Below are 60,948 nucleotides of genomic sequence, written 5' to 3' on the forward strand. Positions count from 1 at the left end.
AGGCACCTTAGACATGACCGCACTTGTAACATTGCTAACCATGTCTTTGGCGATGTTTTTAGCTGCCGATGCCATGTGCGGCTTAACTATTTCAAACCCTCGTTTTTTCGAAAAGGCACGGCTTTTCTAAATAGTACTCTGAAAATACCCACTATACCTGCGCCATACTGAAATGGTAGCCCAGAAAATCCTGGTAATCAGTAACCAGCCTGTTGTTTGTAGTAGTGTGTATACAAAGAAGGATCCCCGTAGCTCTTGATGACCGTCATCCTTTTACTGTAGATGTTTGTCGCTTTCACAGGTCTGAAATGCAGCTTGACGATGACCTTACCAAATGCAAATGACACGTGCTCATTTTGATCTGTCTTTATTTCAATAGTTGAAATATTATTTCAATAGTGATGTTGTTAAAATGATCGATGCTCACCGGCACAATACTGTGACGAATTCACCATCCACACCTCTACACAACCCAAAAGCAGTGTGTAGACGTCGCCTATTAACTGGTGTTCTATGATATCTGTATATATACATGGTGTTAAATCCGCAAGTCATATCGACGGGGTGCGGTAATTTTACACTTCCGACACCCAATTTGAAACCCAACATCCTCGCCAGACGGTTATGCACGTGTATAACAAACCGGTTTTCACCAACCGGGGTTGTATTTAAGACTTATAGTCGTTAACTTGGATTTTTCCGCAGCCCGTTTCATGCAAGAGCTGCTCTATGTTGCTGTACTACCCTCTAGGTAAGGTACATGTCCATATAGTTTTGAGCTCTTCGCTGACAAACAGAAAAACGTTGTCTTCATCAAACGTGTTTAGCGTATGCGGATAGTGTAGCTCGACCAAGCCCACTTCCCAGCTCCCGTCCAGGTCAATCGCCTTTGCTAGATGCTCTGTGAAGCACGTGCTGGTGTTCTTTGGAAACATCTTTGAGGATGAATTAGTGGCCAGCGTAACATAGAAGCCATTGGGGTTCATTTTTCACCACCTCTATATGTCTCGGACCTCGGAAGCCTTTACCCAACTATTGAATTTATCGCTCCAGCCGTGCCACTTTACCAAAAGCTGTTTGTTTTTGCCACGCCCCCTGGCTGCTAAAATCTTTTGGCTGCGGTATATTTTCTCAACATTGGGGTTTATCTTCTGTAGCTCTTCTGCATAGAAGGAGCCCTTAATGTCATCACCAGCGTAGTCCTGCAGTTTGTAATAGAGTCTCAGAGCCGAGGCCCGTATTTGACAATGAAAATTTCATCTGTGAAGGTCTGTTCATATCCCTTCTCAAACACTCCCTTTATTTTGGACACCCGCACGCGATCACCCACATTAAATGAAAACTTTGACGGTTTTCTCTTAAAGTGTTCGTCATAGACCGTTCTCCACACATCAAGGGAGTTGTTGGCCATAACAGAAGCCGGGGTTCGTTTAATAGACGTGTGGTAACTATGGTTATAAGAGTAAATAAGATCTGATAATAAGACGTTGATATATCGAAAGGTGTTTTTTATGTCAGGTACCTCCACATTTTTGTTTTAATAGTTCTGTTAAACCTCTCGACCACGCTAGCCTTCACATCGCTGGCCCTAACGAAATGTTCAAAATTCTCACGTTTTAGAAAATTTTGGAAGGTCCTGTTAAGAAATTCTTTACCCTCATCCGTTTGTAGCTTTTTAGGAGCAAGCCCCTCTTGCAGTATTTCGGAAGGCGCCTGTCACGGCCCCTCCAGACTTGGTTTTCAACGGCACGGCCCAAGCATATTTAGACAACATGTCTATACATGTTAAGATGTAACAGAAACCATCATTGAACTCGCAGTGCTCTCTCATGTCCACCAAGTCGGCCTGCCATTGCCAGTCCATTTCAGACACCAACGTCCTGTTTCTCTTAAAGTGTACGTGCACCGGCTTGTGCAGCGTATAAGCCGCCTGGCTGGACAACCACTCGGCCACCCGGCCACGGCAGGTGCCGCTCAGACCCCGGGATCTCGCGGCCCTCACCAGACTCCCCATGCCGCCGTAACTCCCCGATTCCCTAGGGTTATAATAGAGAGTGCTCAACCCCGCGGAAGACATGGTCCCCTTCCAACCCTAACACACGCTTTCATACACTTATTTATAAATCGAGGGCTGCGGCAGCCGGGGCTTTTGGACCCTGAGGCTCAGGCCCGACCGGCAGGGGGAAGGCGGGACATCCGACTCTTAACGACACACCATTGGCTGGCAACGGGGTGGGACATACGCCAACCGTGGACTCCCAGTGGCTGAAAAGGGGGGCATGGCACCTGTCAAAAAAGTTTGACGAAAGGTGATGCTTTATACTACTGACAGTGACAGAGATTAGGCACAAGGCAAGTTTGCAACTACCCAAAGGCAGAGGGTTTATTGGCCTTGTAGTTACAGAGGTGTGCCATGTGGTGCAATGAGGGCAAATGTTATGGGGATCCCCATTTTATAGGTTGCTGTAGGGGAGGAGAAGCTGATACAATTTAGGTCTGGAGGCAATGGCATAGTCCATAACTCCAGGGGGGCAACAAATATTGCATAGCCCACCTCCTTCCATTCCTCATCCTGAGAAACACTTGGAAAGAGGCAGAGTCACAGGAGGCGATTGAGAGAGAGAATTAAATCTTTTTTAGCAACTTCCGGGTGTCATACAGTGCTAAAAGTGTACATCGAGCCACCTAGCAGACAAATAGATTCCCCTCTGGAGTCTACCTAGGCCTCTGGAACCCCTGAAGAAAGCTTAACAACTTTCGCCCCATCTCCAACTTACCCTTTCTCTCTAAAATTCTAGAACGTGCTGTCACACTTCAGTTACATAACCACCTCATGACAAACAACCTTTTCGAACCCCTCCAATCTGGCTTCCGTCAACTTCACAGCACAGAAACCGCCCTAGTCAAAGTCACCAACGATCTCCTAATAGCTTCTGATTCTGGTTCTCTTTCCATACTCATCCTTCTTGATCTCAGTGCTGCCTTTGACACTGTTGACCATAACATCTTGCTTTCTCGTCTCGAGACTGTGTTTGGAGTCTCTGACACTGCCCTCAAATGGTTTAAGTCTTACCTCACTGATCGCTGTCACTTTGTCTCTCTCAATGGGTACAGGTCTGAAATTGGTCTTGTCAAGTCTGGTGTCCCTCAGGGCTCAATACTGGGCCCCTTGCTCTTCAGCATTTACATGTTCCCACTTGGTCAGCTTTTAAGATCACATGGCCTCAGCTTTCATTTTTACGCCGACGATACTCAAATATACATCCATACCAAACCCGACACTGATGTGGCTGTCTCTATTCTATCTAATTGCATCTCTGACATAAAAATTTGGATGACTCAAAACTTCCTTCATCTTAACTGTGACAAGACTGAAGTCATGCTTATTGGTACCCCCCATCAACTTCGCAAAGCCAGTCCTGTAACCCTGTCTGTAGATGGCTCTGTACTTGAGCTCCAATCAAAATTGAAAAACCTTGGGGTTATATTCGATTCTGGCTTAACATTCGACCCACATGTACAGCATACTGTCAAAACATCTTTTTTTCACCTTAGAAATATCGCAAGACTACGCCCTATGCTATCATTAACTGTGGCTGAAAAGCTGATCAACATATTTGTATTCTCTCGAATTGACTACTGCAATGCTCTGCTCCCTGGGGTATCTAAATCTACTCTGAACAAGCTGCAGTATGTCCAAAATTCAGCAGCCAGAATCCTGACCAGATCTAGTGCAAGTGTTCACATTACTCCTATCCTGGAGTCCTTGCACTGGCTTCCGGTCAAATTCCGCGTAGACTTTAAAATCCTCATGCTCACCTACAAGGCTTTACATGGCTTGGCACCTCAATACCTGTCTGAACTTTTATCGCCCTACTCCCCACCTCGCAACCTCCGCTCTTCAAATTCTGCCCTCCTTACTGTCCCCCAAGCCCGTCTACATTGTATGGGCGACAGGGCCTTCTCCTGCTATGCCCCCAAGCTCTGGAACTCCTTGCCCAAGGATATTAGAGAGTCACCTTCTCTAAACTCCTTCAAATCCAGACTCAAAACCCTCCTTTTCAGAAAAGGCTTTACTTAACTGGTTCCATTCTTCACCCCTCTGCTCTTCTTAATACCATCTTCCACGGTCTCCTCTATTGTTATTGTTGTATTGCTGTAATTATAATTGTGTCCTGTCTTGTGAAATTTTTCTTATTTATTGTTGTAGTCTTCTTATTTATTGTTATTGTCATCCTGTAAAGCGCTTTGAGAAGCCACCTTTAAAGGCGCTATATAAAATAAAGTTTATTATTATTATTATAACCCCAGTGTGCATGTCTCCTGAATGGGGACAACCCAGATTCCCATGGCAGATTCGTGCTTCCACCATCACGGTGTTCAACCCGAACAGGGGGTCTTCTCCTGTGTCTGTACTCAACTTCAGATCAGTACTAACTGGAATGTAGTAGTACATTCAGAGTCTACTGCAGACATGGACTACAGGTTGTGGACGAAAGGACTAGTGCTAATCGCCCAGATGACTGACTGAGGGCCCACTGAATTCCCTCCAACACTGGTCCCCATTTGCTTCCCTGCTGTGTGTGCTTGGTGTTCCTCTGGTGTCACTCTGGTGTTGCTCAACTCAGCACACTCCTCACATTTTTTGGCTTCTGCATGGGGTTTGGAACACATGATGCGGGTTAGGATAGTTTGTTTTACTTACTTATCTGCTTGGTCATTTCTTGATGCTGCTACATACAGGTCAGTGAGCAATCACACAGTCCCTACCTATGGCAGGGAGAGCAGAAGTCTACAATATCTTCCCCTGTTGTAAGGATGATAAGGGGCCGACAATGTGAAAAATCCTCACGTAAACCAGATATGCAAAACAAGAAAACAAAACAAGAAAGGTGTGTGAGATAAAAGTCAGGGAAACACAGTCCAGATATTTTGTTCATGAAGGCAAGGTCCAGGGCCGGGTGACGTTAAAGCACAAGAGGAAAAAACACTAACAAATTAGGAGGAAGCACAAGGTTAATCAGAAAATCAAATAAAAAGACTTGAGGTCAAAACACAAGTTTGAGAATCCAAACAGAGAGCGAGACAGGGAAGTAGGAATCCAGAGACTGTGGACTTGAAAGACTCAGAGTTAAACTTTATAACAGAGCCCCAAGCACTGCTCTGTGAGACGTTTAATTGTCTGCTTCCCCAGGAGACAGGGAGGGAGGTGATTATCTACAGGTGAGACAAGCCTCCTGTCTGATTGTGTTTCCATGGCAATCTGCCTGATTGACAGGTGGAAGAGATGTGTGCAGGTGCTGACGTAGAACTAAGCTTACTCTGCAGCTCTCCCACAAGGACAGGCAGTAACCCCTTCTCAAAAGATGCACTCTGGATACCAAACAAAACAACAGGGGGAAACCAAGTTTGGGAGTTGTATACCAGAAGGAGGGCACAGAGCACTTTGAAGCAGATCACCAGAGAAGCAGAAAGTCTGATAAGCCAAAAACCCAAGCCCAGATTCTGCACCTTCCCTTCCCCCTCTTCGGAGTGTATGGGGAGATCTTTCACCAGGAGGGTGGATAAATGATCTTTTAAAAATTCTGTGGAGCAGTCAGTGAGCTACAGATTTGCCATTGCGTCACTTATCAGGGGCGAACTCAGCAGCAGGTCAAAAGTCCTTGGAGCATGGAAATACTGAATTAAGACCTTGAGAGGCTTACAGTTGAAGTAAGAGACAAGATGTAAAAAGGGTTAACTTAAGTCAGTTCTGCCTGAAAATTAGACTTCTAAGCAACAGGGGTTTATGGCAGGAAAGGGGGTTAACTGATAAGGATTCCAGATGCGAGCTAGGAACCCCCTGGGGGCGTAATCTTAAACTGACCATTTGGCCAGGGTCTTTTAACTGGCCAAATACCATGACCCCCTCCCCTTACCATAACACCGGATGACGTCTGAAGCAGCAAGCAAGGACTATATAACCTAAAAGTTTGTACCGGCACATCGAACAATACTTCAGTTTTGTTGTTTCTTGCGGAAACAAGACTTCGGCTTTATTGTTCCTTGCATGCAATAAACTCATCTGTTTTACTTCATCTTGGGATCCAGAACCTTATTCTTTCTGTTACAACAAATTTGGCGTAGTCGGCGGATGCTCCAGAAGGCGCAGAACTTCCCATCGGCAGGAGAGACGGTCAGCGCGCACATTACTAAGAGGTAAGGACTCCTCTTTTTAAAAAAAAAGTCCCGACTCTCTCTGACTGATTGGGAAGTCTCTGCTCCCTGTGAGAATCGCCCAAGATGACAGAGTAAACGTGAGTTCCTGAATTCTTCTGGCCCGGGGAAGACACCGGTGTATGTAATGGGTGGTTTGCTGTAAGCCCAGAATTTGGTCTGGCAGGCGGTCCGCGGTATTGTGTACAGGCGTTCGAAGCTGGTGTATGCCTTAATTGCGCATGGAGTTTTCGAACGGGTTTTGGACCTTTACCGCGAAGTTCAGGACTGGTGTGGGCCTTAATTGCGCCCGGAGTTCTGAGGCTCAGGATCGGTGTGGGCCTTAATTGCGCCCGGGGTTCTGGAGCTAAGTGGTGCATTAAATGCACGTAATTCAGGACTGGTGTGGGCCTTAATTGCACCCGGAGTTCTGAGGCTCAGGATCGGTGTGGGCCTTAATTGCGCCCGGGGTTCTGGAGCTGAGTGGTGCATTAAATGCACGTATAATCCAGGATTGGTGTGGGCCTTAATTGCGCCCGGGGTCCTGAGATTAGCTACGCCTTGATCGTGCACGGATTGGCGTGGCGTGGTTTTTTGTTTTAAAGGAAACAGAAGTAGAAGATATATATATATATGTATGTATGTTTTTGGTGTTTTCCTTGTATTGTGAATACATATACACACGCACGACACTAACATAAACACACCTCATAGTAAAAGAGCAAAGCATTAAGTAGCAGGATTTAAAGGACGTTGAGACCCAAGAATCGCCCTGATTGAGCTCAGTGTGTAAGTCCACCCTGGGGCAAAAGCAGCGATGCTGGCGTTCTGGGGATGGTGAATTACTGATCAAGAAAGGGGGTTTTCCAGGTCTCGTTCCTTACCTGTGAACAGTGCGGTGTAAGTCCTCTCTAAAGTCTCTGAGAGGCATTTAGATCTGGAGGTAACAGACGCCCTTGGCTGAATGAGTGCAGGAATGCACAGGTTTTTCAAGTGAAAGCATCCCCTTACTGTATGAGCTGTTACCTCACACACGACACAAGTAAAAGAGACCGAACATGTGTACTAGCTGATGGTTTGAGAAAGTGGTGGAAGGGTCCGTTTATATATCGGAAAAGTGTAAGTTGACGGAAAAGAAGGAGAAAAATATGGGAAAAGCTGAGTTTGTCAGAGGGAGTCTGGGGCGAAGACGCCTGTAAAGAAAGCATATGCGTATTGATTGGCAAAAGCACAAGCATGTAGCTCCCACCCTGGTGCACGGCCGGCACCAGTGGTGGCAGATACATGAGAAAAAAAAAAGAAATTGGGATGTGACTTCTTAAAAGTGTGTTTATGGGGAAAACAAAAACCTGGAAGAAAAGATACTTTACTCGCTACGAAAGAGTATGAACAAAAGCGAAAAGAGGCAGTGCAGGAGAATCGGAAACTAAAAGAAGAATTAGTTCCTGGTCGCACTGCACTAGTTAATGTGTTATATCCTGCTCTCCCATAGGGGAACAGACAGGCAGGAAATGAAAATAATTGGGATCAATTCCCACAGTGACCATATGGAGACGGGAGGTCTGAGTGGGATGACACCTGGTACGAGTGTGATAGAGACGGAACAGGAACTCCCTTCTTAAACAGAGGGCGTCCGCAGACCTGTACTCTCACCCTAAGTGGGAGAGGGCCTGATGTAGCGGGAGCTGGCGCTGTTGATGACAGCGTCACTCTAACTGTCTCGCACCCCGTCGAGGGGGTCTTCACTGATTCCCCCATACAATCAAATCCAAAACCGGAAGATATTGACCGGTGGGCCGCACCCGAAATTAGGAACGCAGCGAACCTGGAGTGCGCTTCAGGAATTAAAAGGTAATTCAATAATTCATAATTAAAAAGTAAAACAAGAATACAGCACATTGTAGTACGAAGAGAAAAATATATTCTCGATGTGTATGTGTGTTTTATGAATTTGTGTGCTGGCATGTATGTGTGTAACTGTGAGTTTTGGTATACTAAATGACGGTGCGAGCGTGTTTAGCCAGCGGGACTGGCTAGAGACGTAACTAAAGAGACCTGACGAAAATCAACTTAAGGAGAATGGAAAATATAAGAGCGTCTGAAACGTATAAGTACAGTACAGGTGGACGTAAAAGTAGTTAGATAAACAGTTTATGTATTTTTATACAATTAGTTGCAATAGTGGAAACAATTTGATTTATTCGAATGTCTCGAAACCAGACATGCTGAAACGCTGTAGGTTTAGAATCGAGACTGGGGAGAATAACGTCTTGTGAGAAGATCTGTTTACCTAACGATTAGATCCTGTAAATCCCTTGTAGCCTCCCTAAGTCTGTCCCAGTCCAGTGGATAAAAATGTACTGTTAATGGAGTGTTGGTTTCTTTGTTAGGGGATACTGGAGCACTACTGTCATGCTTGTTTCACTCCTCTGTTCAACAGTGTGCTATAGAGTAATGTATATGGGAAGACGGCAGGAGGCCACAGGAGTATTGGGGCAGCAAGTTTTACTTGCTGAGTACCAGATTTTAACATTCACGTGCACTTATCACACGAATGTGGGTGGTTTTATCCCAGATCTATTGGGTTGGAATATTATGCATTACAAAGAATGACTATCCAGAACAGGGTATCACGTGGCTTCAACTGACTGTGATCACTCAGTATGTTGATGGTATTCTGAGTGCTTCCCCTGACGAGGAAACCCACAAGTCTGAGTTGTTTCAGCTTTAGAGTGTCTAATAGAATCAGTTATGATAAGGCCCTTTTGTGTCTAGCATTGTGAAATTTTAACAGGGCCTGGGTGCAATGTTTTTACGGGGTAAGCACAACTCTTAACAGATCTGCTTAAGGGGGGAGTGCAGTACAAGGACAAGATTGCCTTGGTTCCAGCAGCAAAAGCCGCCTGTAATAATTTGAAACAAGCTCTCTTACAGGTGCTGAGACTGGGGTTTCCTCAGATGGATCAACCATTCTTTGTATGTAAGTGTGGAAAAAGGGTTCTGGGCAGCTGTGCTGACGCAGGAGCATGGAGGTAGGCACTATTATACCATTAGATACTGTAGCCAAAGTGTGGGGGACCGTGAAAATTTAAGAAAATGTAATACTGTTTACTGATGGGTCCTCTCTGATGCATGAGGGAGAATAGAGAACAGGCTGAGCTGTTACAACAGAATTCAAGGTGCTAACAATCGGAAAAATGCCCCTCCACTGCCTCAGCGCAGCAAGCCAGTTAAGAGCACTGATGGAAGATTGTAAAAAGAAAGATGTTAAAGGGTTACTGTATATGTATATAATGTATGTATTTGTTGCATGTAGGCCACAATTCTGGATGGCTATGGAGAAATAGGATTCTCTCACAACGGCAGGGACTCCAGTTAAGAATACTGGGCTTGTCTCTGAACTGATTTGTAGTTTTACAGCTGCTGACAGAAGCAGTTTGAGTAAGGTGTAAATAACACAATAAATAAAGAATTCCAGTAACTCAAGGTAACAACCATGCAGATGCAGATGCCAGACGAGCGGCACTGGGAGAGCAGGAGTCTGAGACCCCTGTGAAACCTCTATTGGGGAAAAGGGAGAATTCAGGTTGAGGCCTTTAATAGATGTTTAATAGTGGTTAGAACAAATGTGTAAAGAATGTGGGGTTGTATGATGATGGGATGTGGGCTGGCACATACCCAAGTGTATGACAAAGATGATCCCGTGGTACGGACTGCCCTGCCCCTTGGATACTGATCTAGGGGCATACTACACTGGGAAGGTGTGCCAGGCTGTAATTGCCTCACTAGGGGTAAGTTGGAAGTCACATTGCCCCCATCACCCACAGTCTGAAAGACCAACTAAGGAAATATCAACTGAAGGAACACCGTGGGTAGATGCTCTACCTGCAGTCCTGTGCGGTTTGCGGGCTGGAGCAAACGGAACTGTGAGACTGAGCCCATTTGAGATCATCACGGGCAGCCAAAGAAACTCCCTGGAGGCCAAGTTTGGATAACGCACTGATGAATTAACTAACTCTCTATTAAAGTATGGTAGGTTTGTTAACTGAAGCGGTGCACAGGGCTCGTGAACAGGTGCCGGACGCTTGGGGACCTCCAGCAGAGGGGAGACACGACCGGATACCTGGCGAGTGGGTGTAGGTGAAGAAGAGATACGCGCATCGCACTTTCACCGACCCACGGCACCAGAGACTGAGTGAACAGAAAGAGGGATGTTGTTACCGTTTCTGTGTCTGATGCTTCCTAAGACCAACAGTGTGCTTGTTAGGCCTGAGGAGCATTACTGGGGATATGGTATCAATACATTCCGGGTGTTGGCATATCTATCAGCCAAAAAATTATAATCGGAGTTGGGTCAATATTGCTATTCCAAGATCCTGACGATAGATCTCCACATGGCTGAGGTCTGCATTTGGGTCCTGGGGTAGGACTTTATGTATTTGTAGGATTAGGATTGTTTTATGTGTATAATTTTAACTATCACTTGTACAAAAACATCAATAACATCTTGTTGTAACCGTGGAACGCACAATGTCATGGTAATGCATGCCTGTACATCTAAAAAGGAAAGATCTGCCCTGACATTGTATGTGTAAAAATAGGCAGTCCTGACGTATGCCATATTTTATAAGGGGGGAATGAAGTAAGAGACAAGATGTAAAAAGGGTTAACTTAAGTCAGTTCTGCCTGAAAATTAGACTTCTAAGCAACAGGGGTTTATGGCAGGAAAGGGGGTTAACTGATAAGGATTCCAGATGCGAGCTAGGAACCCCCTGGGGGCGTAATCTTAAACTGACAATTTGGCCAGGGTCTTTTAACTGGCCAAATACCATGACCTCCTCCCCTTACCATAACACCGAATGACGTCTGAAGCAGCAAGCAAGGACTATATAACCTAAAAGTTTGTACCGGCACATCGAACAATACTTCGGTTTTGTTGTTTCTTGCGGGAAACAAGACTTCGGCTTTATTGTTCCTTGCATGCAATAAACTCATCTGTTTTACTTCATCTCGGGATCCAGAACCTTATTCTTTCTGTTACAACACAGTTAACTTTTATAACAGACTGCAGTGCTTAGTCAGACCTTAAATGGCTGCCCTCTATGAATTGGCTTCATCACTCTGCTCTCCTCCCCACTGATGGCTGATGTGTGGTGAGCGTTCTGGCGCACTATGGCTGCCGTCGCATCATCCAGGTGGATGCTGCACATTGGTGGTGGTGGAGGGGAGTCCCCATTACCTGTAAAGCGCTTTGAGTGGAGTGTCCAGAAAAGTGCTATATAAGTGTAAGCAATTATTATTATTATAATTAAATAACTTGCTTTACCAGGAGACAGAGAAGGAGGTGATTACCAACAGGTCAAGCAAGTTTCCTGTTTGTGTTTTTGCAGTTAACCGGCCTTACTCACAGGTGGAAAAAGCATGCTCTCTATCTTTCATCGAGAACCAAAATGGTTCTTGCTACGTGAAGAGATTTACATTTCAATTGCCAAATCGAGATCCATCACATGAGAGTACACCTTTGTAAGACATCTTGTCCTTCTCTGGAGGAGATGTGCTGTGTGGTTAAGGATCCCTTACAGATGGACAGCCATCAAAGGACACAAGGCAAGTTTGTTCCTACAGAAGGAGATGCACTACTTGCGAATTGAGGATCTGAAACTTAAGCAATCCCCTTTTTGACTGACATATAGGAGGGCCACTGTCATATTCTCTGTCCATGCAAGAAAATCCCATTTGGAGCACTTAAAGGAAGTGTTTATGGTCCAAAACACTGCCCCAAGCTACATAGCATTGATGTACTTTTCTTGCCCAAAACTCTTGGTCCTCTTTATACAGTATGAAGCCCTTGACTCCATGGTGCTTGTGGGGCATCAGTGGAGGCATGAAGACCTGCTTCTGATTCTGTCAAAAGTCCTGTTGCAGGGGTATCCTGCAACACTGTTTTAGAGGTTCGGTACAAAAAACTTTGAGGTGAGTATGGCAGTGGCAAAAGGGTGCTGCAAATGTGTTTTTTTTTTGTATTGTATGTGGCAACAAATAATTAAATATTAATTAAATAACAATTGATTACAAAAAATAAAATTTACATTATGTCAGAGATTTTTTTTTCTATCCAAATATACTTAATTTCCAAATGCGACATCTCACAATAGAAATATTCTCACAAATTTAGTAAAAATTCTAACCAGGTATGAACTTCACATGCAATAAAACTTTCTGAAACGGGGGTCATCCTTCTTCTTAGGTCCGCAAGGATCCTCTACTCCAGCTCCCCTGCTCCCCACTCTGCGTTGTGCTGGATGTGAGTGGTCCTCTCGTTCCACAATCCTTGTTTTGTAAGGGACAGCAGCACCCACAGCAGGAACTGAGTCCCCTTGTCCAGTCTGGTTGGTGCCAGCCCCAGCAGGATGTACTGGTAACTGAGGACCGTTCCCACTCCCAGGAGTTGCATAATTTTGTCCAGCTTGCCCCACACCGCTTTGACAAAGGGGCAGCTCCAGAACAGGTGCTCCTCAGTCTCCTCGGCAAAACACGTGGCGCAGGGGCAATGCAAATTCCTGGTGATCGAGTGTGTGTAGAGGACCTCTCTGGTTGCCAGCCTCTTGTGTACGGCCATCAAGTTGAGGTGCTTCAGCTTGTTGTCAAATTTCTCTGACTGCGTCCTTTCCCAGACTTGTCTGGCAACCAATTGTCCCCTCACCTCCTTGTGTAGGGCTCTGTGATTGGTGCAGAGCTCTGGCTGTCTCGTGGCCTCATACTTCCTGCTCCACTTGACAGCGTGGGTGTAGAACTCCAGTCACCTCTCTGCTTTGGGCCCAGTGTTTGTCCACTGGACCAGGTGCCTCACTGGGATGGAGAACCACAGCCTAACAAAGTAGAGGTTGCAGAAGAGGATGCAGTCGAGTTCAGGGGGAAATGTGGTACATCTCTACCCCCTTCCTCGACTGGCTGGCAGATCTGCTTCCTTGTGATGTACTCGTACCTGCCACCCAAAACGAATTTGAAGACCATCCCTTGCAGCGCTCGTCTGGGTCTGGCCGGCAGCATGTACACCACTGCCAGGTAAACCAAAACTGGCAGAATGTCTGCTTTCAACACCATCAGTTTTCCCGTGAGGGACAACGACCGTGTTTTCCACAGACCCAACTTCACGTTCACCCTGGCGATCCTCTTGGTCCAGTTGATGGTCTCGTTGTCCTGGCTCTGGAATGAAAGCCCTAGTATTTTGAGGGGCTCTGTGGCAAGCTCGAGACCCTCTGGCACCTTCGTCATGTCCTTCTAGGGTCTGAAGAACTTCAGTTTGCTCTTCTGGCGGTTGAGCTTCTACTAGAGGCTCTGGAGTATTGCTTCATGACCTGCAGGGCCATCCTCAACCCCCTGTCCAAACTCCGGAACAGCGTTGTGTCTTCTGCATACTGGGAGATCTTCAGGGTTTTCCCCGCGCCTCCTGGAATCACCAGGCCATCGATGACAGAGTCCTATCTAACCGCCTCTGTTAATGGCTCTGTGAAGAAAACATAGAGAAGACGTAAAAGAGGACACCCTTGTTGTACTCCAGACTCCTGGGGAATGAAATCCCCCAAGTCTTCTTACGTGGACCCTGCTGCCCACGTCGGAGTACAGTATCTTTATCCAGTGGCTGAAACACTCTCCAAAGATGAAGTGTTCCAGCACTCTGAACAGATACTGTAGCTGTGGTTTACTCTGTCGAAGGTGTACTCTTTCTCCTGATCCAGGCTCACCACCATCATGGGCATGTTCCGGTCCTCGGCCCAAGCCATGGTGTCTCTGGTGAGCTGGAGATTCCAGCTGATGGATTGCCCTTCCACCCCACACGTCTGGTCGCTGTTGATGATGTGGGGCAGGGTGGTCCTCAGTCTGCCAGTCAGTAGCTTGGAAAAGATCTTGACGTCCACGCAGAGCATCACGATCGGCCTCCAGTTCTTGAGGTTTGCACCGTCCCCTTCCTTTGTAGGGCAGGGTGATGCCGAATTCCCTCATGGTGTCTCAGAGTTTCCCCTGACAGAAGATCTCCTGCGCCACTTCCACCAGATGTCCTGCCAGCGACAGAAACAGATGTAGAATTCCTTGGGCAGTCCGTCCGGCCCCGGCACCTTGCCATTCTACATGGACCAAAGCTCCACCTTCAGCTCCTCCACCGTGATCGGACCCTTTAAATTTTCCCTCACCTCCTCCGATACTTTTGCCTTCAGCACCTTCAGAAAAGCGTTGCCTGCCTCCATCTCTGCTTTTCTGAAAATAGTTTTTTGTAGAAAGCGGTCGCTGCTTCTACTTTGTCGCTCTCGTCCAGCACTTTCCCTCCATCTCCCCCTCTCAGGCTGTGGATGACCCTCTTTTTCTGGGCTCCCCGTACCTGATTAAAGAAATAATCATTTTCATAATGCTCCTTTTGTGCCTTGGCTTTCTCGGTGTACAGGTTGCAGAGCCCCTCCTTCAAGTCCCATGCCCGGGCTTGAATTTATGGCTCCTCCCCCATTTGCTAAGCTGTATTCCTCGCAGCTTCCTTCCTTTCCCTGGGTGCCTGGGTCCTCTCCTTCACTGCTTCCAACCATTCCACCAGAGCTGTAGCTGCACTTCATATCAGCCCAGCTCTCATAGTGTTCCTGGAACAGTGCCCTGAAGCCGTCTTCCTCCAATATCTCCCGGTTCAGCTTCCAGTGTTCTCGGCTGAATGCTGTGTGTTAGTGTTAGCAACCACTGTCATGCAGTCGTGGTCAGAATACCACACCGGGGACACTGCTGCTGACCAGGTGTGCATGAAGATGTAGTCCAGGAGGCTGTACACTCCCCAGGAGTTTCACCACATCGTTCCCGCGTCGCTTGGGCAACATTATCTGAAGCCAGTTAAAAGTTTTCTAAGATCTCATCCAATTGGCCATATTCCCTTCTGAGATGTCAGCATCCGCGGGTTGTAGACAAGGTCCCCCAGTCTAAAAGGGGTCCCCCATCAGCGCAGATAATAGTACCACTTCTGACATACCCCCGCCTGAATCAGGCGGCTTCGGGGGAAGTTTGCTGCCTCGCAGGGCCTCCGTGAGTGAGCGTCTGCGTTTTGGTGGCGAGACCCCGCATGGTGCACAACTGTGAAGTCGTACTCCTGCAGGATCTCAATCCACCTCACCATTTGACCCCCTGAAGTTTAAACCAGGTCCTGAACAGATTGGGCTTGAAGTGGTGGACCGCCGAAACCACAGCCAGCAACTCCCTCTGGGTGATGCAATAATTTATCTCGGCCCTAATTGAGCACCCGGCTAAAGTACGCGACGACCCTCTCCCCGTCTGGTCCCTCCTGTGCTAGCATTGCGCACACCCCCGTATCACTGGCGTCTGTATCTAGCACACAAGGCAGCATCGGATCCAGGAAGGCCAGGACGGCAGCCCCCACCAGTGCGTCCCGCAGCCCCCGGAAGGCCACCTCACAGTCCGCAAAACACCGCCCCTTCTCCGTGCAGCGAGGCTGGTGAAGTTCCGGACAAACCTCCAGTAATAAGATGCCAACCCCAGGAAACTGTGGAGCTCCGCCACGGTGCGGGGCACCGGCCAGTTGTGCACTGCGGCAACCTTTCCCGGGTCCGTGGCCACCCTTCGCGGCCCGACCACATGCCCCAGGAAATTGACTTCCCGCTGCAGGAGTTTGCATTTTCCAGGGTTGAGCCTCAACCCGGCCTACCAGATGCAAGCCAACACTAACCGGAGGTTCTCCAGGGCCTGCTCGGGTATGCACAAGTAAGTCGTCCAAGTACACCACGCACTCGCTCCATCAACAGCTCAAACTTTGCTGGGGCATTACATAGTTCGAAAGGCATGACTGTGAACTGCCAGAGTCCTTGACCGATGGAGAAGGCCGTCTTCGTGTAAGCCTCGGGGGCGAGTGGAACCTGCCAGTAACCGCAGCGGTGATTGAGTGAGCGAAACCAGGTTGAAATGTAGTCCAGTGCATCATCCATCCGGGACAGCGGATAGGAGTCCTTCCGGATGACCTCGTTCAGCTTCTTGTAGTCCACACAAAACTTCCACGAGCCGTCCTTCTTCCGGACTAAAATGACCGAGGAAGACCACAAACTCGCGGAAGGCTTGATCACTCCCACTGCGGCCATCTCCCGAACCTTTTGCTCTGGCGGGGCAGAATGCGAATCGGTTGCGCATCCCCGGTCTTGATCCTGTGCCGTGTGAGAGCCGTGCGGGTGCAGTCCTCATCACTTGCCGAGAACAGATCTTTTGTTCTCGGCAAGGAGAGACCGCAGCCGCCATTGCTGGTCTGGAGTGAGGCCCTTGCTGCTACGCCGCAGCAGCTCACCCAGAGCATGCCTTATCTCCCTGTCGCGCTTGGCCCCCGCATTCCCCACAGCAGCCACCCCGTCAACCACCAGGCCAGGCGGCCTAGGAGTCAGCTCTGACATGCTCTCCCCGATGCCCGCCGCAGCCACCTCTGCTTCCTGCTTCAGTTAGCCCGTGCTCCCCGGAACCTACCACCCCACCTGCCGCAAGACAGATTCATTCCCCCTGCCCCACCAACTATCCCTGGCCAAGTCAAGGCAACCACCCACCTGCTGCAACCAGTCCAACACCAGGATGTAGTCCTCGCAGATTGGGGTGAGGTAGAAGGGTGCTTTACCAGGGAATAAATAAACCCTGGCTGTGGCCAACCCTTCCTACGGCAGCAGACGGGGTGAAATGCTCCTTCTGGCTCTCCGGAGCAGGGGTAGCATCGTTCAAGGGCAGCCTCCCCCCCCTTTAGGCCGCCCTGCTCCCATTCCCCAGGGCTCTGGCACCCGGCAATCCCAGGTGAAGTGCCCCCTCTCCCCACAGCGGTGGCAGATGACCCCCCATCGTTGCTCCCCCAGTATCGCCGCGCTGGCTATCTCCTCCTCCCTGTCTGATTCCCTGGGTGCCGCCACCACTGCCGGAGCCTCCCCTCTCCTGCCAAAACGCCTTCAGAGGGCTGACGCCAACACCGCGAGTTGTATCGCTAGTCCCTGGGTACATCCAGCAGCGCCTGGCAGGCCTTCTCCTCCAGGACCACGGCAAGGTGGCCTGCCCGCCATCTCCATCTGAGAGCAGCCGTTTGCAAAGGCCGCCATCTAGAACTGGGCCTCAAAAAGTTGCCATGGAACCTCCCCATTATATCGGCTCGATCGCACCGGCGGGGTGGCGGGCTAGACCCAGCTGGGCTGGCGTCTCCTTCCCGCCTGGTGCGTTGGCCGAGTCTGGCATCTCCTTCCCGCCACATGGACTGAGGCAACATGGGAAAAGATTCCTCCTCTGCCAAGTAGGCCGCTGTTGGGTAGCCCTGATAAGGGCTGTGGCCACCGGTGGTGCTGAGGGGCCGTTCCAGCCACTGGCGGCTGCTGCTCGTCCCCAAAAGGCACTTTTGCTGGGGGAACCCTGCTTTTCCGAGTCAGACATCAATGGTATCCTCCCGCTTCTGACACCAATGTAATATTGTCGAGTTTGGCGTGGACGGACACAGACCCAGCACTCCCGGGTGGCAGTTGGATACAAGTATATCAGGGGTGCGAAACAAGGGAACTATTTACAAGAATCCGGACAATCTCACCAAACTGTACACCCGTTTTTCAGTGGGTCAGCTGCACTGGTCAGCGGCTTTCCTAGTCCCCGCCCTGACCACTACTACTCTCGTCCTTCCCCTCGCCGCGTACCCCAGCCGGGTGCTCTTTGGCCGCAGCTCCAGGCGAATGCTCTACAATACTATATATTAATTTAAAGCTTTCTTTTTTGTGATTATCTGTATTTATTTGTGAAAAGAAAATAAAGTTCTTAAAAATCGAAATAGGAGATTTAATGATAGGTGTTTGTGTCCCCACGTGTTGCCTTATTTTTTCTCCGTAAACCGTATTCGCTCCAATATTATTAACCCCTTACCTTGTGCATATAGCGCAATAGACATGTTCCTCTTCACAAATACTTAGTTACAGCTGTTATATTATAGGATATCCATAACTGGGTGATTGCTAGATTGTTAGTCAGAAGAATCGACTCAATGGAGTAGATTTTAGTCTTTCTTTGTTAGTACATATCCATACTACGTTGGGCGCCCCCTTCGTCCCTATCGGCTCTTGTGCTTTGACATACTGTATGTTGTGAATAAAGTTTACTAGATTGAATTTACTCACTGCTGAAAAAAAAAAAGATGGGAGTTGGGAGGAAGCTAGTGTGTTTCCGAAATAGAATTGTTTTCAAATTATTTTATTAACATTCTTTTTATTTCTTTATCTGTTTTTATATTTTTAAAATGGAGTCTTCCGTGTTTTCCGAAGATATGAACGAACCGAAGAAGATCTCCATAGTGGGGTCTGAGCTGGTGGAGAACTACACGGTATGTAACATAAAACATTAACTACATTCCACTGCTTACAAGCTGATAATCTTAATGTCTCCAACACTTCTCTGGTTTGTTTCTCCTGTTGTGGTGTACTGTATGTTGTTCTTGTTGTGGACTTGTGGTAGTGCTACGTTGCGAAATGTATTTTGCAAGTGGGTGGACTCTGCATTAGGTTTCACGGACATTTCTACGTTATATTGGTTGGTGTCACGGGCTAAATTGGTTTTATAAGGGTTAAACCAGTAAGGTTCTAACAAAAAGTATAAAAAGAGGACAGGTATACATTAGATTATGTTTTAACTGTGACGCCTGTTACTCTTTATGACCGACTTCCTCAACCGAATCTGAAGGATTGTTTCATCTTCTTTAAAAGCCAGTTAGGTCCCCTTTTCGGGCCATAAAGGCCCATGGGGGAATGGGGGGGCAAGGGCCACCATTTTTCTTAACCATCCGACACTGGAAGTGGAGGTGATGTGGTCAGCATCACGTTCCGGCCGGCCTATTACCTCCAGAAGGCTTAACCCCTGTTACTCTTTTGTAAAGCAGGCTGAGTGGACTTGGGAGGTGTCTGGAAGGAATTAGAGCAAGCAACGTCGCCTGCCCCTACCCGGGATTTTCTAGCCCATGCCGTCTGAGCTACCACGGCTGTATATTCACTATTGCAGAACATTATTCGCCATTTGAGTCTACAAGCCGTGCTATGTTGGCAAAATGCTATACTGAAGCTGTAAGGAAGTGGGAGCCAGCGTACGTCACTGCTGGAGAGCTGGAAACCACAGCGCTGTGAAATGGTTGCTGCGTTTTCAGTGTGTGCATGAGATCGGCTATGAATTTGCGTAGTTCGCAATTCTAATTTCATTGTTCAAAAATGAGTAATTATTAGCGCACATTGTGGCGCTTCTGACAATTTTTGTAATCATGCAGTAGAGAAGCATGATTGCTTGCTTCTGTTGGAACTTTGCCTCCACTCAAAGCTGAATAATAGACACAGTAAAACAGTTTTTCCATTTTATTTTTACTTCTGAGAAGTTTTCTTTTTACTGAGCCTGTTACTGATAGACAGGTGGGATTTCACCACAAGAATTAAGATAAGATCACTTTATAAGCCATATACAATTTCTTGCATTAGGAATTTGTCTTTTTCACATACCCCAGCTTGCTCTCCATGAGAGACACACACACAGAGACAGGCAGAGAAGCTTGGGGTCAGAGCACAGCCATTGTACAGTGCCCCTGGAGCAGTTGGGGTTAAGGGCCTTGCTCAGGGGCCCTACAGAGTAGGATTCCTCTGCGAGCTGCGGGATTTGAACCGGCAACCTTTCCAACTACAGGCGCAGATCCTTAGCCACAGCACCACTGCTCCGCCTTTAGCTTCTGATATTAAAAAATGAAGCTTGGATAATCTCCTGTGTGGGAGTTCAGAGTAGCTCTTTGTGGAATCTCATATTTACAAGGATGACCATGAATAACTATGCTAAGAACCAGATCTCTTATCTCAATTCATGTACTGTGTGAATGAGTGTGGAAAATGCAGTGTCACTATGTGTCAGTAATGTACAGACCTCTTATGTACCAATACTCTGTAGCACCCCCATTTTGGATGGATGGGTGTAAATGTGTGAGTTTTGCAGGTTCTGAAATTATTTCTGTTTTGTTATTTTAACCTAATCTGAGACTGAACAGTCAAAACATCTTTCATTTCTGCTTTTCCATGTAGTTTTCTACTTTTCAACCTTTAATTGTGACTTTGGTCATGATGCCGTTCTGATACTGTTTTACTGAATGAAATCAATGAAAACCACCAGTCTTATAGTTCTGTACACTATGATTAATGAGTATATGTCACTTTTTAATTGTGCTTTTAAAGCAATGAGCAAAACCGAAATTCAAACCACAGGCACAATTCATTGCTTTATGATGTTCACACAGAACTCCTGGAGCATTATCATAAACAGGCTAATAGGTAGCCAGTCTTATTAAATCCTATTAAATTCTGATATTATATTCTGATCCAAAAGCTGTTTTAAAGGTATAAGTCTTATTTAAAAATAATTGTTTTAAAGGAAATTAGTTTATTTTTAATTTAAAAGTGTGCTGTAAATGCAAAAAAGTAAACTGAAATTACTACTCTTTTAAAAACAATGTTTTGTGGTGGCTAGCTAGCTGTGGCTGGATTTCATTGCTGTGCTCATATGTTTTGCAAACGATGAATTACATCACTGGTGGTATCACAAGATACTGTAATTTGTTAATGAGGTAAGAGTCAAGTCTGTAACATCCAGCACATGCTGCTGTCTTAAAATTGCTGTGCACTGGCTCCTGCAGCTATTTCCTGATATATGGTTTGTTGGAATTCTGAATTGCCATTGATATTTATTTGTTATCTCTGAAATTTATTGTGGGCTGTTTTCAGGTTTACATAATTGAGGTGAAGGTTGGGGACCACCAGTGGACACTCAAGCACCGCTATAGTGATTTTCATGATCTACACGAAAAGGTGAACCTTCCATAGTACTGTAATACTCTGCTATACATTATGTACTTTAATTTTCATCTGCCAGGTATTTGCCCCACTTTCAATTTTCCTCAGATTTTTGGTATCATCTGCAAACTAGACCAAGTTGCTAATTGTACCATAATCTATAGTATTAATATAAATCAGGAAAAGCAGTCCTGGTCTTAATACAGATCACTGTTTTACTCTGCTAATTACATCATCTCAATCAATTGGAGTATTTGCCCAATACTCTATTAAATGTTTTTTGTCCAACAATTTCCCCAATATTTACTTACAACAAAATTGGGGGAGAGCAGTTAAATAAAGTGTACATGAGCAGTATGTAACACATACCTCACATTTAGATATGTCATGTGAGTTTTTCTTCTCTGTCACAGCTCTATTGATAATATATCAGACAATACTTGAATACAAGTCTATGTGTTTCAGAGGCCTGTGTCCTAGACAGAAACCCAGAATATTTGTCCTGAAATACTATGCAAAGCCTTATCATACCAAAATCAGGGCTAAATCTCCTATTTTGGTACAAGGATGCCTAAAAGTGAATGGGAATCAGTCTTTATTCTAAAAATGCATCACTAAATTAGAAGGTAACCTTTTTGACTGAGAATTCCACTAAACAGTAAATTAGATTTTCTTAAATAGGATGCTCTCTAAAACATGGTCTCCAAGACTGGTCATGGGGCGGTGCAGTGGCTCTGTGACTAAGGATCTGCGCCTGTGGCTGGAAGTTTGCCATTGTGAATGTTATTTATTTTATGGCCAATACATGGATCCTTGGTTGTAACATTATTTTATGTACTGTACATGAATATCTTTTAACATTTGGTATTTTTTTAGCTTACTGCAGAAAAGAAGATAGACAAGAATCTGCTTCCGCCTAAGAAGATCATTGGTAAAAATTCTAAAACTTTGGTGGAGAAGAGGCAGAAAGAGCTTGAGGCCTATCTACAGACTCTGCTGCTCAAGTTCCCTGTGGTTGCTCCGAAAGTCTTATCCTGTTTTCTTCATTTCCACTTATATGTAAGTTTGCTTAGTTCTACTATTCAGTTGCATATTCAAGTTGCAATTGCAATGTAATGAAAGAAGCTGGCACACCTACAAACAGCACAAACAAGGACACCCACCTTATTTGTCTGTGCTGTCGAAAGTAGTGTTTGTGCTGCTTTCGTTCCTTAAAAGAAGCATCTATTTTTTCAGGGATGTGATGTCAGTCCCCCCCATAACGGTACTGAAGAACCAAACTGGTCTCATTCATTTGTGCTCTCTCTGTGCTGGTTTGTGCTGTTGAAAGTAGCATCTGAGGTGCTCACATTCCTGAGATATAGTGCCTCCTTTTTCGGGGAGTGACATGACTCTCGTTGCAGTTGTAGGAATCTGAGTGATGTCACAATAGCAATACCAATAGCAGTGAACTTGGCTGCTGAATAAGTCTCCAGCTCCGTACTAAAAATGTTTTTAGTTGCAATGAACCCAAAGTAACTTCCCACTAAAGAACTGAACTAAGTACAGCTCTTGCTGTAGACTAAGTAATTTAATACCATAGGAAGCACAACACTGGATTGCATGGGAATCCAAATGTTGCAGCAGTAGCTTTTTACTAAAATAATATAATTAATAATAATGGCTTACACTTACACTTCTATAGCGCTTTTCTGGACACTCCACTCAAAGCACTTTAAAGGTAATGGGGACTCCCCTCCACCACCACCATCAATGTGCAGCATCCACCTGGATGATGCGATGGCAGCCACAGTGCGCCAGAACACTCACCACACATCAGCTATCAGTGGGGAGGAGAGCAGAGTAATGAAGCCAATTCATAGATAGGGATTATTAGGAGGCCATGATTGGTAAGGGCCAGTGGGAAACTTGGCCAGGGGTTACACCCCTACTCTTTTCGAGAAGCGCCCTGGGATTTTTAATGACCACAGTGAGTCAGGACCTCAGTTTTACGTCTCATCCGAAGGACGGCGCCTGTTTACAGTATAGTGTCCCCATCACTATACTGGGGCATTAGGACCCACATGGACTGCAGGGTGAGCGCCCCCTGCTGGCCGGCACAGGGCCATGTAATATGATTATTATAATATGATAATCATTAATATGTAATGATTTTAAGCATCTATTACTGTGAAATGTAATATTCAACTAATATTGCATTCCAACCAGAATGCAGTAGGCGTATGCCTTATCGTTTAGCCATGAATGAAGCTGTCAATAGTATTAAACCTACTAATGCATGTAAAGCCTGTAGTAAACAGCAATTATGAAATGTATATTTGGATAAAAATTCTGGAGAAGGTTGCACACTAAAATCTACACAAATAGAAGTAAAAGTGACATGACTCTTAGTAAGTGTGTTCAGTCACATCTGGGTGTCACTTGAGTATTTGTTCTGCTGTTTAATTTGATGGAACTCCACACTGGTAATTCTTAGAGGGCAGCAGGAACAGTGTGTTATTTTATGTAGTTAAATGTAAAGCTACATAAAGAAATAGATCCCTTGGATCAAACTTGAGTCTTCATTAGTTTGACCAATGGAAAATCTGGGTCATTATTAAAACTGGAGAGAGACAGCTAGTCCGAAGCATCAAGCTCAACAGACATAAATTGGAAAACACCTTCAGATCAGGTTCAACAAATCTAGCACATGAAAGTGCATGAGGTTTACATTTATAGTATTTTGTACACATAAATGTAGCCTAAGCCTGTTGTAAAAAATGCATTGCCAATGTGTTCTCTTAAGCATCTAACATGTCTCAGTCTGTCTCTTTTATTAATGAAAATGAAGGCCACTGTGATGTGTCTACTTATTTCAAGGTGCACTGAAATTGAGAAAATGTTGTATAGCTAGTTATGTGCCTTATCTGAAATATTTTAACATACATATTCTAAATGATTTTCCAATTCACGGTTACAGGGGAGCATTCCAGTAAGGAAAGGGCACATAGCACGGTACACCCTTGATGGGACACCAATCCATTGCAGTGTAGACACACAGACACAAACATGGACATGCACACTTTTAAACCTGGGGGAGTTTCCTTGCAGCCAGTTAACCTACCATTATGTTTTTGGACTGTAGGAGGAAACCAGAGCACCTGGAGGAAATCCACGTGAACATGGGGAGAACGTACAAACTCCACATATATAACACCCAGGTTCATAACTGAACCATGGGCCCCAGCAGTGCAAGGAAGCAATGCTCACTACTGCTTTACCTGTGCTGCCCCATACATTTATTTATTAAACAATAACATTAAATTACTTTGAACATTCCATTTAAATACGTCAATATATACAGTATATTAATGGTGGTGCACATTTTAGCTTACTGGTTTGAATTCAAGGAGGTATACATCCGCTAAAGGAAATAGATCCAGCGAGCAAATCTACATACAGTACATTACAGTCTTCTTTTTGGGCTCTAGGGCAACAAAAGGTGAACATTTTGAAAGTGGGTGGTGGCTTTCTGTACTCACTGTAAATGATGCCTAGAGTGCTCTGCAAGGAGAAAGCAGGTCCTTTAATGACCCTCGAGTTCAATGCGTTTAGAAAGGAGGTCTGTGAGAGCAAAAATCACTTCAAAGGATCACTTCCTGCCACCTTGACCTGAGAAATTTCCTCATGCCATGGGAAGGAATGAAAGATGGGGACAACAGGCCACTGCCACCATTACAAGACCCTGGGATCAGGATGTACTGTATAGGAGGACTGAATTTATTTCCCTGCAGCTCTTCTTTAAAGAGCCCTGCCACAACATTCTACTTTTACATAATGTTGTTGAACATCTTAGTTCTGTTACATTAGATACTCACATGTAAAAATAATTTTAGTTAATATCCCACCTAAATCTGTATATATTTGTCTGTTCTTTGCAGGAAATCAATGGAATCACAGCAGCACTGGCAGAAGAGCTATTTCACAAAGGTAAGGTGCTTAAAAATGATAAAAACTCTGGTTGTTGATGCTACAGAATATTGTCAGTATCCAAATTCGCAATGTGCTGTATAAAGAAAACAGTTTCCTATAATAATTAATAATAATTCTTTACACTTACACTGATGATACTCCCCTCCACCACCACCAATGTGTAGCACCCACCTGGATCATGCGAAGGCGGCCAAAGTGCGCCAGTACGCTCACCACACATCAGCTCTCAGTGGGGAGAAGAACAGAGTGATGAAGTCAGTTCATAGTTAAGGATTATTAGGAGGTTTAATTGGTAAAGGCCACGGGAAGTTTGGCCAGAACACCAGGGTAATATCCCTACAGTTACATTATAATTGTCCTGCCTTAGTTTTGTTGTAGGAAGGATACCTTAACTGCCAAACATGAACAAATAATGACCTGCTGAGTGTTCTTCCCCAGGAGAACAGCTGCTTGCAGCAGGACAGGTTTTCCTTCTGCGGCCCATGCAGTTATATGCCATCACTCAGCAGCTGAGACTGGCCAAACCTACATGTGCTAATGGAGACGCCAAGGCTGACCTGGGGCATATACTGGATTTTACATGCAGACTCAAATATCTGAAGGTATTCTTAACTTCTTTTTAACTGTAGTTCAGTGATAACTGAAAATGTGGTTACCAGAAGTAATTACTGCAGTATCCGCAGTGTACAGTTTGTGTAAGATCAAGTTTTTTGAAAGTATTAAAAATTTTCTATTATTTTCTGTAAGGTCATGTTTCCTTTTAAAAATCTGTCAGTTCACAAACATTCCTTCCTTTTTTTCATGCTCTTAGATCCCAGGCTCTAGAGGCACTGTGGGTACTAGCAACATTCAGGAGCACCTTCTCCCATTTGACTTATCAGTGTTTAAATCATTGCTTCACATAGAGGTAGGAAAAAACTTTATTCTGTTTAAGAAATCGGTACAAGAAAGGATGCTCCATTCTAACAGAAATGTTATTTTTTAACACATATTTTACCGTAATTCTTATGTCCCTTACTCTTATCATATGTTATGCATTGTAGATTGCCCACTGTGATTTCAAACAGATAAATGGACTTCCATCTTTAAAACAGACCTTGGCTACAATGAGTATTCATTACTCAGCATCATCAGTGAAGGTTGGTCTTTAGATTTGTTTACCAACAAATACTTGAAAATGACAGGTACAGATGCAGCCATTCAAAGTGCGCGGTACAGACACGTACCGCAGGTAATTGGCTGCGGTATTGCGTATCATGACACAAGATGACGCGGTTCGTGATTGGTTGACCGACAGGGGCACTCGTGGTCCGTTGGTCTGTCGTAGAAAGACTTACTGTAAATGTCTCTACTGTGCCCGTTGTAGATGTTGAATTTTACCACTGAAGGGAAATCTTAGTAGCTGAGCATAAAAAGAATAGGAGCATACTGTAACGCGTGTGAAGGCCATAAACGATATTAACTTTGGAACATAAACATACAGTATATAGCTGGTCTTGGTACTTTAAAGAAAAAAATACACACCAGTATTCCATTTCTCCCTAAACATTTTAAGTTTGAAGTCTTTAACTAACGTGATACCGGAGTCAACAAGCATACTTTTAGAATTTGATTAAAAGGAAATATAATATGGAATCGCGTATCTAAAGAATTTAATAACGGTATGATTATAGTCGTGTACTGCGACAGGGCTGTGTAAGGCTGTTTCGCCTCCCTGTGAATGCGAGTTGTCTTGTAGCATACTGGTCTAGGTGCGTGACTAACAACGCACAGGTTGAGTGTTCGAATCCAGCTGGTGCTGGACTTTTCTTTTAACAATCATTTCTTCGAAAAAATAGAATAGCGATATTATGGACAATCAATTGACTTTTATATTTCAAAATATCGCAACATGATCGATTCTAAGTCATTTTTGATAACAATGAATAGTCACCTTCCCTTCTGGCAGCGGTTCCTGCTTCTATTGTGTGTGTGTGTACAACAGAGTAAATTTTTATAGAGAAATGGAGGCTGGACAGTATGCGTTACAATATAAACATTTATATTGATTTAAATCGTGTTCTGATTTAAATCGCAAACGCCTGTTTAATTATGTGTTTTTTAATCATAATCAGGCTAATGCATTTCTACATTTTCTGTATGAACCAGCTTAGAGGTTCATACAGAAAGACAGCTTGTGTTTAAATTGAGTGTAAGGTAATTTATGCTTCTAAAGTCATGGTCAGCATTTATTATTGTACTGTGCTGTAAACTTTTTCTGTGCCTAGCCACATTATTTTATAGCGTTTTTATTGCGTTATTAAATCCGTTGGTGCTGTGTGTTAGTTTCCTGACTCCCATGTCACATGGTCTGTGATTGAATCCCATGGAACTATGACTTTATTTTTTAACAAACATTTCTTTGAAAAAATGAAACGTTTCCCTTGGTCAGAGATTAAATAAAACCTCACTCGCACCAAACAAATTTATATTTCTAAATATCACGACATGATCGAATTTAAGTCTTTTTAATAACAATGAATAGTCACCTATGCGTTACAAAATATACATTTATATTGATTTGAATCGCGTTTTGATTTAAATCGTAAACGCGTGTTTAAATATATGTGTTTAAAGGCGATATACTGTATAAAAGCGCTGATTCCTATGGAGTGTGTTCCGCCGGGGATTCAAAAAAATTATTTTAAATAGGCTGATAAAGCTTAGGCTACTGTAACTGTATTCTAGCCTGTATTACAACAGAACATTGGACAATGCAACGTAAATTGCAAAAATGCACTTGGAATCTGTCCAAGCCCTCCTACAAAAATTATTTAAACTGCGACACTGATCATTCATCTCTAAATAAACTTTATTTTATATAGCGTTTTAAGCGAATAGGTAATTAGATTGCTCATAAACCTAATCGCTTTTTCTACATAAACACAGCGTGATTGCTCTCTGAAAATGCTTTGTTAAAGCAAGTCAGTTAAAGACATAAATTTCTATATTTATGTCTTTATTTAGTGGTCTCATTAGTGACAAAGGCTAAACTTTTTTGGAAAAATGTATTTTATGTGTTGCGGAAAAAACTGACTTGCTTTAACAAAGTATGTTTACAAATCCTTTCACCTGGCAATCTACCTGAATGCCCAACTATCTGAGAAGCCCTCCATGAAACCATGGTTGCTATTAATTCATTTAGGGCTCATTGACAGAATTGCTGTTTTTTATGCATGCTAATTTTCTGATTCCTCACTCTGTTTCATGTTTCACTGTTTTAAATGAACAAGAAATTAGATTATAAATCAGTTATTCTATATAAACACAGTGTAATTGCCCTCCGAAAATCCTCTTTTTCTTGTTCGTTTTAGAGACCTTGATCGAAACTGATTTTAGTTGTCAGAAAGGATTTATTTTCTCTGTATTTCCTACATTGCTTTGTCGAGATTTTAACTTTATATCTAACTTTATATCTCGGCTCAGATTTCAACTTTAAATTGTACAGTAATTAATAGCAGTAAATACTGATGTTTTGCGCCCTCTTACCACAAAAATATGTTTTGTAGTTGGGATTAACTTTATTTCGTACGCGTATCTACTCCGGTTCGGACACCGAACAGTTAAAGATGGCGGCAAATCAGACACCCAGTGAGGGGGGGGGTGTCTTCTCGCCTCCATAACTAAAATGCCAAATAGGAGTGGCTTAAATGACATACACAGTCGTGTAACTGACAGTTTGAGGTAGCCTATCGTGTAAATTTCGCTTTGTTGCTGATAGTTAAGCTTTCGAAATGCTGCCCCAAAGTCATGTGACTGATTTTTCGCCCTGTTTCGTTGGTTAAACGCAATGATCACAAGCACCACCATGGTAACTGGGATGTGTAGTTTTTAATTCCGTTTGAATTATAACTGTACGTACTGTCTTCCTATTTGGCCAGGGCTTTAAAGAGAAGGCGCGCCAAACAATTTCGGTGCCGTCGTCTCCGCTTTAAAGGTACCCCCGTGCTGGAAGAATTTGACCTCGGAACGTTTGCCCAGCGTGCTGTTAAACCAACGCATTGGCATGTTAAAGCGATTCTATTGAGGGAGTAGCCCAGCTACCACTTAACACTGTACTTCCTACTTTGAATACCTGTGAGACCGGTTTAATTCGTCACAGCCAGCACTCCGGGAGAGAGGGGTTGAGTAGTGGAGGCAGGCGAGATTTCCAGCGAAAGACACCTCCCCCTCAAAAACCCAGTAAGCAGTAATGCTTTAAGTTGAAAATCGAGGTAGATTTTGAGGATGATAAAGAGGGTAAACTGGGATGGGAGGAGGGTTTGGTTTTGCATAAGGGGCAGAAGATTTCCCTTGTAAGGATGGTATCAAAAGCAATCTTAAGTGGTGAGAAAGCTGTGCTCAATGTATTTAAGGGACTTAAAAGTAAAAGGAGATGCTTCATATTGCTTGACTTATTTTAAAAACTAAGTTATAAATGCAGACGCTCCCTTGGTGCGCTGCTCTATGCCGGCTCTTACACAGTGCCTGTCGGCAGTAAGCGTTACAATATACATACCCAACACTGCTTGTACCCATCTGTCATGCAAATAAAACACCTTGAATTGAATTGAATTGAGGGGAGAGGGGGGGAATACTAAAGCCAATACTGGCTCAATACCCTCAATGGGCTTTGACGTGCTAATGTGTTGGTTTAACAGTCCGGGTGTGGCAAGCTTTCAATGTCAACTCGACTCGATTGGAAGACAATGAACGTATTTTAGCCCTAAATGAATTAATAGCAAACATGGTTTACATAAAATACATTTTTCCAAGAAAGTTTATAATAATACGATCTATGTTGAAATCTGAGCCTACTGTAAATATAAAGGAAAAGCATTTTCAGAGAGCAATCACGCTGTTTTTATGTAGAAAAAGCGATTAGGTTTATGAGCAATCTAATTACCTATTCGCTTAAAACGCTATATAAAATAAAGTTTATTTAGAGATGAATGATCAGTGTCGCAGTTTAAATAATTTTTGTAGGAGGGCTTGGACAGATTCCAAGGGCATTTTTGCAATTTACGTTGCATTGTCCAATGTTCTGTTGTAATACAGGCTAGAATACAGTTACAGTAGCCTAAGCTTTATCAGCCTATTTAAAATAATTTTTTTGAATCCCCGGCGGAACACACTCCATAGGAATCAGCGCTTTTATACAGTATATCGCCTTTAAACACATATATTTAAACACGCGTTTACGATTTAAATCAAAACGCGATTCAAATCAATATAAATGTATATTTTGTAACGCATAGGTGACTATTCATTGTTATTAAAAAGACTTAAATTCGATCATGTCGTGATATTTAGAAATATAAATTTGTTTGGTGCGAGTGAGGTTTTATTTAATCTCTGACCAAGGGAAACGTTTCATTTTTTCAAAGAAATGTTTGTTAAAAAATAAAGTCATAGTTCCATGGGATTCAATCACAGACCATGTGACATGGGAGTCAGGAAACTAACACACAGCGCCACCGGATTTAATAACGCAATAAAAACGCTATAAAATAATGTGACTAGGCACAGAAAAAGTTTACAGCACAGCACAATAATAAATGCTGACCATGACTTTAGAAGCATAAATTACCTTACACTCAATTTAAACACAAGCTGTCTTTCTGTATGAACCTCTAAGCTGGTTCATACAGAAAATGTAGAAATGCATTAGCCTGATTATGATTAAAAAACACATAATTAAACACGCGTTTGCGATTTAAATCAGAACACGATTTAAATCAATATAAATGTTTATATTGTAACGCATACTGTCCAGCCTCCATTTCTCTATAAAAATTTACTCTGTTGCACACACACACACACAATAGAAGCAGGAAACGCTGCCAGAAGGGAAGAAGGTGACTATTCATTGTTATCAAAAATGACTTAGAATCGATCATGTTGCGATATTTTGAAATATAAAAGTCAATTGATTGTCCATAATATCGCTATTCTATTTTTTCGAAGAAATGTTTGTTAAAAGAAAAGTCCAGCACCAGCTGGATTCGAACACACAACCTGTGCGTTGTTAGTCACGCACCTAGACCAGTAGGCTACAAGACAACTCGCATTCACACTTACAGCTTGTCCAAGGTCATTCATTATTAATACTATTATTAATATCTTCGTTAAAGACTGATGGCCACAGCTCAAACATGAGAGGTTGAGCTTTATTAGCTCCACCTTGTGGAAATTCCGGATACTATTATTTTGCTTGTCGTATTACAGGAGAATTTACGGTAACTCGCGGTATTTACCGGTAACTCGGGGTATTTACCGGTAGCTTGCGGTAGACTGTGTACAGCCTACCGGAAAATAATGCGGTATCGCCCGCGCATTTTGAATGGCTGCATCTGTATTTATTTGTGAAATTGCTGATTAGTTACCAGCCTGGCTTTAATGTTACATTCCTCAAACCAGCATAAGGTAGATGGGAACTCCTCATTAGTGGGAGAATTAGGAATGAAACCATCACTTTAGATTGATGATCACACAATGATTATTTCAGGAGGTACTTGTCCCAGAAGCATTGGAATTTGCACAGTGGGAAGCTGAGGGAGTTGCATCAGGCAGCCCAGTCACTGCCATTATACCAACCTGGAAAACCCTGACAACACTTGACATGAGTCATAATCGGATATCTTGCATTGATGAGTCTGTGGTGAGCAGTATGCCTTGTTCTAGTATTTCACTGGAGTTGATCCATGACATTGGCACATTTTCTGCAAATTAAATGTTTGATGTGTCATTTCTGTAAGTTATTACTGATGGAAATGATTATTTGGAGATATTTTCCTTTTGTAAGTGTGCTAATTCTATTTATTTTCTTAAAATCTAAGCATTATTATGCCATTTTTATTATTTTAGAATCAAACTAGTCTAAAGATTGTGTATGTTCTCTAAATAATTTATAGGTTCTTAGGCTTCATTATGTATAACATTGCTTATTTTTCAGAAATCGATACCAAAAGTTGAATTCCTTGATATAAGTCACAATGAGCTGTCTGTGGTTGGGAATCTGCAGGTAAACCTTTTACTTATTTCACTTTTTAATAATAATAATTAATAATTGCTTACACTTATATAGCGCTTTTCTGCACACTCCACTCAAATCGCTTTACAGGTAATGGGGACTCCCCTCCAATGTGCAGCACCCACCTGGATGATGCGACGGCAGCCATAGTGCGCCAGAACGCTCACCCCACATCAGCAATCAGTGGGGAGGAGAGCAGAGTAATGAAGCCAATTTATAGATGGGGATTATTAGGAGGCCATTATTGGTAAGGGCTAATGGGAAATTTGGCCAGGACACCGGGGTTACACCCCTACTCTTTTCGAGAAAAGCTCCCTGGGAATTTTAATGACCACAGAGAGCCAGGACCTCGGTTTTACATCTCATCCGAAGGACGGCACCTGTTTACAGTATAGTGTCCCTGTCACTATACAGGGGCATTAGGACCCACATTGACCCCCTGCTGGCCCCACTAACACCTCTTCCAGCAGCAACCTTAGTTTTTCCCAGGAGGTCTCCTATCCAGGTACTGACCAGGCTCACACCTGCTTAGCTTCAGTGGGTTGCCAGTTGTGAGTTGCAGGGTGATATGGCTGCTGGCTTTAAAAGGGAACTGCAGTCCCAATTTCTCACACCAGTTATTAAATCTTGATAACAGAATAGATTCATTATTTCATTAGATGGTATAGAATTTTTTTTTTACCAATTTTTGAATTAAGTACGAAACTTTGAACTTTGTGAAAGTACTGTAAGTCGCCATGTTCTCATAAACCCTCGTTTTGCCACTGACAAGAGTGAGAGTTCCCACAAACTGTGAAGTGATGCGGCCCCTTCCTGCTCACTAGTCATTGTAAAGTATGTGATCTACGAGCGAATATGTACAAGTTGTGCAGCAGACTTCACCACAGAAATGTTTCTACATGATCTGCATGGATACAAGCAGCTGCAAGCAAACACAAGCAGTATTTGTTGGCAAAACTGTCTCGAAGTTGACAGCAATATTTCTTTGTATAAATATTTCTATTATAATTTTTTGTTTTATCTAGAAATTGTGTTGCCTCGTTCTGAATTGCAGAATATGTCACTGTGCGTACCTGGAAATTTCATATATTTTGTGATGTAAATTGGAGGTTTTACAAGTAACTATGTACATTTTACTTTTATTGTGGTTTGAAATGCAGAGATTAATGCTGATTCTAACCCCGAAATATAAAAATAGTGTTGCAGTTCCCTTTTAAGAAAAGAGTAATCTTAAAATATTTTTTCTTTTTTCAAAACATTGTAGAATCTCTTATACAAAAGAGTCCTTACCTTTTGCTGTTAAAGTTCTGTTGAAAACTTTGATATGTGGACAATTTAAAAACCACTCCAGCTTCTTTCTCCTCTTATTTAGTAGATGTTGTGTGGCAATTGATGTAGTGGGACTATTGAGCCCTCCTGAAGCTTTGATAGCAAAGTACAGTGTTCTTTATGGTCGACAAAATAATGCGATTTTTTTCTAGTATAACCGAAGAACCCATTTTAGTTTGGTTGTGCGTACACAATATTATAAATAAGAGCATCTATTGTTTAACTATTTAATCTATTACATCCAAGATCATTGGAGAAAACTATCTAATGGTTATTATTGGTTTCATTACAGCACTTGTATAACCTGATTCACCTGGATCTGTCTTATAATAAGATTGCAGTGCTAGAAGGTGTTCACACCAAGGTGGGGAACATTAAAACTCTTAATCTGGCAGGCAATCTAATAGAGGACCTGTCTGGTCTAAATAAACTGTACTCTCTTGTCAACCTGGACTTAAGCAACAACAAGCTGGCTCAGGTAATGTATTGTTTTCCTCAGATGTCAATGTTTATTTGCCCATTTCAACAGTTTTCGGGTGGAGTGTTGTGAGAATATTGGCAGCTAGCAAATGTAGACTTCTCATGCTTTCAAAGTGGCAATTAGTAATGTATTATTTTAAGAAAACCGTGAAACACTAATCAGCAGCCTGTCTGTGAAGTTATGTATGGGCCTACTTAATATAATAAATTAATATACTTAATATAATATAAAACAAGTATTTTAAGTGAGTATTTTCTTTGATAAATTCCTTCTTCTTATTTCACCCGTACCTATTTTTACTAATTTTCTTTTTATGAAAATCCTATGCATGCTACAAAGCATGTGAATTTTTACCAACATTTCGAATAACAAAAGCAAACTTCAAAATTACAAAGAAGCAATACAAAAAAAATTACAAAACCACCAATTGTAGAGAGTGAAGAGGAAGGTGTCACACAACTTTTTTCACATTGAGCGTACGTATTGCATTGCACTAACTAGTGTGGGTGAGAGCTAGCACAGAGCCTACAGAGTGGCACGATAGACGTGATACAGCTGAGTGCGCTCTTACTTTTCATATAAGACAATTGGTGGTTTAGACTGTATTATGGACTCTAAAGGTGTTAAGAAAATGAAAATTGGGAGTGTGTGTGTAATTTCAAAAGAAGAGTAAAATAAAAAGAGGTATGGTTGTAATTGAAAATACAAGCATTTTAAGTGGTTTTAAAGAGTGTCCTTCAGATTCTATCAGCTAAAGTAGAGACTTTTATTTGTATCATTCATTTTTTTGTTTCAAAGTTTGACACTGGTCATTCTCAAATAGTGTGCACCCATACATTTTATTTAGCTCTGTAGGTACTTTTGTTTATTCCTAGTGTGCACTTCATGATTTCCAACATTCATTTTCCATGTTTTGGGTGGCACAATGGTTTAATGACTAGCTTTGCGGCTTCACAGCTGTGGGTTTAATTGTTTGTATGTTCTCCACATGTTTGTGTATGTTTCCTCTGAATGCTTAGGTTTCCTCCCATTATCCAAAGACATACTTGTAGGTTAATAGGCTTCAAGGAAAATTGGCCCTGTTGTGAGTGTGTATGCTTGTGTCTGTGTGTGCCCTGCAATGGACTGATGTCCAATCCAGGATGTATTTTGCTTTGCACCCATTGCTTGCCAAGATAGGCTCTGGCTTTCCTACTACCCTCAATTTGATAAACTTGTTTATCCTGTTGCCTCAGTACTGTTTTGTGATTCATCTTAATGTTTTCTTTTTGTTGTGCATGATATTAAAATATTTCAGCTTCATGAAATTAAAAATATAGGGAGCTTACCATGTTTGGAAAAGCTGTCACTCCTCAACAACCCTTTGAGTATAATTCCAGATTACAGAACCAAGGTTCTGGCACAGTTTTGGGACCGGGCTTCTGAGGTATGTAAACTAATATCACCTTTATCTTGCCTTTGTTGTTCAAGCAGATTATGTGTTGAAATTGTAGAATTTTAGCTTTTGGTTTCCTCCCTTGTCTTCCTTTAAACTTTCTATCTGCACAAAAATAGTATTTTTTTAAATGAAGAAATGTTGTTTATTTCTTTACAGCTTAATCTCATTTCTATATTTTAATAGTTAATAGTAATTCAGTAAATGATACCTTCAGTGCTTATAAATAAACGGAATTGTTGCTACACAATTCAAACTATACTGATTGAATAGTATTGCACTATTTTACATGCGTCTAGTCACCTAGCAAGCCCCTTAATGCTCTCTGTGCTCATTCTGAGCCACAGGCTTTATAAGCAGAATGGGACATAATCTCGGAAGACAGCATCTAGAACCTGGTCAAAAGTATGTGCAATGGTTGATTCCGTGTATTGCATCCAATGGTGACTGCTCACACAGGGAGTTTTTGGAAGAATAAATGCTCAAATGTTGTAGTGCTTAATATGAGTAATAAGCAATACATAGAAGTTGAAGTTTCCATCTGTGTTTACACTAGGTATGCTTGGACAGCATTGTGACAACAGAGAAAGAGCTTGACACTATAGAGGTGTTGAAAGCCATTCAAAAAGCCAAAGCTGCAAAAGACAGAATGTCCAACAATGAAAAAAAGGTAGGATATTTATAAGATGAACAGTTTTAATTATATGGATGAATTTGCTGTTTGTATTTACATTGTACTTGATTTGTACTTGTCCTTCGGAGGAGACGTAAAACCGAGGTCCTGACTCTGGTCATTAAAAATCCCAGGGTATTTCTCGAAAAGAGTAAGGGTGTAACCCCAGCATCCTGGCCAAATTTCCCACTGGCCCTTGCCAATCATGGCCTCCTAATAATCCCCATCTATGAATTGGCTTCATTACTCTGCTCTTCTCCCCACTGATAGCTGATGTGTGGTGAGCGTTCTGGCGCATTATGGCTGCCATTGCATCATCCTGGTGGGTGCTGCACATTGGTAGTGGTGGAGGGGAGTCCCCATTACCTGTAAAGCGCTTTGAGTGGTGTGTCCAGAAAATCGCTATATAAGTGTAAGCAATTATTATTATTATTATTATTATTATTATTATTACATTTTTGTACAGTGTATGTTTTCTGTGCATGCATATTTTCTGAATCTTCTTTGCTTCAACCAAGACCCTTACTATTTTTTTCAGTTTCAAGATACTTTCCTTTCTTTTATTAATTGATGATTGATGATTAAGTATCAATTCAGGGCCCTAGAGGGCAGTTGTCAGCAGGGTTTCATTCTGTCTCCACTAAGAACATTTTACTGTACATAAGCCCCTTATTGTCTTAATTTGACCAGCTACTTCAGGTTTACTTCACCTGGAGGGGCACTGGACCTATGGGACCAGGATTGCACACCCTTGATTTAATATGTCAATTCTTTTGAAATGTATAATATAATATGAAAACACCAGTGTTTTATACTCAGAAAACAGCTGGGAAAATTGAAATTTTGTTTAAAACCAAATGTAACTTGGCTAGTAGCGGTTTTGTATTTTGAGGTCCACAACAAAAGGGTTTGTTACATGCTTTGTAATAAATAATGGACAACACTCTCTGTATATTAAACAAATTACTTCGGTATTATATTCTGATTTTTCACTTAGTGTTTCAAGCCATGATATATCTGCATTATTAATAGTAAGGTATCCTTCTGTAAAAAGGTCAAATTGCTGCATCTGTTGTAACGCCTCATCACATATATATAATACAAACTTTAAGTAATTTTTTAAGTTAATTCCTTCAGTCTCCCCTTTAGAAAATATTGCAAGTAACCAGTTGTTTTCTTAATGTATCCTGTGATTACTGATGAATTCTTTATGGGAGAATTTTGGGATTCTTTATGGTGTCCTAACCGAGTGATCAGGACTGAAGTAGTAGCTTTAGCGCAGAGGGATTTAATACAAGTTAGTATGACAATATTTATTAGAAACAGTACCAATCCTACTAGTACATATTGCATCAGTGTGCCCCCCCATGACCTGAATACAGAATTCAGCCAGCTCACTATCCCCCAATCATCTGGGTTGTATTTATGATACTTTTGTCCTTCATAATACATATGGTGTGCTAGGTCTGTAATGTGCTCGGCACATGTTCCTCCTTGAGCTGCTAACAAATAGTTTAGAGCCAGCCTATTCTGTATGACTACCATTCTTAAGGCTACCATTTAATCATTTACTGCCTTAAGTCAGTCTGAAGTCTCGTTAGCTAATTTTTCCAATGAGGCAGCCATGTTAATGACTTCCCTTGCTAATTTGCCAGTACCATACCAAGGGAACGCTATAGCAAAGAAACGTTCTGTCTCGGTAATAGCCCTAGGATATATTCTGGAGTGATTTAGAGAGAATGGGCCGTGTGTCTATATTCGCTCATGTGGTACTCCAAAGCCTAAATAACGACTCCCCTTCCAATTAGTGGGTAGCCAATGGTATGCATTATTCTTTCATTTCCACCAGTTATTGTTCTGTTGAATAGTAGGCAAATAAAAATTGGAGAAGTTGGTATGTGTAACATTATGGTCCCTTAACCATTTAAGAAAATTACAATCTGAAGTATAATTACAACCCCACCATTTTATATTACTTATGTTGTCCAGTTTCAACACAGCCCTTAAATAGTCAGATAAATGGTAAGGCATGGCCTTGACCCCCCTCTCATATACGTGGGAATTGCTAAACACACCCATCATGAACTCTTGTTAAAGTCTCGAGTCAGCTGGTAAAAAAGATCCAAGAATGTATTAACATCATGCTCTCCAGTGTCCATGCTGTGCTGTGCATTAGGTCCCCCCTAGTTACACTTATTAAGCACAGCAATATCAACAGTTCATCAATCTCCTGCAGGTTGCGGTGTGCGTCGACAATGTGAATCCACCAGTCCCGTCCTTCTATTCGAACTGCTGAATCGGTAGTCAAGAGCACTTGGAAGGAGCCCTCCCAACGCGGTTGTAGTGTCTGAGATGGGATATTGTTTATCCTAATGCACTCTCCTGGAATCAGGTTGTGTCCTCTTTCGGCGGGCGGTCCCCAGGCTTCCGACACCTGCTTCCTGGCACCTAGTACTGCTTCTGTCAGGCGATGGCAATACTGCAACAATCAGTTAATAGACTCAAAGACCATTTGGATAAGTCTGGTGTGTCTGGTAGCCTCATGGGACATCCAGTGAACACCTCAAAAGGACTTAAACCGATAGAGCGGTTCGTCCCTGCCCTGATACTGCACAACACAGGTGTCAGCACATCCACCCATTGAATTTCCTCCTGAGTGATAGCGCGTGAGCTTATTTTTCAGAGTTCTGTTCATCCGTTCAACAGTTCCAGCTGATTGGGGATGGTGAGGACAGTGCAGGTCCCCCCTAATACCTCATAGTTCTGCCACAGCTTGACACACTTTTCCAGTGAAGTGTGTTCCCTTGCGTATGTGGCAAAGCCAACTACTGCACAATTGTGAACCATTTGCATCTCCTCAGGGTGTCCCACAAAGTGTATATGCCTCGCAACAAAGGGTATCAATGACTTTGGGCATGCCAACCGGCCAGTCTTTTTGGCACCGCCACAAACAATTTTCCCCCAAACTTATGTTTCTCTCCAACCATGCCCATTTTTCCTCTTTTGGGGATTTCTTTCTAAAGCTCCTTAATTGAGCTCTGCTGAAAGGCCAATGATCTCAAATATATCTCTGACTTCTGATCGGGCCACCCATATTTCATGGCAGCTTACCTGGCTGCCGGGTCTGCTAAAGCATTTCCCGTGGCCACCGAGGTGTCTTCTTTGTTATGACCTTTACATTTTACCACAGCTATTTGTTTTGGAAGAGACAGAGTTTCCAATAACTCTGACACTAGCTTAGCGTTTTTGACAAGAGTCCCGGTAGCTGTAAGGAAGTCCCTGTTTTTCCATAATTTCCCAAAGTCATGACAGACTCCAAAAACATACCATGAGTCCGTATAAATAGTTACAATTAGATCTTTCGCATATTTTCAGGCTTCTATGAGCGCCTTGAACTTGGCCTGCTGGGCCAGATTATTCATAGCTTGTACAGCCTGACAGGTCGCCTGCACAGCCCTTAAACATGGCCCCCGCTCCTTAGCCACTGCATCAAGGGGTTCTGAATAACCCACCAGGCAATGCCTGCCTCCATGCTCCTGCCCCAGCGCAGCAGCCCAGAACCTATTTCTTTCATTTACATACAGACATAAAAACACAATTGATCCGTCTGTGGGAATCCATCCCATGGCCATTTCCTGCAAAGAGCTTGTTTCACATCCTTAAAAGCGGTTTCTGCTGCAGGGGTAAGGCAGTTTTGTCTTGCACTACCCCCCCTTAAGCAAGTCCTTCACCAGTTAAGCATGTTCTGAGAAGGAATCCATTCAGGCTCTGTTAAATTTACACAGACCCAGAAATCATCGCAATTCCTTCACAATCTTTGGTACTAGAAACTCTCGAATAGCTTCAATGAGTTCTGTTTTCCCTTTACTAATCTTTCGTCTCGGATAGATCACAGTTTCCAAAAAGATTTGTGTTTTATAACTGGCGTTATGTCCTTTCTTTGTCAGAAGATCTAATACTCGAAGTAGCTCTGCCTTATGGATTCCCTCATCAGGGGAAACAATCAGAATATCATCAACAGGTGTCCCCCACCCACATTGGAAAATGTTATATCACACCTTTTGCCGTTTTAGTCGCTAAACAAGACAATTGTGCTCTTGTGTCCCACAATAGGGGAACCTGGACACCGTTTACTGCAAAATGTAAGGTTAGTTCTTTTGTATTTAAATCCTGCGATAAGTTTAGGGAGGCTACAAGGGGGCTTCCTAGTAAATCTATTATTTCATGCAAGGCTCTCTTTTCAGCTTCTGACAGGTTCTTTAACTGTGAAATCAAGCCTTTTTCTTACAATTTCTCCAGAAACGCCCTGGTTTTTTATAGTAATTGCACATCGACTTATTTGATAACTTATCCTGCTTGATTTGGCTCCCCTCGCCCTGCCAACCAGTGGGGGCTCTCCCCATCTGAAACGCACGTACTTGAGCATACACTCCATTTTCCTCGCTTCTCTATTCAAACATATTCTATTCCTGTCATTCTCAGTAATATCAGGAAATTGCAAATGTAGCGTCTTAGCTATATCTGGTTTAAGCCTATTCAGATAAATCTGTTTTATTACTACAGATGTATCTTCATTAACCTCTTCATTGTTTGCTAAGAGTATTTAAACCACAGTGTAACAAACCTTTCTATGAATTCTGACACATCCTCTCTCTCTTTCTGTTGACATGCTGTAACTTTCTTTCAGTCTGTCCTGGGTGGGTAGTATTCTTGTCCCATTCTGTTTTTCAATAATATTTTTGTCAGGCTCTTAGATGTTTCACTAAAACAAGACCCGTTTCTGTTTGTTTGTTGTTATTCCAGTGTTCATACACCATCTGATAATCTATATTTATTTTTTTTGTTTTTCTTCACATTCTTCAAGTTTTTTTACTTATGACATCCAGTTAGAGACCTCTACTAATTTGTCCTCACACGACACATTCTGTCTAACGTTCGCATCCCACGTGTGCCATGTGAGCTCTCAAGCGAGGCAAGCCTTCTGGCTAAACTGAACCACAGGAACTAAGTTCTTATCCTTAGCTTTAACAAACAGATTTACCATCCCCGGCTCCCCTGCAAGTACAGTCCAAGGATACAACACCTGAGACCACGGCTGACGAGGAAGAACACAGTATATAGCAATTACTTTTCTTATCTACGCCTAACTTCGATGCAAAAGCATCCAGGTGCACCAGGTGCCTCAGTCCTGGGTTTACCGCTCAGACCATGCGGAATGCTATCAAGACAATTCCTCTATCTCGACCTGATCTACAATATTGTTATTGCCTAGGACTTTCCAGATGTTTACACACACACACACCTCAGCTCTTTACATTCTTTTGTACTCACTGCAGTTCAGGAAATTCCGTTCGAAGCAGTGGAGAGGAGAAGGGACTTTTATAAAGAGTAGTCCTTACCTCTTCAAAGAAGTGGCACCTTGCTTTTCCCCTCCACTGCTCAATTGGAGTTCCATCACTGAGAGTACCCTGCTCACGGCATCAAAATTGTTGTGCCAAACAAAGAGCACCAGCCGAGAGTTTGTGTGTTGAAAGTCGTCTTTATTTCATATGCATATGGGAGTCTTGCTCTTGTACACAAAACTCCAAAGACAATGCTTGCAGTGCTCTTTTATATAGGGAAACAAAAGATACTCTACCGCATGACTCTCTGCTTGCATTGTGGTTATATATGGTCATTCTGTAAAACTGACCAGTACATAAGTTTTCTTTACTGTCAGCTTGCGTAACAAGCAGCCCCTTCTGCTGAGTAGATCATTTGTTCCAGGAAAGGTCACTCTATCATTTCCCTGAGAACTATGCCAGCTATCCATAAAGACACCTTGTAGCTATGTTATCGTTTGAGTCCAGACATCCTGAGACCGAATTAGTAAAATATAAGTAAAGAAATACATAGTCAACAAGATATAATACAAACTTTTAGTAAAAGTTTTAGTTAATTCCCTCAACTTCAAGGATAGAGTTATAAATAATACAGAAATGGCATGTTTTAAAACTATTGTGAGTGAAGGTAAAGACGTCCTCTACTATTGTATTTTCTTGGAGATTTAAAATGAAGGTAGTAATTTTCTTCATAACTATCCTTTTGCTCCTTGGCAAACATTGTTACAATGTTTTTATAGTAATGATAGACCAGTACTAACCTTACATTTATACTTCTTAGAGAGATTGTTTTTATTAAATTTCATAATGAACAGATTTTGTTTCAAATGTACTGTTTTTATTCAAAAACATTTATAAGCAAACTGAGTACTTAACACTAAAGAGGTTGATTAACAGCCAAACCTGCAAAGATACAGAAACATAAAATGTTACTTCCTGTGAGCATTCAGCCCCCTAAGTCAATACTTTGTACAAGCACCTTTAGCAAGGATTACTGTCTTTTACTGCCAGCTTTGCCCATTTGTTCTGCCGAAATTCCTCCAAACTATCCCCAAAATTGCTTTGTTGCAGATAGTTAATGGGTTTTCAATTCAAGATAATCTGCTGCTCCTGCCGGTATGCATGTCAGTTTAGATTTTGCTTACTGGGTGATGGGTTGTGTTGGGTAACACTTTAACACTTTATTGTATTTAGACCAGGGAATACAGAGTGAATTTGTTAATATTGCCTTGTATTTGGCAGCAACAAATACAAAATTACTCATGCAGTATATTTAAAGAAGAAAACACGTCACTTAACACAAAAATGTGAGGTTTCTTCTGTGGGATGTTTGAACTGATGATAAACTGGACTATGAATCTACCGCTGGGTATTTTCTTCAGTTCTGTTAGATGTTGTTAAATGTAATGTGTGATGACTGAGGTGGAATGTCAGAGCATCAGGTACACTTTTGAAGAAATATGAAGTGGTTGTTATTGACAAGCCTGTCTCAGTCACTGGACTTGAATCAAATTGATGTGCTGTGGACAAATGAGCAAGAACAGTAATGAGGCATTTGGCGCTGAAGGGTTTGGAAAACAAGGTCCCGAAATGCAGCATGCAATCTACCTGTTTGTTTGTTTTTGTTCTACACCAAATATTGTCTACATTGAAAAAAAAAATAAGGGAAGGTTGAAAATACTTTAATGTTCATGTATTTTAGTAGAAAAACCTGAAAATTGCTTTTTATTTATATATCTAATGCAAGAAGAGAACTTCTAAAAATATACTTTGATTATTATTTATCCTTAACTGATCTATAAGGTAGTGAGAAGTTGGTTTGTGAGAAAGGGTTTCAGTCTGGAAATCGGGAGTGTGAGACCCACAGAGAGGAACTGTGCTTTCTTACAGGCCTATGTGACTAGGTGAGTGAGGCTTGAAAAATACAGCTTAGACTGTACTGAAGGTTGTAAGAGGTCCCGGACAGGTGTGGTAGCTCGTTTTCCAGACTCAGTGGAGATAAAGTGCACTGCAGAAGAACAGGATTTGCCAGCAGAACCTGCCCTGACTGGAGGCATTAGTACCTGGAGAATTGGGGCATTGCTTGCCAAGGTAGTAATGTACGTTCTCCCCACAGCTGAGAGAGAGAACAGTCTTGATAGCACAGGCTAAACCAATGTACTGCCTTACCGTGACAAGAGGTTGCTCTCACAGGGTGATATGAAAGAGAGAGCAAACTGGATGCTCTGGTGTCTGAGACACCAGTGTTGGTTGTGTTGGTTGATTGTAGAGAGCATCACTATCCAAACAGGATCAGCCAGGAAAGTTAGTTTTGGTGAAGATCCAGTGAAACTGTATAGCGGGCCACTTCAGGCTGCCGTTACAGATAGCCTATGCCCTATGTAAGTTTAAAATCCAACATAGACTTATTAGTTCAATGTTAACAATAACCTGAGAGAAATACACTCACCCAGTAGACTTCTTGATTAATGAGAGCTATGCAGCTGATCATCTCTTTTTGCGAAAGCATCAAAATCCGTTGATAGCTGTGTTGTGGCAATCGGTAATACACAGCTCAAGTGGTGGTCACTCAGTTGTGATCTGTGACATGATATGTTGATGTTCATCAAGATGAATGTTTGCTCACACACATAAGTAGATCCGAATAAAACCAGTATATTTTGTGCTGCTTGTCAAATACAGGGAAACGGACTTGTTCAGTGATCCATAGAATTCATCCAGCTTTTCAGAATAAAACTTTCCTTTAGAGTTACATCACTCTGCAGATAGATCAGTTCCAGCTGCAATTCTAGTGCTGCCGTCTCATAGTTGAAAGTCAGGGGACACAGAGACCTCTCAATTTGATCAAAGTCAGAAATTAATGGGAAAATTCTCCATGCAAGTCTGTGAGGGACTTCTTGTTTATTAGTGCTTGAGCATGTGACACGTCTAGTGTCCCTGGAGTGGGGAAATATGTTAACGGGTGGCTGATTATCTGTTTTGAGAACAAGGTGAGCTTAGCTCTGAATGGGTTCACATTCGAATACAATTCTGGAATAAAGACATCTTTTCCTTGCAGTTTTACGTTAAGCTCATTCAAGTGAGTGAAAATGTCCACAGTAAACGCAAAGTCACAGAGCTAGTCTGAATCTCTGAGCTTGGGGAAATCCGCGGCTTTTCTCAGGTTCTCCAAAAAGGAGTCGATCTCCCCTCTCGGCACCCACACTTACTTGAATACTTTTCCCAAGCTGAGCCAAACGAACATTTGAATGATAGAGTAAGTCATGGTGATCTGAGTCAATATCTTAAAGAAAATGAATTAACAGATGATGATGATGAAGTCCCCTCACACATATGAAGTTCACAAGTTTCATATATCAGTACTGTAACGCATATGGCCGCCATTGCAGGTTGTTTGAGCCGGCTTACCAGCGCAGTGACGTCACCTCCCTTCCCGTGAATAGCAGGGACCGCAGCCATCGGGCTGAAGGGAGATTTCCCTTTAGCTCAACTGGCTGGGTCCCTGTTGAGTGACGCCGGAGGCCTGGGTTCGAGTCCCCAGCGGTGGGGGGGCCGACCTGAGGCGGCAGCGGCGAGGGTGCATACCCACGTGAACCCAAGAGTGCTACTGTAGTTGCATGTAATTGAATAAAACTTGAATAAAACTTTTTTTGGGTTAACTCACAAGCCAAGTCTTCACCGATTACCTCGAGCCGACAGGTAACTGTTCTGCGTGATACTTATTTGCTCAAATTTGCTCTTGTTCTCTGGACAAAATATCTGTGAGTTCTATCATACACTCTTCAAAAACTCCCTTTCAGAGAATGGCTTGCTTTGTTTAGCAATTTTATATGCAAGCAGGTAACTTGCTTTTGTGCTGGCCTCTTGGATGGGAGAAGGGCTGAAAAATGCATTTTGCTGAGGCTTTAAACTAGCGGCTAGTTTGGAAGCTCTATTGGACTGCTCCTCGCATGACAGATTGCTAGCATAGTTGGCATGTTTGTTAGAAAAATGCCCACTGAGATTGTATTCTTTGAACACTGCAACACTTTCCTTACAAGTTAAACATTAGCCTTTTTCCAACCTCTGTGGAAAAGTATTTTGCAGTCCATTCTATGTTGAACACTCTGCATTTGCTGTCAACTTTCCGCTTCTTCAATCCGCTCATTTTGACACCGGGTCCATCACATATTATGCACCCATTTGTTGAGAGGGTCTCTGTGCAATTCGTACACACCTTTCTTGCAGAGGGTGCAGTATTTTACAAGGTGGACATTTAGAACTGGTTTGAACTGGATTGGGCACAAGGGCTACTATTTAATTCTATACCATTGTATAAGGATGCGTGCTAGGAAACGAAGTAACCAATTATATCAAAAGAAGTTATCTTTAGCGAATAGGGAGGTAGGCTGATTTTGGAACACTGCTAATCTTGTAAGCATAGGAAAGTGTGATAGATAAAAGAAAAATATTTAAGGACTGTTCTGGTTTAATTAATTTGAGAAAAATACACCAAGCATCTCTGTGTGTTTCGCTCCCATGCGCATTAAATAAAAACGTCTTTTAACTTTTGAGATGGATTCTCCGACAAATCAAATTGGTATTGTGTTCGTGCGCCATCTATCGGCAAGAATGATGAAATATAAGAAAAAATAGCACCCAAACAAGGTGGAAAATGGCAAATACTGACAATAATGATAATTAAAATATTTTTTTTCTGACCTCAAGGGCCAGTTAAAACTGGCTGGTGGGCCGTAGTTTGCCCAGGGATGGGTTAGTGGATACTTATGAGTTCTGGTTATTTTAACAGGAACACACCATATGCATATTATCACTGTATCTGGGAAACTAATGATTCTTTTGTTTTAATGTAGGGCATATAGTCTTTTTTATATAATTACAGAAATAAAACACTGCACATTTTGATTAGGTGTAAGCAGTATTTTTGCTAGTGTTGTCTATAGTTTTGGCAGTTTCTAAACCTGTCACTAACCTCCACAGATTTGTGTTACTGATTAGTATTTATGTACACATACAGATGCAGCCATTCAAAATGCACGGTACAAGCCTGTACCGCGGGCAACTACGGGTGCGCCACCGCACCGTACTGTGGTATGTGATTGGCTGGCCAAAATGACGGACAGGGGCACTAGTGGTGCATTGGGCGGTAGCGAAAAGATTTAATCATTTAATCTCTTTACTGTGCACATTTTAATCCGCTTAGTATTGAATATTTATATGGAATTTTACCACTAAAGGGAAATTTTAGTAGCTGAGCATAAAAAGAAGAGCATTAAATATTTACATATTTACATAAACATATTATGGAAACTGTATATGGCTTGGTAGTTTAAAGAAAAAATACGCACCAGTATTCCATTTCTCCCTAAACATTTTAAGCATTAAAGTCTTACATGTGGTTATTTCGAAACTTTTTTACATGCTCCTTCTGACCATATAACTGTATGTTTATATACTTCATGAAAATTGATAGTTTTAACCTTTTCTGCGAATACACTCGTTATCGGATTAAACAAAAGCATACTTTTAGAATTAATAGGAACTATAATATGGAATAGCATATCAAAATAAATCAATAACGGTATAGCTATATTCATATACTGTTGCACAAACAGTAGTATAAGACTTTCTATTGATACAGTATGTGTATGGCTGTTTCAGTGGTTGTCACATGAGAGCTTAAGTGACTGATTTATTACCCTGAGCCTTCACTATGTAGTTTTTTTTCCCATTTTTTTTACCACGCTCGAACATTCTTTTGTCCATATCTTCGCAAGGGAAACACAGAAAGCCTTCAAACCAAATGCGTTTTAAAAACCACAAACTCCGGTTTTTCATCGATACGTAATTACGCAATTACTGGAACCCGGGGGGACCGCTGCATACACACATTCACAACGCAAGAGATACTGCTCAATACAGCTTAGTGTGAAAAACCGTATATCACCATAGGAAACAAAACAGCGCATCCTCCAATTACCCAGACTGTAAGCACAGGAATAAAGCTTTGTTTGATTTCTGAAACCCTTTCTTTATGTCCTGTTTTCATTCGGGTAAGGGTCAACTATATATATACTGCTGGCAGCAGGAAAATTCAAATATTCTTTACTCAGCAGCTTATTAAAAAACAGCAACGATGGTGTTCAGACTGATTTTTTACACAGAAGAGTGACAGTTTCGCGTTGTGAAGAGAGAGAGAGTGCTCCTCGGCTGCAGTGCCAGGTGCATGCACAACATCGGCTTTGCACCCTACACCCTGCGGTACCGCTGTGTACATACAGTACAAACATGTTGTGATATTTAGAAATATAAAAAATGTCAATAGAATGCCAATAATATTTGCTATTTTAGTTTTTGAAAGAAATGTTTATTTTTTAAAAGATCTGGATTTGAACACCTGACCTCACGCTTATAAGTCAGTCACTTAAGCTATTACGCCACAGACACAGTGATGTAGCATGGTGGTGAACCAGCCGTACACATATCAATAGGAAATCTTATACTACTGTTTGTGCAGTAATACTACAGCAACACTACAGCTACAGCAATACTACAATATATATTTCTAAATCACCTATGCGGGTTGTTCCCACGAACATGTATTGTGAGTATTTCTCGCATTGTGAACATATGTACACAGCGGTCCCGCAGGGTGTATGGCGCAAACACAAAGCGCTACATAATTTATAATATCTTCTGTGTCGTATTAACATTGGAATGTTCCTTTTTACAAGTGTAAAAAGAGGCGATACACAACGTGTCTCCTCTTTAACTCTTCAGTTTACAGAGAAATTCCGCCAGAGCCTCACAACATTGTCCAATAATGCTCTTCTTGTCTAATTTTAGTTAAGCAGGATTTGAGCTACAGACCATAACAAAAAACAGAATTCACTTTTTTCTTTTTCACCCGCAGCGATTTGGGTGTCAATAAAACTTGTTTACAAAGAAAGTGTAATACAGTAATACTACCTGCTATATAGATACATATATTTAGATATTTAGATCCTTAAATTAATATCATTATTAATTTCTTTAGATACACGATTCCATATTATATTTTCTATTAATCAAATTCTAAAATTATGCTTTTGTTTACTCCGATAACAAGCATGTTTGCAGAAAAGGTTAAAACGATCAATTTTCACAAAGTATATAAACGTACAGTAATATGGTCAGAAGGAGCACGTAAAAACGTTTCCAAAATAACCACATGTAAGACTTTGATTCTTAAAATGTTTAGGGAGAAATGGAATACTGGTGTGTATTTTTTCTTTAAACTACCAAGACCAGCCATATACAGTATAGTTTACATACAGTAATATGTTTATGTTAAACTAAATTAATAGGTGAAAGGCACGGTGAATCTGAGATTCTCAAGACTAACTTTGTATGATTGGAAACAAATACATGATCAGAGCAACGAAATGCTGTGGTGTTACTTTCTGTCAATGAAAAAATAAAGTATTTTCGTTTACAAAGAGGGTTACAAAGAATGTGGACCAGGGTAATACTTTGAGTTTACAGCTTGTCCAAGGTCATTCATTATTAATATTATTAGTAATATCTTTGGTAAAGACTTTGATGCATGATTAAAATATTTATGATAAAGGTTGTAAATTGTGTTCTTTTGTCCAACTGAGCAATACTGCTTTCATAAAATATACCAACTTTTTAATGTATAATGATTAAAATGCTGTAATACACAGTTTAAATGTAAAAGTCTAAAGAATATACAACTTAAATTCTTAATTGAATAAAGATTGTCCCTCAGCAGTGATCAGGGTTCGAAACCGAGTGTTTTCTGGTGACAGCTCAAAGGCTGTACATGAGAGGTTAAGCTTTATTAGCTCCACTTGGCGGTTTTACAAGGTGATTCCAGATACTATTAACATAATCTAATTTCATTATGGTACAGCGCGGTATGACGCGTTAATTGCGACACGCCCACCGCGTTGTACCGCAGCATACCCCGCTCATTTTGAATGGCTACATCTGTATGTACCCTGAAAAGTCCATGGTCTCTTCGTCAGATCAGTGAGGAATCAGCTCTTTCTGCTGCTGGATCCAAATCCAACTGTTGCTCTTCTGCTGCTCGGCCCTCTTCTCCCTCCCTGTCCCCATCAGCTAGCTCCAGCCAAGGTAATCAAGTATGTATCCGGCTGTGGGCTGGGCTTTTCTTGGCTGTGCTCTCTGTCCTGCATTGCTGTGCTTTAATGCAAGAAGTTTAGTGACTCCTTTTGCTGCTGAAATTACTAATCTGTTTATGGCTATTTTTTCAAATGGGCCTTTTAAAAAACGTGCTTGAGCTTGAACTGAGGAATTGTTATTATGCTATATAAGTGAAGAACCATATCTTTGTATTTAAGTTCCCGCTTTTATCTGATTTGAATGCAGAATATACATTTTCTCACTTTTATTAAACTTTAATCTCTAATTCAACTCATTTTCAGTAGCAGCAATTATAAGCTTTTTTATATTATTTCATAAAAGAGATGCATATTTCCAATTACTGACTTCATGTGGAAATTTGCAAGAGCTACTGGTCCTTCTAAGTGTGTCCTTAATTATTAGAGTGCTTCCTAATGCTTGCTTTTGTATAGTATTGTAAATGTTTCTTCCAGCCTCTCCCTAAATTGCATGTATTAAATTACAACAATATTGGTCGAACAGGTAATAGTAAAAACAACAAATGTACTCATCAACGTGCTTATTTTATGTAGTTGCTTTTGTATACAGGTATTACTCAACTAACATAGTTTTGATCAACTCAAACATGGTTTATTATGATTTTAGAAATAAGCCTATCCCCATATTTTAATCCACTCCAGGAAGGGAAAGGTAACTTCACTCCATAGAATAATTCAGAGGCATGAGATAAATATTAGTATTTGTGCTACTGGTTTGAACAAAGCAATGTTGAATCCATCCCTGCAAATCAGAAAATGTCCAAAAGTATTAAAATTGGTTAAAACATAAAATATTTAGTGGCAAATTATGTGTGGTTAACCATTTTCTCTTCTTTATTACCACCTTTCTCTTGTCCACAATCTAACCTTAATTTACTTCTATTATCTTGTCTCAGTAAAAAAGGCAAAAACTAAAATGTAATGATAAATGTAAGAAATAATTAATAATGAAATTATTAATTAATGAAAATAAATGATAAAGCAATAACTTTATGAATATACACAAATTTGTACATTTTTATTAGAGGGAAATTTACACATAACACAATTTCAGTGTCGGGGAATACCTGTATGTAGGTAGTTTCGTTTTTTTTCTTTTTAGTATAGCTAGTGAAACAAAAGTAAAATGAATTAAATTATCTTTACCTTTTCTGTTCTTATCGTTCTTATCTCTACTATTTGCACTGGGTACATTGAAGACTTTTTATTGTGGTGGGATTTAGTTCTGTGCTGTTTGCCTTATAAGTAAGGTTTACCTCCTGAAAAATACTTTTCACAATTAAAACTACAACTTTCCTGTGAACCGTCTGTTATGTTCTAGAGGTTATATGGCTCACACTTTTCTACACAACAATCAGAAATAATAAATTCTTAACGTTTGCCTAGTCACATACATAACTAAAATTAGTAATGAATCTAACATGTTTGCATGTTACCAGCAGTGTTCCTTCTGTGTAATTGCAAGAACAAATCAAAGAAATGTTATGACCATAATGCATTGAATGCATTTGTAAAAACAAGTATTTTTCTGTTTCAGAAATAATATGTAAAGAGACCGCTTTAGATAACATCAAAATGTCAACTTCTGTGGATTCTGCAATTGCCCAGGAATGCTGCAATTATAATATCGAAGTCTTTGAGGAAACAGTAGAGGTACTGTAATTGAGTAGGTTGCCTAGTAAAAAAACATACAGTAGCTCTGTATTGGGTATTGTGCCTTCTCTAAAGATAAAAAGTAAACAAAACTAAAGCTTAAATATAAATTTGGTTTCTTGATTATCTGTTTTTTTTACAGTATAAGAAACATACACCTTCTTCCAGTTTGTTACAAGAGAACACCAGTGATCATCAGTCGAGGTAGAGGTCACTTAATATCAAGCTATAATATGTCAAAAACTCATTACTGAGTTTTGAATGATACCAGTTAGAAAGCTGTGTGGAGCCTTATTAGAATTGTATGACCTTGAGCTCTAGATGGCACCACCTCACTATTGTAAATATTGAAGATTTGCATTTACATTGAAAACTAAAGCACTTACCCATATTTGTTTACTATATACACTAGATAAAACTTTAAACCATTTCACAGTTTTGTCAGCACATTGTTCTGTGCTTAAGACTGATTTGTCCATGGGTGTTTTGTCTTTGTTACAGTTGTTGCTGCTCTGGAGAAGACAGAAATATATGGAAGGATTACAAGTTCACCCCTGTGCTGCCTTTATCTTGTGTATCTCACACTGCCACAGATCTGGACTTTACTGCATATCTAACTGGTCTCATCAGCAAAGCTTTATGGGAGAGTAATCAGAGAGAGTGCCGTACTGATAAGAACAATGGTGGGCCTAAGGAAGTGAGGAGCCCATGTTCTAGTGATGGATATTTTGAAATGGATCTTGGTGAGAGAGAAGATAAAACAGGTTGCTCCACTTCTTCTGATGTGTTGGTAGAAGGTCCCGAGGATTTAGATAGTGAGGTTGTTCATATAACCAAAGTTCACTGGTTATATTGCATTAAAGTAAATAAAGGAATGAGGCAGACAACATCTTGTGTTGTGTTGACTAGCAAGTTGCTGGTTGTGTTAATAATTACCCAGGAAGAGGTCACTACCAGCTTACAAAGCATCACTGACCACTTAAATATTGATCTAGCTGTGCCATACACAGAAATAGAAACTGTTGGATTTTATATTCCAGAGGCATGTCTTTCCTTGAAGATAAAAACTTGTGATACTTGGTGGTACTTCCTTTCAGATTCCCAGAGCCTCAAAGAGATTTTCTGTTTAATGAGCGGGTCTAATCCTAGCTTGAAAAATTCAAGTTTTGGGTTAAGCTATGGAGATGTTTCACAAAAAGACTTCATAAGTCACCTTTTGGAATCTCAAGAATATGAAGAAGGTGACATAAAAGGTGCCTATGCAGCTCATCTTTTGGACTCTGCAAAAGTTCCTCCTTGTAACCAGCACACTCAAAGCAACTTTGCAGATTTCTTGGAACTAGAAGGGAACTCTCCACATTCTGATCTTTTTTCACAAGTGTGGCAGTCGGAGATGGAAAAAGAACTCTTCTGCATTCCTTGTTTTTTGTTTTTATCTCCACGGTATCTCTACATTATTAAAGTTGACTTTTTTGCACTTGCCAGGACTTCTAAAGATCAGATGCCAAGCGATTCTTGTGTTAAACTTACCAAAATCCCACTGGCCTTTGTGCTTCTTGACTCCCAACAGAAGTGTGCTAGCAGTAGTGCCCTAGCAGCTCACAGATTTCATGATAGCCATGTTCTTCAGCTTTTGACTGGATACAAGTTTGTCACTGCAGTCTTTGTACTGCCTCATGACAACTTCTTATTTCGTAGACTGTTTAGTCATGTCCGATCCAGCCTGCGAGATGTGAAGACTGTCGCTTTTTTCCAGACAAAGAACTGTAGTAAGACAGCAAACAGTTGTCAGCTGAACTCCACAATAACCAAGGAGACTCCTGAGTGCAGGTATAGTGGACTATTAATTGCCTTATAATAAAAGACCATAGTGGAATAAATAGGTTAATCATCCACAGAATGTTTGAATACCAACAAGTTGGCAGCACTGTGATTAAATTTCTTCATCATAAGCTGAAGGACTTTTGTCAGACACGCCCTGAATCATGTGATTTTCAATCATTTAAACCTTTTGTGCAACATATGCCTTCTTTTTAAGTAATTTATTTGTTCACTCCTGTTCAACCTACTCTCACAATTTTTTTCAATTACATTTATTTTTCAGTATTGTTTTCTGTTGTGTATATTTTAACAGTGTAGTTGCCAGTTATGGTCCATTATCAGAATTACTCTAGTAAGTGAAGCTTTTACTGTCATTATAATCCATTATTCAAAAATGTTTTCTTTTTGGTTAGTTTTAATTTCTCAGTGTATATTATTGTATGTTTATCCAAAGCTTTTTGGTGTTGTAGTCCTTAAATTTGTTTCTTTTTTTTTCTTCATCAGTCTTCAGGATTTGTCAAGGCCTCGTTTAACCCTTTCACTGCTGTATCCCTCTGATCCTTTGATACAGAAGCTGAGTGATGAAAATCAATGTCCATTTCACCTATCTGTTTCCCCATCTCTTCATTTTCTCGCCAGTCTGAAGGGGAACAATTTAGTGGAGTTTTTCTATAACAGCATTGCTGAGGTAATTTATTAAAAAGAAATGTGCTTAAAGTTATTTCATTTTTTTACTGTTTAACCAAGCAGTGTATGTACAGATGCAGCCATTCAAAGTACGCGGTACAGACACGTACCGGAGGTAATTGGCTACGGCATCGCGCATCGGGGCGCGCAATGACGCAAAATACCGCGGTACGTGATTGGTTGACCGACGGGCACTCGTTGGTCGGTCGTAGAAAGATTTACAGTAAATGTCTTTACTGTGCCCGTTTTAGCATTGAATATTTATATGGAATTTTACCACTGAAGGGAAATCTTAGTAGCTGAGCATAAAAAGAATAGGAGCATACTGTAACGCGTGTGAAGGCCATAAATGATATTAATTTTGGAACATAAACATACAGTATATGGCTGGTCTCGGTACTTTAAATAAAAAATACACACCAGTATTCCATTTCTCCCTAAACATTTTAAGCTTCGAAGTCTTTAACTAACGTGATACCGGAGTCAACAACCATACTTTTAGAATTTGATTAAAAGGGAATATAATATGGAATCGCGTATCTAAAGAAATTAATACCGATATTATTATATTCATGTACCGCAACACAAGAATAGTACACTCTGTACATTGTCTGTTGATAATGTTTCTGTAGTGCTTTTTCAGCACTCTGCATGTGACCTTGCCGGTGGTGCTGTGGGTTAGGTTCCTGACTCACACGTCACACGCTCTGTGTTTGAATCCCACTGGAGCCATGACTTTTTTTTAACAAACATTTCTTTGAAAAAATAAAACGTTTCCCTGGGTCAGAGATTAAATAAAACCTCACTCGCACCAAACAAATTTATATTTCTAAATATCACAACATGATTGAATTTAAGTCATTTTAATAACAATGAATAGTCACCTAGGCATTACAATATAAACATTTCTATTGATTTAAATCGCGTTTTGATTTAAATCGCAAACGCTGGTTTAAATATATGTGTTTTTTGATTCACAATTAGACAAATGCAACATAAATTGATATCTTTGTCTTCTAAGTATCTTAATTAACTTTCAGCATAGCTTTCTCCCCATTTAGACTTATTTTTCTTGGGATCTTGGGATCAAACGTGGAAAGATTAGATTGTAATCGTTTTTATTTTTTAAATACATTTTAGAAAAGTGTAACCTGTACTAAAAAGCTGTACACCACCTGCTATAAAGATACATATTGTAATACTTTCGGGTTTGGATAGGACAGACACAAGAACTCAGACTTACGGAGTTAAAGCAAGTTAAAGCCTTGATTTTATATATCACCTTTAGAAGTGGCCATTCTCTGTGTAGACACATAGCAATAAATCCATAGCTCTGGTCAAAAATAGATTGAAATAGTGTTCTTGTGTTTTTATTGACCTATTAATGTAGGGGGATGTACAGTTTTATCATCACTGAAAAAGCCAAAAATATACAGTTTTGTTATGAAAACAAATTCTGCAGACTGAAATTCCTAATCCCTTAATGCTTATTCCTTAAGTGAGTATAAAGAAAATAAAAGTTTTGATCCAGAAGAAGTATGAATGTTAAATGTTTCTGTTTTTTTAAACCCCTCTTGGGCTACAAAGGCAAAATTATGGGGATTTTGAAGACAGTTTCCTAGCACTGGAAAATTCTGGATGATTTTTTTCCTTAAATTACAGGTGGAGAATGAAGAACTAAAACACATATTGTGGTCATCGGTGGTGTTTTACAGATCACCTGAAATGGAAATAACTGCCTGCATCATGCTTTCCACTAAAGCACTATACTTTGTGCTGGACAATTCAGCCTCCCAACTTGCTGATCAAACACGTAGGAATTTCTAAATTGTTTCTAATTAAGTCATATATGTACACATATGGAGATATGATGTTTTAAGGCCATTTTTAAATACAAAATAGAGGTCACATGTTTCCAGCACTTTTTTGATAACATTTACCTTATTACTGTTTTGCAGAACGGGAAAGTAATGATTTATCATTTTGTTGATATACAGTGGAAATTTACACTCCTTTTAGAATATTGCCATATTTGTTTTCAATTTGTTTTACAGAATGTTTTACTTTTTACAAAAATGTGTAATGAATGATAAGTTATTCAAGAAACGCCAGTGGTCTTGTGTGTAGATTTTATTGCTTTCTGAGATTTGTGTAATTACGTGTCAGGGGTGGTGTTTTATGTTTTTTGTCCCTGCCAGTAGCTTGGAACTGGAAGCCTGATGTGAACAAAAGAGACTTCATGCTATCATACTGCTTTGCATTGAAGATGAATGATCTGATATCTGTTAACATTGGGCTTTTTGATCAGTACTTTAGAGTAGTGGGTGAGTTTTTAGCTTTGTTTTCCTTATGCTGTATATGACAGCTGCTATTTTTCCAAGGCATTTTTCCAAGAATCATGATAAAAATAAGGAAACAAAACAGAATCTTAAAATATTGCATAACACAATACATACTGAGCGCTATTAGTGGGGAGGAGAGCAGAGTAATGAAGCCAATTCATAGATGGGGATTATTAGGAGGCCAATGGGAAATTTGGCCAGGACACCGGGGTTACACCCTACTCTTTTCGAGAAACGCCCTTGGATGACCACAGAGAGTCAGGACCTCAGTTTTATGTCTCATCCGAAGGACGGCGCCTGTTTACAGTATAGTGTCCCCATCACTATACTGGGGCATTAGGACCCACATGGACTGCAGGGTGAGTGCCCCCTGCTGGCCCCACTAACATCTCTTCTAGCAACAACATTAGTTTTTCCCAGGAGGTCTCCCATCCAGGTACTGACCAGGCTCACACCTGCTTACCTTCAGTGGGTTGCCAGTTGTGAGTTGCAGGGTGATATGGCTGCATATAATCATGAATGTATTTTACACTGGCATTAAGACGGTGTTGACAGATCTTAATACTTTCACAATCAACATATTTCAGATTTTTTCTTTAGTTTTTGCTGAAATTTTCTATACTTTATCTTACCTTTAGATATTTTCAATTTGAGCTTTCAGAGTTTGAATAAAATAATACATTTAAAAATAAGTGTCTGAATCATTTTAGTAATTTTACAAAATGGGACACTATAGGAAGTGTCTTAATAATTTTGCAAAGCACCCTGTAAGAAAATATAAGAAAAAGTTTCAGCAAATACTTAGAAGGGAGGAATGGAACCAGAAGTGCGAAATGTACAGTAGCTCCTTATTCCACTACAATAATGGTATGGTACTGTTACTGCTAAAATCTATTGCATTATACTGTCTTACCTGAGGTGCCTTGAGTATGTTTCCCCTCTGTAGTATGGAGATTAATGTCTTCTATTTTTCAGGCCCATCTGCTGATCAGATAATTTCTTGCCTGACCAGAGACAGTTATGGTACTCACCGATTCATACAACAGCTTATGACAGTTCTGTCTTTACTGGAAAAACTTCCATCTCCAGAACCACTGGAACAGGATTTTTACACTGAATTTGGAAACAAAAATAGAGGTATTATTGTTAATGCTTTTGTTATTTCAGTTCCATGAGATATTTCAGTTCTTATTAACTGATTTTTTTTATAATGGCAGGTAAAATGGAAAACTATGAGCTTGTTCACTCCAGCAGAGTGACATTCATATACCCCAGTGAAGAGGAGATTGGGGACCTCACATACACTGTGGCCGAAAAAATGGGGGAACCTCATAACCCACAGTCCTTTAATATCCTTCTATATATGCTAGTTTTTCAAGTCCATCATTGTGAAAGCTCAGAACTAGGGAATAAATATCTCCTTCAACCCAAAACTTTAATTCTTACCAGTTCTGACATATTCCTGTTTGATGAGGACTATATCAGCTACCCACTGCCAGATTTTGCTAAAGAGCCCCCTCGGAGAGAAAAGTATTTCCTGACGGATGCTAGGAGGGTCCGAGATCTTGACAGGGTTTTGATGGGCTATCAGACCTACCCTCAGGCCCTCACCTTTGTTTTTGATGACTTCCAAAGTCCTGATATGTTGTGCAACCTGACGATGGACCATTTTGGCAATGAGCTCAGTGCTGTGGGGAAAAAGAGAACTGGCTGCAGCAATGACAGAGAGGTCCAATGGTGTGTATTCGTCCCTGCAGCTGACAGCAGAGAAAAGCTGATTTCTTTGCTGGCTCGCCAATGGGAGACACTGTGCAGCAGGGAGCTGCCTGTGGAGCTAACAGGGTGACACATGATGCACATTTTAAACTTGTCTAAGAGTAAAATGTCAAAGATTCTTCTAACTGAAATCCTTTTTTTTACAGTTTCCTCACAGCACATACTGGGAATTTGTACATAGAACAAATGAGTCCACAGAATTTAATGTTTGCTGTTGTCTGTTGCAGAGTTTTCTCTCTTTAATGCTGCTTCAAGTAACAATTTAGTACAATCTGTGTTATGTAAATAATTTACATTGGTTTGTATCAATAGTATTTGTAAACAAAAATGCATTATTTTGTTTGGAATTCTGACATTTTCTTTTGATTCAGAGAGAGGAAGGCTGACATCCTCAAAGATTCTTTTTATGAGAAATCATTTGTGTTTCTGTAAGATTATATTTGTAATCTGTATTTATTGTTTTATGTTGAACTGGAGACTAGTTGTTTGGATGCTATATATGAAAGCCAATAAAAAGTACATAGGATAGCCTATATTAAAGTAAACATATCACATACTGTACCGTATATGTGCTTAGAATTTGCCCATTCCACAGTTTCTGGAATGCTATTCTTATTTTTCTCTGTATAAAGGACAATAATAGTTATATACAGTATAGGAACTAAAATGTATTTTTAAATTGCTTAGAAATGAAGATTCATCACACTAGTTGTTGCAAGTCGTGTTAAAAAGTTTGAAACTTGTGTATGCTTTTTTTGTTCACATTATGTAAGCACACATTTAAAAAACAAAATTAGTATAATTTTTATGTCCCACTACACAGTGAAGCTATATACATTCACACTGCCTGTCTTACATAATTTATACCTGTGAAATATATAAACATTTACACTCAATTGCCAGTGTTTGTTTAATTATTTACATTTTCATTTTATTTTGTGTGAGGGTTAGTTTTTAATCACAGTAATTGTCAATGTAAATTACATGTTGTAAACTTGTGTAAAGTCTTCTGTCTTAAGACAGGATGACCCCATAGTCTCTTAAAATAAATCAAATTTCTTTTAAATGCTATGGAAATGTGTTCGGTAGGTTATTTTAAGTTGTTTTATGTTATTCTTTTTAACATATATTGCACTAAGAGATTTAAAAATGCAACAAAAGTATAGGAACACATGGCACATATTTCATATTGCTTCTTGTAATATTTAAATTGAAATGTTAGGTCTTTAGCTTGCCAACATCTCACCTTCTCTGCTGTGGTAATGTAGTTATGCTTTTTACTTTTAGTTTTTGCTTTGTTTCCAGATTGAGACCCATATTTGTCACCTGAAACAAAAAATTATTTTAACTGTTACATTGCTGCATTTTTATAAAATCATGAAATCACCTTAATTTTTTCCACAGTTAAATGATGAGAATAATGAAAGCACCAGGCAAGTCTGAGTTATTTGAGAGATGATGGTTGTTTGAACGCAGAGAGTGAAAACAGGAAATGTCTGCCTTTCCTTGGAGGTGGAAGTCTGCATTTGAAGTATTTTTGGCAGTGATCTTATCCATGAAATCCTGTTTTTCTTTTCTTTGCTGAACCTTTTCAAGATTGGGAGAATCTGAAACACAAGAAAAACACATGAAAACAACTTTTTTGTCTAATGTACTGCGTGATAATAAATTGGGCAGCAAAATTCAATACTCTAATGGACATTTTTCTGTCAGCAAGACAAAATCGTATACATGAAAAAAAAAAAGTAAAATCTTTATGTAATGTACCGTAGTAAAAAAAATACTGATTAAAGATATAACAGGAAATAATTTTCAGGCCAAGACCACAGACTTCATCTTTAGTTAATGCTGCTGTTTTCTTGGAAATCGGCTGGAAATGTTTTCCTCTGCCTTATCACTTTGTCATCTTGATGAAGATTCCTGAAATAACAAGGTCATCTAGAGACCTGCTGAGATCTGCTATTTTTTACGTTTTTCCTGAGCTAAAACATAACATTGCCATTTGACCTATATTTAGGTAAACACTACAGTACAATTTCATTATCAAGCATTGTGTTCCCTATCCTACAGCTCTCCAATCCTGAAGAATATTTAGATATCTTTAACAAATGAAGAAATTATTCATATTCAAGACAATCTTGGAACAAATTCAGTCATTCAAGTGACATTAAAATAAAGCCAGAGACATGAAATAAAACAAGACCTTATTTTGCCCTTTGTAGGGCTTTCTTGATTAATCCAGATGATCAGTGAGTGATTGGGCAATGCCTTCTGTATGTTTACACTAGTGTTGCTTACTAAAGTGGATTTACTGTACAAATTCCTTTTAATCACACATTGCTATTTTCAATTCCAGTTCCTTATTCCAGTTCTTCCTTTAATCTTTTTTCACTCTGTTTCTTTTATGTTTTCTGCATATTTCAACTTAAATTCAGTGATGCATAAAGCAGATATATACAGTAGTGCCCTCCAAATGGTTTTGGGAAGCATTGTTTTACCCTTATTGCCAAGTGGTGTGATCATGAGACTATGATGAATAAGTACAATTTAATATGCATCTCATTTTTATGCAACTGCATATTTTAACAAAAACATTTTTGTTATTCTGGTGACTTCAAGGAACCATAAGTATTGGAACACATTTACTTTACTGTACCTTACAAGTATAAAAGTCAGCAATGGACTGCATATCCCTTTAAGCCACTTAGAATGTAAAACGCAGCTCTGTTGGATTTAAATCAGTTGGAGTTAAATCAGATTCTCCTGATAAACTGCTTAGTTATACATTGGTCATATGTTTTCAGTTATTGCTTCCTGCATGGTGAATTAGCAAGCATTTTCTTTTACATAAGCAGGCAAGATGATTCTGTAAACATCAGAATTAATTCTGTTGCTGCTATTATAGTTTAATTAGTTACATCATCAATAAAGATGAGTTCCAGAGGTGGTCATACATGTTGAGTCCATGATATTAACTCCATTATGCTTCTCAGATGGGCACATGATATTTGGAGCAGCTTCATTTTCCTTCTTCGCAATCTTGGTCTGATTCGTCCATAACAAATTCTCCTGGCTTATCATTCTACTTCCAAGCAAATTTCTAATCTAGCGTTTTTT

At 40.9% G+C, this 60,948-nt stretch overlaps 1 protein-coding gene across 13 annotated transcripts; it reads left to right on the forward strand.

Annotated features, from left to right (window-relative positions):
- The first annotated feature begins 18,329 nt into the window (after positions 1-18,329).
- Positions 18,330-58,902, forward strand: nisch (nischarin). Of its 13 annotated transcripts, XM_088636130.1 has the most exons (22): positions 18,337-18,556; positions 20,976-21,059; positions 21,921-22,103; positions 24,965-25,013; positions 25,455-25,618; positions 25,828-25,923; positions 26,060-26,155; positions 31,543-31,695; positions 31,990-32,058; positions 33,689-33,874; positions 35,175-35,303; positions 35,869-35,982; positions 49,397-49,505; positions 51,090-51,205; positions 51,348-51,409; positions 51,707-53,035; positions 53,531-53,714; positions 55,376-55,526; positions 55,912-56,037; positions 57,031-57,192; positions 57,273-58,820; positions 58,855-58,902. In XM_088636130.1, the coding sequence occupies exons 1-21, from the start codon at positions 18,473-18,475 to the stop codon at positions 57,899-57,901; spliced, it is 4,275 nt and encodes a 1,424-aa protein (XP_088492256.1). In that variant the 5' UTR covers positions 18,337-18,472; the 3' UTR covers positions 57,902-58,820; positions 58,855-58,902. The 13 variants fall into 13 exon arrangements, with proteins under 13 accessions (XP_088492265.1, XP_088492268.1, XP_088492264.1 ...); XM_088636131.1 differs by having other exon boundaries at positions 18,336-18,556; positions 55,915-56,037; positions 57,273-58,902; XM_088636132.1 differs by having other exon boundaries at positions 18,336-18,556; positions 53,666-53,714; positions 57,273-58,902.
- The last annotated feature ends 2,046 nt before the right edge of the window (positions 58,903-60,948 follow it).

Source organism: Lepisosteus platostomus, chromosome 6 (assembly GCF_059453375.1).
Source record: "Lepisosteus platostomus isolate fLepPlt1 chromosome 6, fLepPlt1.hap1, whole genome shotgun sequence".
NCBI lineage: Eukaryota > Metazoa > Chordata > Actinopteri > Semionotiformes > Lepisosteidae > Lepisosteus > Lepisosteus platostomus.

Coding starts and splice junctions, on each gene's coding strand:
- nisch (XM_088636129.1), top strand. CDS start 18,473: ATGGAGTCTTCCGTGTTTTCCGAAGATATGAACGAACCGAAGAAGATC. Junction 25,619..25,827: donor GCAGACTCAAATATCTGAAG/GTATTCTTAACT, acceptor TCATGCTCTTAG/ATCCCAGGCTCTAGAGGCAC. Junction 35,983..49,396: donor TGTCCAACAATGAAAAAAAG/GTAGGATATTTA, acceptor TCTCTTCGTCAG/ATCAGTGAGGAATCAGCTCT.